Source organism: Enhydra lutris, unplaced genomic scaffold, assembly GCF_002288905.1.
Source record: "Enhydra lutris kenyoni isolate GAN:26980312 unplaced genomic scaffold, ASM228890v2 scaffoldscaffold37, whole genome shotgun sequence".
NCBI classification, from domain to species: domain Eukaryota; kingdom Metazoa; phylum Chordata; class Mammalia; order Carnivora; family Mustelidae; genus Enhydra; species Enhydra lutris.
Genome location: NW_019154121.1, coordinates 7,381,902 through 7,453,990, shown reverse-complemented (window position 1 = coordinate 7,453,990; position 72,089 = coordinate 7,381,902). Strand labels below are relative to the sequence as shown.

The window sequence follows — 72,089 nt, the reverse complement described above, 5'->3', positions numbered from 1 at the left end:
TCATTTTTTTTTTTTTTTTTTTTAGATTTTATTCATTTATTTGTCAGAGAGAGAGCGAGCACAAGCAGACAGAATGGCAGGCAGAGGCAGAGGGAGAAGCAGGCTCCCCGCCGAGCAAGGAGCCCGATGTGGGACTCAATCCCAGGACGCTGGGATCATGACCTGAGCCGAAGGCAGCCGCTCAACCAACTGAGCCACGCAGGCGTCCCGGCTCTTCATTTTTAATCTATAAAAGAATAGGGATTAAAATATTGACATTTAAGATTCTTTCCAGTTCAAAGATTCAGTTCCAAGTTGTCTTAAACAGGAAGCATTTGTTTTTCCTTTTGATTAGAAAGCTTACTGTGGGGACACCTGGGTGGCTCAGATGGTTAAGCGTCTGCCTTCGGCTCAGGTCATGATCCCAAGGTCCTGGGATAGAGTCCTGCATCAGGCTTCCTGCTCAGCGGAAGCCTGCTTCTCCCTCTGCCTGTTGTTCCTCCAGCTTGTGTGCTCTCTCCCTCTCTCTCTCTCTCTCACAAATAAATAAATAAAATCTTTTTTTTTTTTTTTTTAAAGATGATCTCTCTGAGAGAAGGAGAGAGCTCACAAGCAGGTAGAGAGGCAGGCAGAGAGAGAGGGGGAAGCAGGCTCCCCGCCGAGCAGAGAGCCTGATGCGGGCTTGATCCCAGGACCTTGGGATCATGACCTGAGCTGAAGGCAGAGGCTTAACCCACTGGGCCACCTCCCAGGTGCCCCAATAAATAAAATCTTAAAAAAAAATTTACTATGGGAGTCTTTTCCTGCTCTGGGGACTGAGAAGGTGAATTTATTAGGGGCCCACTGGCCCACTCTTTCCTTTTCCCCTCCTGATATTCTACCTCATTTTCTTTCCCCCCAACAAGGATAGAAATCAGGTTGCATAGTTGTATTCTTAACCCTCAGAGGAGAGGACTATTTGAAGATCAGAACTGCTGCTTCTTCCTGCAGACCTCATGCAAATTATTGAATGACTGTGTGCCCTGAACTGTTTTATGGCATGAATAAAGCATATTAAAAATTTCAGGAAAATCTTGATGGGTAAAATGAGCGTGTGTGCTTCTCAGTTATTCAATGAACATATTTCTTTAAATGACGTATATTCACAAAAACCTCAGATTTTCAAGGTCAACTCTAGGTAACTCAGTGTTGGGATAGAGAGCTGATGAGAACCTTCCAGGTAGGAAAAGCTAGGCCAGGACCCCAGGCTGTCCTGGTGGCAGGGGGTAGGGGGAACTGTGGATAGCTTTGGGCCTCAGGTCCCTGTGCACTTGTATCCTGGAAGGTAGTCCAACACTCTCCCTTTTGTGAGCTCCTTGTCCTAGTTCTCATGACCCTTCTGCCATCAGGAATTACTTCTGTTCTTATGTTGGGCCTTTGGGGGAACCCAAAGTTCCCCTGAGTCAAATGGGAGGACCAGCAGGAGACTGTGTGGTGAGGGTACACGTTTGGGGCCAACACATAGGAACTGTGGGAATCGTCTTGGAAGATGTGTGTGCTGAGTCTCTCCGAGCACCTTCTGTGGAGCACAGCCTGGTACTTAGAGCAAGCCAGGCTCCAAGGTAGGGGTCAGAACACAGGGATGGCTTCAGGCTAGATGGTCATAGCTGGGTGGACCTGGTCATGCTTCTCTCCTGCTTTCAACTTCCAGTGGCTAATTTTGCCTCTCTCTGAGCTCATTTCCCTTCCTCTCTCCTAAACCTTTTTGACCTGGCTCTAGCTACCCTGGTTTTCTTAATGATTCTGGAAATCTCTAGCACATTCCCAGTTCAGAGCCATAGAACATGCTATTCCCTCTGCTTGGAATGCTCCCCCCCAGATATCACATGGCTTATTCTTCTCTTCCTCCAAGAGGCTGCTCAAATGCCACCTCCTCACATAGCATTGTGCCTTCTTTTCTTCCCTCTATTTCCGTCTGAGCCCTCTCCACCTGACATTATGTTACAGTGGGTCATTTGTAGTTTCTCTCTTCCCCACTAAGCGCTAGGAAAGCAGGAATTTTGTTGACTTTTCCCCCCACTACTGTGTCCCTCACATCTAGAACAGTGCTAGCACATAGTAGGTGCTCAAGAAACGCTTGTGGGCGAAGGTTTCAAGGGAGAGAAGCGACTCGTCAGCCTGGTGTACAAGTCATGCGGGGTTTTGCCTTTGTCTGCATTATGGCACCATGGCCTTTGCATCGTCACAAACACCTGCTCATTCTGCACAACATAGCACAGACACCTTCTTCTCTGGGATGCCTCTTTAAGTTCCCAAAGGTAAACTATTCCCTCTTCTGCAAACCCTGGGCTCCGTTGCAGCAGGGACTCACACCGTGGGGTGAGTTTGTCCATTATTTGTGTGTTTGTCCATCTCCCTTGGCCTGAAGGAGCATAAGAACCCTATCTCCGTGGGGTCGGGCAGACCCCCACGCATAGCAGACCCTCTCCTCCCAGTCAGGCCCCTGGGTGATCCCAAACCACACCACGGACTGGTCTGAAGCTGTCCCTCCTAAAGGTCTTGCTACATCTGCAGATGATATTGTTGGAAAACAACCCCTGGTCACAAGAAATATAAATAAATTTTTAAAAATGGGGGCTCGCCAGAGTACCCAAGTCAGGGTCTGCTCGTCGCAGATGCCCAGTTCTGGGTTAGTCCGAGGCACCATGCAAATAGAGAGTTTTTATTCTTGGCATTGGCTTTCTGAGATGACAGTCTTGCTGATGTCGTGAGGCTGCCTTCCAGCGACAATAGGGGGAGGCTGCGGGAGACTTCCCTACCAAGGAGATGACATGTCGCTGGACAAGTACTTGTCCAGTACAGTACAGTATGGCTGTGACTGACTGCAGGAGGAGGGCAGCCCCCAGAAAGGCTGTCTACCTGGTGCGGAGGGTAGAACGGTGGGGTGGGGGTGGGGTGCGGCTCTGACTCACATGGCCCCGTTTCTGTGTCTCATCTGAAAAGCAGCAGTGTCTGGAGCAGCCCTCCAGCTGCCTCCATGTCCTGTTCACCTGGGACGTGACATGGAGCACGGCCTCTGCTGCCATAGCCCTATGCATGCCATCCTTCTCTGTGTCCTGTGTTGCAGGTGCGCGGACGCAGTGGGTGGTGAGAAATCGAGAGATGACAGGTTCTGGACTCAGACGGGCGTTTGAGGCCCATTTCTGCCCCATGTTGGCTGTGTGGCTGGGGTCACATGGCTTAATCAGCCTAGGCCTCATTTCTTCGCCCAGAAGGAAGGGAGAGTGATTCCCACTTTCCAAAGTTCTGCAGGAAGGGAATGAAGTCGTATGCTTGAAGCTTTGTGCAAATGCCTGTTACGGTCACTGCTCAAGGGCAGAAACCATGCATCTTGGTCGATCACCTACAGATCCTTCAATCATGGTCCGCTTGGAGCTGATGCTAAGTAAGGGGGTGTGTTTCTTACTGTCCGCAGAGTGTCCCCTGTGGCTTTTGAGAGCTTATTCCTCCAAGCAGGACGGCAGCTCGGCCTCCTGCCCTCTCTTCCCCCCGTTTGGAGCCCAGCTCTTCACCAGCACTCATTCTTGAGCCCTCTGCCGTCTGGAGCCCTCCCAGGACCGCTCCAGCCAAGAACAGGATGCTTTCCCAGAGGCTTGGCCGGGCCCAGCCCCTGTCCCTTCTGCAGCAGTGAGCACTGTGACCCCTCACTCATTGAAACGTTCTCTGCTTTTCTCACTTACCTCTTTTCACCTTCGCCCGAACTTTCCAGGTGTTCATTCACAGTCTCCTTCCCATGCTTTCCTCCTTCTTCATGCCTTTTAATTTGCAGCGCAGACTGGGATTTTGACCTGGCCTCCTTTCTCCTCTTATTCTGTTCATGACCCTGGGTGACCCTCTGCCCCTGGGGTTCCCCGTCACCTCTCTGCCATGGTTCTCCATCTTGCTTCTCTCTTGGGCTTCCTCTGATCCCTCAGGGGATGGGGAATCTCTGTCTCCCTCCAGGCTGCATCCCTGAGATCCCTGCCTCGGCATCTCCGCAGGTTCCCCGGGCCAGAATGCTGGCGCCGACTGGGACTGCTCCCTCCCCTCACCACCATCAGTCTTCAGACCCTGCCTGCTCCACCTTTCAATATGGTGCCAACGCACCCTCCTCTCTCCAACCAGGGCCGCTGCCTTCGCTGCCTTAGAGCCGGCCAAGAATGGACCCTGAAGACTGACTGAATACCAAAAGAAGGGAGGGAAGGGGGAAAGAGAAAGAAAGAAAGAGGAGGAAGAGGGACTGAGTCAGGCTCCACTCTGCTTTCATGAGGACTGGGCAATGTTTTCCCTCTGGGCCACCCTCTCCCAATCAAGTTCTGAGATCCTGCTATTCCGGAACCTAAATTCCCTCCAGCTGCTTGACTCCACTCCCTTCAACAATTTCAGCATTTTCTCTTTTCAATCTTGAGAGAAGGTGGGTGCTGATGTTTCTAGATAGCCCGCAGGGGAGGAGAGCGAGGCCAAGGGGAGTTCTGCATTTGCTTGATGGTGGAGCGGACGGGTGTCCTGTGGGAGTAAGCAAGGTGGGCCAGGCAGGAGAAGGTGCTGGGCTGGTCCTGGTCGGTGGAGGAGCTGGTAACCTGCGCCAGGAAAGAGGACACGTAACTGGCTGCCTGGTATGTGCGGGGCGCCCTGAGCGTGTTCTCATTTCACGTTCTTGCACTTTTACCGAGACTCAGGGAGATCTGGGTTGACTCTCAGAAAGGGCTCTGAGCTGAGACAGAAACAAACTTTGCCCAGGTATTGCTGATTTAAATGCGCTTCTGGCAAGATGGCCCAGCCTCTGCCAGCATGGGGTGGAGAGGGGCGGGGGGACAGATGGTCACTGCGTATACTATTGTATGGGGACAAGAAATAGGAAGGGAGATGATCACCCTTTCCTGTGGGTTCTTCCTGCCCTGTGTATGCCTGTGTGCCTACTCCGCACCTGAAGGTGGTGGGCTAAATTTAGCAGGTTACCTGTCTTTATGAATAAAGTTTTATTGGAACAATGGCCACACCCACCTGTTTATGTACTGTTTGTGGCTGCTTTTGCCCTTTGGTGGCAGAGGTGAATAGTTGAAACAAGGGACCACACAGCCTGCAAAGCTGGAGATATTTACTATCGTCCTTTTACAGGAAAAGGTGGCCAACCCCATAATTTTGCCTAGGGAAGCCTCGATGGGAGGTTGAAACCTGATGAACCTGACAAGTAGTCGGTTATTGTGCTTTTTATAGTGTATCGCTCATGCAATTAACAAGCTCATATTAAACTCTAGTCAAAGGCAGCACTTTGCTGGGTAGGGGCTTAGAAGGCAAAGGCGAATGAGACTGGGGCTGCGTCCTTGAGAGGCTCACAGCCCCAAGGGCGAGCACAGAAATACATTCTGGCAGTACTGTGTGCTGAGTGTCTATGTGTCGTGTGTTGCGGGGAACGGAGGGAGAGAGCTAGCCACGTTCTGGGGGCCCAGGAAAAGTGGGCCCAAGATGAGATGATTGTTTGGTGACTCGGAGGAGGCAAGGTAGCTAAGTCTCATTCTTCCCAAGAGTCCAGCTCCAAGGAAGCCGTGGAAAAACCAGACCACGTCTGTGATCTTGGCAGGCTCCAGCACCTGCCCACTGGGAAGGTACGGTAGGACTTTGGTGATGACGGCTGTGATGGCCAAGGCCAAAAACAGCACTCCAGTGCACACAGAGCTCGTTTCAGAACACATGGCGAATCTTCCCTGGAAGGGGGAGAGAAAACAACCAATACCAGAAAGCTGCCTGGGCCAGACACTGCAGGATCAGGAGGGAGTGCAGTGACCTCAGAGCCACAAGAGAGAGATGCCAAGGCCAGCTCCCCTTGCTGACATGGGCTAGGGAACCCTCTCCCCTCTCTGGGCCTCAGGTCCCCCTGTAAATAAAGTATTGACCTCCTGGTTGGTGGTGTGTGGACTAAAGGAAGTACATTCAACGTGAAAGCATGTGGCTCAGAATAGATAGCTCAACCCGCTTTCTTTAAAGGATTGAGGGACAGAAGAAATGTTCAGGAACTCGCTGTTACCCCGTTCTGGTTCTTTCCTCCATTCCCTGGGAGCTCCCCTAATGATTAGGAATTAGGTCCTGGATCCAAACCTTGGCTCCCTTGCTTAGCAGCAGTGTGACCTTGGGCCAGGTCAAGGTCACAGATTTTACATCATTCACCTTAATTTCCTCATCTAGAAAGTGGGACTGACCATAGCTTTTGGCTTGGTACCCTTCTACAGGATGTAAGAAGGCTTAGCCAGGCTCCCAGTGCCTACTCAGCTGCCCTAAGGAGGCATTTTTGGATTGTTGACAGTTGGAGAATCAGACAATATATTCAAAAACATCTTTATACAAAGCTCTCAATGCATGGCAGCCACCGAGTAAAGATCTAAGGGGATCCAAATCCTCTTGGCCTCTCATTTTCTTTATGGGGAAAATTTTCCTTCCTTTCTCTTTTTTGTTAATATCAACCCTGGAGATTTCCGAGAAGCTGGGATGGAGGCACGTGGAAAGAGGGAAAGGTTTTGCATCTTGTTTTTTTCTCTGCTCTCGATGCTCCTGAGCATAAATGGGTTGGAGTAAACTCAGTATCTCTTTGCGGAGTGAAGCTGCTGGAAAAGCTTGTGACACTGGTGCTCGGGGACTCAGGGGCTCTGGAATGAGTCTCTGCGGCCCAGGGAGGGGCTCCTATTTTGCATCATGTGGTGCTCTCTTAACCCTCTTTTGTGCTCATTCTCAACTCAGGTGCATGCCGAGACTGTGAACTGGCTCACGGATGGTGTTTCATTCCCCACCTCGGCCCCCAGACACAGAGGTCTGATGCCACCACTGTCCCTTCCCACGGGGGCAGCCTGGGACAATTTGCAGAGCCAGGTCCCTCTCTTTGGGGACAAAACTGAGCCTAAGCTTTCTACTCCCCCCCCCTCACTTCCTCCACAGAGGAACCCATGATTACTAATGAACAATGAACTTGTTTGTTACTAATGAACCATGGTGGCTTAAGCAGGATGAGAATGCATGGTGGTTTCTTTCTTTTTTCTTTTAAGAATTGATTTATTTGAGAGAGAGGGAGATAGTGAGAAAGAGCATGAGGTGGTGGGAGAGGGAGAAGTGGGAGCTCAATGCAGGGCTTGATCCCAGAACCCCAGGATCATGACCTGAGCTGAAGGTAGATGCTTAACTGACTGAGCCACCCGGGCGCCCCTGGGGGTTTATTTCTATCTGAGATGCAAATTCAGGGCTGCAGAAAGATGCCTGAATGGGGTGCTGCCTCTGGCTCCCCAGGGTGGGTGAAGGTCATCGAGACTGCTGACATCACTCCCCATTGTGATCACTCACAGTAGTTGTAATGAGAACGTAACACTTAGTGGGAAATAAGACGTTACAATAGCCAACAACAACGCATGATTGACAGGATTTCATTCAATCCTCAGAACGTCCCTGTGGGGTAACAGCTCCATAGTTGCAGGAGGAAGCTGGCTCATAACAGTGAGGTAAGATTCCAGAGTCTGGCAGCTGGTGAATAACAGATCTGTTACTCAGCGTAGGTCTGCTCATTTCCACCTGCAGTTTTGCCTACTTAGGGCAGCTGAGTAGGCGCTGGGAGCATGGCTGAGCCTTCTTATGTCCTGTAGAAGGGTTCCAAGCCAAAAGCCCCCCATTTCTCCTCAATGCCTGGAGGTCACAGCTTTTGCTGCATACAGTTGCTGAATACAGTTGTGCTAACTCTCCAGGAAAACTGCAGATTCTTTTTAAGAGGAAAGGGAGGGTGTGGCAGGGGGAGACTGGGGTCATGTTTGGGAAGGGGAACCATGCAGCACCCAAGATGGGTGCTTAATGAAACAGTGAGAAGCTGATACATTCTCTTGGGTCCTGGCAGAGAATGTTAAAGGTGCTAGGGACTCTCAGAAGTCCAGTCCCTTCATTTCCTAGGAAATACAGCCCCAGAGAGCGTAGTAACCACTTGTTCAAGTTTAGATAGCTAGGTAGTTGGAAATCATAGCAAAAATAGTTGCCGTCATGTTCACAGGTGTCGTCTCACTTCGTCCTGCAACAGTCCAGAGATAGACACATCATTATTAGGCTTATTTTACTCATTTGCTGCTGATCATTCTGAGGCTCAGAGAAGCTAAAGAGCTTGTCTGAGGTCACACAGCTTACAATGGGGGAGGGGGGCATTTCTTCTTCTGAGTCGATCCAGTTACCATAGCTTTGGGCCTCAATGTGCTTAGCAGGTGGGAAAATCACAATCCCTCAAAATCCATAATCCTAGACTTCATATCAAGTAATCTTGTCTCGTGCTTGCTATATATTCATATTCATACTTGTCACCCTAAATTGGGCTTGGACAGCATGGTGGCTGCATTGAGGCTTTCTATCCTAATCCTGACCACCCTCAAGCACAGACACCCAGACATACCCAGCCACCTGGTACCTGGTCAGGGATGTGTTTCCAAGGCGGGGGGCACGGTGAGGGGGTTGGGGATGGTCAGAGCCTATCCAAGGGTATATTCTCGAATATCCCCGGGGGAAAGGTCCCAGGGCTGTTGATGGGTCATACTTCACATAGATGCGCAGGGGGGCCTCCTGGCTGGGCCTCAGCTTCCTGGCTGGACTTGGTCTCAGCCAGTTGAGGAAGGAAAATGGCTTGTCAGGGGGTCATGTCTCCATCTCACTTGTTCCTCCTGCCCCTGCAGCTGTGATATTAATGTGGCACAAGATGGTGTGGGGTAAACACTTGGGGCACCGTGCCAGGAGCCTGGTCCCCCAGTCATGTAGTGGGATGAGCTCCACTCCAGTTCTCTGCCGGCTTTCCCACCCAGGCACCCCTGCAGGCTGTAGGAGAATGCCCTCTTTGTCTTTGGCCTTGCTGCTGCCCCTTCCCGCACGTGAGAACACACGTCCCTTTAGCAACCTTCCAATTCTTACATTTGCTACGCAGCCATGACTCACGTGCTGCTAAGTCCCCAAGAAAGTGGATCCAGGGATCCTCTGGTCAGACACCTGGCCCTCAAGGATTAACTATGTCGTAATCTATAACTCCAGTGATTGCCAAGTGCTTTTCTGGGCTGTACCAACCCTCCTTTCTTGGCCAGCCCAAGGGGCTGTCAGTGTGATATTACTTTTTCCTCATTATTCTGATGGGAAACAAGGATCAGTGAAGATCCGTCCTGCCCAACATCAGTGCAACCAGGAGAGCAGTCAAAGTTCTCATTTTTGTGCTCTTCCCCTGACATTGAGATAACCTTCTGATCTGGGGCTTTCCCACGGGGGAAATTCTGGGCCCTCAGGTGTACTCCATGCTGCTTGTCACCTACACAATGTGCCTGGACTGGGTGCCTTCCACGGAAGGTGGCACTCAGTCCGGGGGTAGGGATGGGTGGCAAATTTTAATTAAGATGTGGCTTCATCAGGTCCCCAGGTTGGCCTGGTAGAGGTGGTATTTGGCAGATTTTTCTTGTCAATGCTGCCAAATGTCTATACTATTTATGCCTTTTAACAAGAGTGCACTGTTCTTAAGGATCCAAAATAATGCAACCATCCTCCAAAGGATAGCCTTAGCATCATTCCCTGATGAGCTTCCTAGGAGCAGACGAGTAGAGATGGGGAAATTTCACTTGAGGTTTGTATGGAGATAATAAGGTGAAAATGTCGAGCAGGCCAATAAAGAATCTGTGTTATGCTTAGATACATATACACACAATAACTCCCAGCCTTAAATCAAGTTTTCCGATTTGTAAAGAGGTTTCAGGTACATTTCATACAGCTGCCCTGTGAGAGAGGCGTTCTTCCACAGAGGAGAAACCTGAGCTTCAGAGAGAATTAAAGAATTGCCCCAAGTCTTCCAATTAATAGATGGAAGATATGAAACTTGAACCTGGTATGTGTATATGTTTGCTCACCTACGTGTGAGTATTATACACATGTTTCCTTATATGTTTAAATATGTACTTACATGTACTCATGAGCATATGTCGGCATAAGAAACATGAGGCACACTTGGAGTTGTTTGACTTGTTAAAACCTCTTGGGGTGATGTGTTTATCCAGTCTGTCTCTCTGGTCCCCAGAATCCTGGCTGCAGTGATCTAGTCTGCCCTGTCCAGATATCAATCACACAACTGGAGGGACCTTACAGGGATTGTAGAAAGATCTAGTGGATGTAGGGACGCCTGGTTGGTTCAGTTGGTTAGGCATCTGCCTTTGGCGTGGTTCATGATCTCAGGGTCCTGGGATCAAGCCCCATGCTGGGACTCAGCGGGGAGTCTGCTTCTCCTTCTCACTCTCCCTTTGTGTGCTCTCTCTCTCAAATAAATAAATAAAATCCTTTTTAAAAAAAGACCTGGTGGATGTAATTATTAGTGCAAACACATATAGGCATGACTATAAGGAGAGTTTTCCTGCATCTCCAGTTCCATCCCACCAAAAAGGCAGCATAAATGCATAGCCAAGGAGGTGGTTTCAGTGCGGTCCGGTCTGAGCTTCCTCTCTTCCCAGGCCCTGTTGATCCTCTCCTACATTTGTCATGCTGTTCATGCATCTTGTTGCCCAATAGCATGAAGTCTTTGGACACTAAAAACCTTGCTCTGCTCCTTACTAGTTGTATGCATTTGGGTAAATTACCTAACTTCTCCATATTCCAGTCTCCTTATCTCTAAAATGGGGATCACAATAATAGCAGGGTGGCCTCCTATCTCATAGGGTTACGGTGAGGATTACAGGTTCCTAGTAGATGCAAATCCCATTTGTCGATGGAGAGGTAGTAGTCATGAAACATCATGTGACTGTGATGGAAAGTAAATGCTCAGTAAATACCACCCACTTACATTGTGTAAGGGAATGCTGACTGCCAAGTCCTTAACTGCACTATCTGAGGATGTGATTATGATCACTGCAATCCAGGGCATTGCCAAGGAGGGGGCTTCCTTCCACTGCGTCCTGCATCCTGCACGATGCCGGAGGCTGACCACAGCCCCAGCAACAGCCGCCGGTGCTCATGCTCTCTGAGATCTTTAGTCTGCCTCCTGGCAACTTCATCACCCTCACTGTCATTGTGAGGAGGGCTGGCAAATGCCTCATGGCAGGAGACAGAGCTTCTTGGTTACGATCCAGATTGAAAATGGAGGCTGCACCATGTAGAGCCACAAATACTGGGACAGCTCCTGAGAAACACACGACGTCCCCACTTTCCCCATCTTTGAGACACCCAAAGAATGTTCCTCTTGATGCCATATAGAGTCAATTTTGGGTGGAAGAATTTAAGTTAAGAGCTATATAGACTCTGGAACCATATTGGCTGATTTCTGATCTCAGCTCTGCCATTTAGTTGCTGACTGATCAGGGCCAGTTATAAGCCACTCCATCCCTCACTTTTCATGTCTGTAAAATGGGGATGATGATGATAATATTTATCTTACAGGTTGTTTTGAGAATTAAATGAGTTCGTCTGTGTAAAACTTAAAACCATGCCTGGTGCAGGGTAAACGCTATGCAAACACTGTGGGATTTATTATGAAACTTACAGCGTTAGCCCCCAGGAGAGTTATGGTTTATGACCATAAAGGATCTAGTGTTCGGTGAGCGCCGTATAACCGAGCATTGAGAACTTTATAACTTGCTTTATCGATAAGAAGAATTTCAACCTGTGGCAGAAAGTGCTATGTAATCACCAAATCCTGTTCTCCTTTTCTCTGGGACAAAAAGGCTACTTTTCAGACTACTTTCCCAGAATTCCTTGCAGATAGGTATGGCCGTATGACTATATTCTGGCCAGTGGGGTACAGGCTGCTATGATGTGTGCTCCTTCCAGGCTTGGCCCATAATCATCTTTCATGTGTGATTCTCCACCCTCTTTTTCTCTTGTTTGCTGGCTGGATGCAGAGATCCTAAGGAATGCTTGAGCTCACAGACATTCTCATCTCTACCTCGACTTTCCAAACCAGATGACTCTGGTTCCTAAGCTCTTCCGGTCTACACTGCTGGGTCCATGGGATTCACATCAGTGTCCTCTTCCCTCGGCATCTGGAGTCCAGTTTCCTCCCTTCTGATTGTGTTAAGTACCCCGCTTGTGTTTGCTTTCCATCATCCCAATACATTCTCATTTCCTGCTCTGTGATCTCTCTCATTCTTTCACCTTTTTCGATTCTTGTGCTGTGTTTTTGGAGGGAGTGTTTTAAAAAACTCAATTACTAGTGTGTTTGGAGGCAGACACAAACACAGGTACTATCCTTCATGGTTAAACAACAATCCTGTTTGGTCATCTGTAGAATCGACCCTGGATATACAAGGCCTAAAGTAACTTCAAAAAAGAGTGACTTTGCTTTGTTTAGTTATGGTCTGGGATTTTAAATCATGAAACTACACATGTATAATTCATCTGCATTTAATGAACTGGATAATTAATTTTAAATGGGAAATTAAGAATATATATCTTGTCTTTTCTTTTTTCAAAAGTTGATGGGACTTTCTGGATTTGCCCCATGAACAGACAGCTTTTTCATTTTCATCAGTGACTTGGACTCACGCCTAAGTCGGGCTTTGGGAGGCTGGCTGGCTCCTTTGGTAGGGTATGAGCAAGGGAATAAAAGATCAGGTGGGCAGTTGAAATACTCGAGTGTCACATTCTCTCACACCTGTGGGGTCACACCTTTCGTGGCTCTTGGGATTCAAGCATGAAAATTTCATGACCTCAGCCTCTCTACTGAAGTTACTAAATAGCTTTCATGTATGTTTCAAAACTTTTTGGCTCCTTTTGTAACGATCATTTGAGAGGAATTTGGATTGATCTTTACCTTTTTGGGCTTTAGTACTTGTGACTATCAGAAGGTACCAGAGGGTCTGAGAGGCCACGCCTGATTCAGGGCTCCTGTCTGTCCCTCAAGGGGACTGAGCCAGGCAGGTTTCTGGGTGAATTTGAGGGACTCCTTTTAACCACTATGACCATTAGAGGGCGCCTGGACCTTGTGAGAGCACAAAGCCCTGTGGGAGAAGGAGGGCTGTGGGAAAGAGCGGCAATGATTCTCTTACGCAGTTTTTCACTTTGCTAATTAAGAAAATATTATGCCTGGGAAGCCGCATGTCTATTTCCTGAGGGCTCATGGACAAGTCCATTTAACCCTTACAGGGGTTTCTGTAAATCAAATAGTTAAACTTTCTACTAGTAGTAATAATTATACGTATTTATGCTGATTTTGATAACATGAGTTACAACTAATAGAATATTTGCTAATAATAATTTAATTATTGGGGCACCTGGGTGGCTCAGTTGGCTGAGCATCTGCCTTTGGCTTGGGTCCTGATCCCAGGGTCCTGGAATGGAGCCCCAGGGCTGGCTCCCTGTTTGTGGGTGGGCGGGGGGATTATGCATGTGCACTTTCTCTCTCAAATTAATAAATGAAATCTTTTTTAAAATAAAGATTTTATTTATTTATTTGACATAAATAGAGCGAGCACAAACAGGCAAAGAGGCAGGCAGAGAGAGAAGCAGGCTTCCGGCTGAGCAGGGAGCCTGATGTGGGGCTCTATCCCAGGACCCAGGGATCACGACCTGAGCCGAAGGCAGATGCTTAACTGACTGAGCCCCCCGGGTACCCTAATAAATAAAATCTTTTAAAAAACTCAATTACTAGTGGTATCAAGACCAATCATCTGTTTCTAGGGGACTTGGAAGTGCCTTGCAGTGTCCCGCCTGAGGAGCTGAGCCTACCCAGGATCATTGGGTGTGAGAGCAGATGGTGGCTGCACTCGACAAAGAATCAGCATAGACTGCACGTCTACTTGTTTCTACTTAGTCTCTACTGAGACTTGCTCTGTACACTTAAAGGAACAGGCCAGGAAGGAGCAGCATAGGGCAGCAAAGGGAGGGCACCAAAGAGCTGGGGAAGTCAGCAGCCCTGAGGACTCCCCCCACCCACCCCAACCACCAAGTCATATTCTGTCACCTGCCACCTAGCGTTCCTGTTCCAGAAAAAAAGAGACACCAGGGACCCATCCCCTTGAATAAAAACAAACAAACCAACAAAAGAAAGCCTGTAGGTTTAAAAAAAATAATAACTGTTCATGCTCTTGCTCTCCTTACTCTCTCCTAAAATCTGATTTCACATCCTTTCCCACTTCTACCTGACAATGCAACATTGTTTGTATGTTTTCTGATGCACCTATTTCTTACGACTCTGGGTAAATGATGAACTACTGATCAATGAGTGCTGATTCTGTTCTTTCTGGAATTCTCCCTGGCCTCAAGCTTACAGGTGAAAACCTAATGGGGGCATTAGAGATACTTGCTGGTCTGTTTCATGAATGACAAAACTCTGGCTGTAATTAACTAGGGCTTTCTTTCTCCTTTCTGCCTCTCTTTGTCTAATCTCTGTGACTTACCCCCCTTTCTTCATGGCTCCACTCCAGAAAAGGGAACAGCTAAAGCCCATAATGAACCCCACTCACAAGTGTCTTCAGAAAGAATCCTCTTCAGGACTTTAAAAAAACAGGTTAAATCTCCCAGAATCCCTTAGAAGGGTCCTGAGGTTCAGCGGTTATCCCCTTAATCCTGAGTGACAGATCCAACCAGCAGGTTGGTCATGAGAGCCCTTTGCCTCAGTTTTCCCATATGTATAATGGGGTTAATAGCACCTGCCTCCTACCTTCTCCACAGGAACATGGTGAGATAATGTTGTAACATGCGCTGTGGCCCTTAGATGAAAGGTACCATATAAATATCAGATGCTATTAAAAACCCTTGATTTATGGAAGATCATGGAAGCTTCACTGCTTATGGGGTTCATGGAAGGATGGATGAAAAGACAGGGGGTTGCACCCCAGGACTTGTTGGCGCTGGGACCTGGCAGCTGCCCATGAGAATTCGAATCTGTATGTGAAACAGGTGCCAAAAATGTAATTTGGCAGTGATCCCAAAGGAAATGTTAAAATGCCTTAAATTTTTAAAAATAAATTTATAAAATAACTGACCTTCATTAATACATCAAATAGTTTAGAACTCTGGCTGTAAAAGCCACAGTTCCTTGCCTCTTCCTTTCCTAACTCCTGTCCTTTTCCCTAGGGCAGCCACTTGTCATCTTTTTACTGGTTTTGGAATTACTCCTCATATCTCTAAATGAAAATGTTTAAAGTCCTGGGTTTTGATTGTTTCACATTCAGAAATCAGTTACTGAATTTCTGCCATTGGCCTATTGTGATTTTACCATCATCCATCCCCCTCCTTGCAACCTTTGAATTTGGCTATATCACTATTCCACTTATTTTATCCGTTTCCTTGGAAACTTTGTCACAAATTTACCATTCTATATCTTTTTTTAAAAATTTAAATTCAATTAACCAATACATAGTACATCATTAGTTTCAGATGTAGTAGTGGTCAACAATTCGTCAGTTGCATAAAACACCCAGTACTCAGACAAACCATAAGTGACTCTTAATCTCACAAAACAAACTGAGGGTTGCTGGGGGGAGGGGGGTTAGGAGAGGGGGGTGGGGTTATGGACATTGGGGAGGGTATGTGCTATGGTGAGTGCTGTGAAGTGTGTAAACCTGGCGATTCACAGACCTGTACCCCTGGGGATAAAAATATATTATATGTTTATAAAAAATAAAATTAAAAAAAAAACACCCAGTACTCATCACAACATGTGATGTGCCCATGCCCCAGTAACCCGATCCCCCCACCCATCTCCCCTCCAGTAAACCTCGGTTTGTTTCCCAGAGTCCAGAGTCTCTCATGGTTTGTCTCCCTCTCTGATTTCTTCCCATTCAGTTTTCCCTTCCTCCCCCTATGGTCCTCCATGCTATTTCTTATGTTCCATATATGAGTGAAACCATATGATAATTGTCTTTCTCTGTTTGACTTATTTCATTTAGCATAATAAACCTCCAGTTCCCACCATGTTGATGTAAATGTTAAGTATTCATCTTTTCTGATGGCTGAGTCATATTCCATTGCATATATGAACCACTCTATTCATCTGTGGAAGGACAGCTCAGCTCCTTCTACAGTTTGACTATTGTGGACATTGTCATTAAGAGCATTGGGGTGAAGGTGCCCCTTCTTTTCACTACCTCTGTATCTTTGGGGTAAATACCTAGTAGTGCAATTGCTATGTCTTAAAGTAGCTCTGTTTTTTGTTTGTTTGTTTTTACTTTCAGAATTCCTTTATTGTTAGGTGTGTTCCCTCTTACTTTGTTATTCTTTTTTTTTTAATTTTAAAAATCTTTTTATAAACATATACTGTATTTTTATCCCCAGGGGTACAGGTCTGTGAATTGCCAGGTTTACACACTTTACAGAACTCACCATAGCACATACCCTCCCAAATGTCTATAACCCCATTACTTTGTTATTCTTTATAATTTTGTCTTCAGTACAAGCTGTTGGAGCTTTTCCTTTTACAAAAATAATTTTTTGAACATTTTTTAAACATAATGTATTATTAGCCCCAGGGGTACAGGTCTGTGAATCGCCAGGTTTACACACTTCACAGCACTCACCATAGCACATACCATCCCCAATGTCCATAACCCCACCACCTTCTCCCTACTCCTCTCCACCCAGCAACCCTCAGTTTGTTTTTTGAGATTAATAGTCTTTTATGGTTTGTCTCCCTCCCGATCCCATCTTGTTTTTTTTTTTTAAAGATTTTATTTATTTATTTGACAGACAGACATCACAAGTAGGCAGAGAGGCAGGCAGAGAGAGAGGAGGAAGCAGGCTCCCCGCTGAGCGAAGACCCCGATATGGGGCTCCATCCCAGGACCCTGGGATCATGACCCGAGCCGAAGGCAGAGGCTTTAACCCACTGAGCCACCCAGGCACCCCCCCATCTTGTTTCATTTATTCTTTTCCTACCCCCCAAACCCCCCACATTGCATCTCCACTTCCTCATATTAGGGAGATCATATGATAGTTGTCTTTCTCTGATTGACTTATTTCCCTAAGCATAATACCCTCTAGTTCCATCCATGTCATCGCAAATGGCAAGATTTCATTTCTTTTGATGGCTGCATAGTATTCCATAGTATACATATACACACACCACATCTTCTTTATGCATTCATCTGTTGATGGACTTCTAGGTTCTTTCCATAGTTTTGCTATTGTGGACATTGCTGCTATAAACATTCGGGTGCACGTGCCCCTTCGGATCACTACGTTTGTATCTTTAGGGTAAATACCCAGCAGTGCAATTGCTGGGTCATAGGGTAGTTCTATTTTCAACTTTCTGAGGAACCTCCATGCTGTTTTCCAGAGTGGTTGCACCAGCTTGCATTCCTACCAACGGTGTAGGACGGTTCCCCTTTCTTCGCATCCTCGCCAGCATCTGTCATTCCCTGACTTGTTAATTTTAGTTATTCTGACTGGTGTGAGGTGGTATCTCATTGTGGTTTTGATTTGTATTTCCCTGTGTGATGTGTGCCGAGTGATGTGGAGCACTTTTTCATGTGTCTGTTGGCCATCTGGATGTCTTCTTTGCAGAAATGTCTGTTCATGTCCTCTGCCCATTTCTTGATTGGATTATTTGTTCTTTGGGTGTTGAGTTAGTAGCTCTGTTTTTAACTTTTTTTTTTCCTATCTATTTTTAACTTCTTGAGGAACCTCCATACTGTTTTCCAGAGTGGCTGCACCAACTTGCCTTCCCACCAAGACTGTGAGAGGTTTCCCCTTTCTCCACATCCTCGTCAACATTTGTTGTTTCCTGTCTTATGAATTTTAGCCATTCTGACTGGAGTTATACCCTTAATTTATTTTTGAATACTTGATCCAAATAGGCATTCTGTTAAATACCCTGAGTGTGATTCCCCCCAATGCCCTCTCATGGGACTCTATCATCAGACGGCCTGCCCTCTGCGTGCTACAGCTGTAGCTACCCTGGGATTTCCTCACTGCCTCCATGTCTTGGAGCACATATCTTCCCTGTTCTTGGCCTCCTCTTTTGCTTTGCTAGGGAATATCCTCAATAGCTTCCCTTCAAAGTTCTATTAAAAATAATTTCTGAGGTTTGAAAGCCTAGACATGTTTTTATTCTGCTCTCAACATAATCGATAGATGATTCAGGTAGAACATTCAAGGTTGAAATTATCTTTTTCCTAAACCTTTGCAATATAACTGGCATCCTTATAAGAAGAGGAAATTTTGTGGCGCCTGGGTGACTCAGTGGGCTAAGCCTCTGCCTTCGGTTCAGGTCATGATCTCAGGGTCCTGGATAGAGCCCCACATCAGGCTCCCTGCTCAGCGGGGAATTTGCTTCTCCCTCTGCCTGCCACTCTCCCTGCTTGTGCTCGCTCTCTCTCTTTTTCTTTCAAATAAATAAATAAAATCTTAAAAAAAAAAGGGGGATATTTGGACCCACAAGAGAGACACCAGGGATGTGCCCACAGAGGATGTACCCGGTGAAGCACAGCCGGAAGGTGGCCAACCGCAAGCCAAGGAGAGAGGCCTCTGAAAAAACCAAACCTGCTGACACCATGATCTTGGCCTTCTGGCTGTGAGAAGATGCGTTTCGGTTGTTGAAGCCACCAGTCTGTGCTGCGTTGCTGTGAAGCCCCAGCCAACTAACACACTGGTCAAGTTCAAGCAACAAGTACAGATATAAACAAACTTCAATTGGCTCCTTTTAATAAGGGGAATTTATTAGCCACATAACTAATAGGTAGTAGACTGGCTTTGACCACTGCCGAATTTGGGGAGCCCCACGACATCACCAGATGTGGCTTCTTTCATCTCTCAGCTCTATGTCCTACCTTTCTGCCTTTATTCCCTGGATCTGGGTGGGGTTGGGTCATACACTTTAAGGTTCAATCCCATGGAAAAGAATCTCCACCTCCTTTTCTGTAGTTTCAGAAAAAGTCTCCTTGTTCTTTGCTGGCCCTTTGGAGTTATGTCTTCTGACCCAGTTGCTGAGACCAGTGTCACATATGCCCCTTTGGAGCTAGGAGTGTATGTGGGGGGTCATTCATCTCTGTCCAAACTGCATGAGTGAGAATGGGAAAGTGGTGGTTATCTCAGTAGAGGGAGTGAATGTGGGGGAGATAAACAACAGCAAAAGCTTATATATGCTAGTTTCAGTTTTGATTTCTGACTTTAAATGCATTTGCATGATATAAATCTAGGGATTTAAATAGTAGAATAATGGCGAGAAACTGGCAGGATTTGATTGAAGTAGTATTTAGTGAGCATTGACTGTGTCTCCGGAAGGTGAATGAGGATGAGGACAAAGCACATTTCTTAGCTTCAGTGACCGTGTGTGTGGTCAGTGATTGTTACAGAGTTTCCATTTGTGGCTGGGCGGGTCATCCTAGAGCACTTGTCCGTGACCTCTGTCTTTGTAGTGGGATGGAGAGTTATGGTTCCTCTTATTGGTCAGTACTCTGAGGCACCACGAGTACATTTCTCTGCAAAGAGAAATTTATTTCAGATGGTACCACATCTTCTTGATCCATTCATCTGTTGAAGGACATCTCAGCTCCTTCCACGTTTGGCTATTGTGGACATTGCTGTTATGAACATTGGGGGCAGGTGCCCTTTCACTACATCTGTATCTTTGGGTTAAATACCTAGTAGTGCAATTGCTGGGCTGTAGGGTAGCTCTATTTTTAATGTTTTGAGGAACCGCTATATTGTTTTCCAGAATGGCTGCACCGGAAAGGATGAACACCTACCATTTGCGTAGACATGGATGGAACTGGAGGGGATCATGCTAAGTGAAATAAGTCAAGCAGAGAAAGACAATTATCATATGGCTTCACTCATATGTGGAATGTAAGAAATAGTGCAGAGGACCATAAGGGAAGTGAGGGAAAACTGAATGGGAGGCAATCAGAGAGGGAGACAAACTCTGAGAGACTCTGGACTCCGGGAAACAAACTGAGTATTACAGAAGGTAGGGCGGTGGGGGGATGGGGTAACAGGGTGATGGGTATTGATGAGGGCATGTGTGGTGATGAGTGCTGGATGTTATACACAATTAATGAATCATTGAACAGTACATCAAACACTAATGATGTACTATGTGTTGGCTAACTGAACATAATAAAAAAATAAAAAAAATTGAAAATAAAAAAAATGTATTTCATAGAGCGTATCGTCACAAGTCCTCCTATCCTTAAAATTTTGCTCCACTCCAATACCCTCTATACCTCAGTGCAGGTACTCATGTGCCTTTCGTTGACTGATGGCCTTCAGGCTGATGTTAGGGTAGAGAAAGTGGAATGGTTTCTTTTTGGGAAATCTCTTAAGACTTGAGAACTGAAAAGCCTTTACCACTCTCCTCAGAAAACTGATTTCTGGGCTTCGTTCCATGTTCTATTACTGACTCATTGGATAGCCTTTGATCAGCAATTCCAGAGCTCACTGCCTCAGTTCCCCATTTAAGAACAGGTCTGACCAGACCTGTTTCATTCTCTGATAGGTGAAGATATATAACTGGAATTTTGCTTTTTTCCTTTCCTAAATTTATGTCTTCCCATAAGCTGTCCTCATTGCCAACTGATGTCAGTTAAAAGGAAAGTGGTAATAATAATAAATAATAATGATAAACAACTAACAACACCAGCAATAATAGCTTAGCTTGATGGAGTGCTTTTTACATGTGAAGTCTCTGCTAAGTGATTATTTTTAGTACTCACAAAACTTTGTGGTGAGTGGTCTCACCACATCATCTCCATTTAACACAGAAGGAAACTGAGGTACAGAGAGGCTTCTCTGGAGCTATTGTTCTGAACATTATACCACTAGCTTCCTGAACAGCATGAAGGGAAAGGCTTAGGGACCAACACCCAGCTTCTGTCCTAGGGTTGCCCAAGTTCAGTGGCCGCCTGGGGAACTGAGAAAGAACCATGGCACTCACAGATACTGACACTCCGTCCACAGGGGAGGGAATTGAGGTGAAGAGATGGAGTGAGTAACTTGCTCAAGTCACCTAACATTACCTTTTTGCCAACACTGATTTCCAAATACCTTTTGAGCCCTATCAGAACTAACATATTGATTGTGAATTAACAAAATGTTTTGCTCCAGTAACACTGGTTTCCAGTGATAAAAAGAAAAGTTGCAAGCCACCTGCATGGCTCAGCTGGTTGAGCATCTGACTCTTGATTTCGGCTCAGGTCATGATCTTAGGGTGGTGAGATCCAACCCCACATGGGGCTCCACACTCAGCACGGAATCTGCTTCTTCCTCTCCCACCAGTTGTGTGTCCGTGCTCTCTCCCTCTCTCTAAAATAAATAAATAAATAAATAAATAAATAAATACAATCTAAAAAGGAAAGAAAGTCTGTAAGCACTTCCTTCCAGTATGGGTACTTTCCATTTCCAGGAATGAATCATACTCTTCACATCCGTATACTCCATTCAACTCAAGCAAACTTCTGGTAAGCCTGCGGGCTTGTCATTACCATCCCAGTGTTTGCCGTTGATCTTATTTGACGCAGGAAATTTATCATTAACTCCTGTTTTCTCTGTAAGTCTCATATTGTTTTTCTGAACTTTGGGCATGACTTTCGAAGCTTTGGAAATATATGATTTACTTATTTTTGTCATGAGGAACACAATTTGAGCCTTGCCTCTGTAGGTTTTTTCTCTTCTCCAATGACTAGATTTACCTCTTTCTTTCTTTCTTTCTTTCTTTCTTTCTTTCTTTCCTTCTTTCTTTCTTTCTTCTGATTAACCTATTTCTTGGAAAACAAGCCCACTGGTCTTTGTTTTAACATGAAATAAGAGCATGTAATGGCTTTATGCTTGATACGTTTCCTAACAGACAGGGCACTGGGCATGGGAGATGAGTGGATTGCCCCACCAGATCAACTTTCCAGATCGAAATAGTATTTCACATGGGTAACTTCCGTTTTTAGCTACTGTGGAAAATCATCACTTTTAGTGATTCACTTTTCCTAGTAGAGACTCACAGTCTCTATGTAGATTCACTTCCTTTTTGCTCTTTTAAAAAATATATTATTCTTTTTTTAAAAAAAGATTTTATTTATTTATTTGACACCCAGAAAGTGAGAGAAAGAGTATGAGCAGTGGGAGCAGCAAGCAGAGAGAGAAGCAGACTCCCCTCTGAGCGGCAAACCCTAGCCCAGACTCAATCCTGCAACTCTAGGAACAATCGCCTAACCAGCTGAGCCACCCAGGCATCCTGCTCTTTATATTTATGATTTTATTCTGCAATGTGATGTTGTTGTCATTATTTTAATCATGACTTTTATACTTCAGTGAATCATATTTGAGGGCTCGATCCAATTTTCAAATTGGTAACAGAACATAATGCCATAGTTAATGTAAATGTGCTAATTTAGCAAACACGAACAATAACATGCAGATGGTGTAAAATACTTCAGCTGAGACAAAATACTTCTTGTGGCTGCGTTCGTCATAGCAATATGTGTCCTCAACTTATCGAAGCTGTTCAAGTCAACATCACACCACTTTACACTTTTTTTTTTTTAAAGATTTTATTTATTTATTTGTCAGAGAGAGAGAGCGCGAGAGTGAGCACAAGCAGATACAGTGGCAGGCAGAGGCAGAGGGAGAAGCAGGCTCCCTGCTGAGCAAGGAGCCCGATGTGGGACTCGATCCCAGGATGCTGGGATCATGACCTGAGCCGAAGGCAGCGGCTTAACCCACTGAGCCACCCAGGCGTCCCACTTTACACTTTTTTTAAAGAAAGATTTTATTTATTTACTTAAGAGAGAGGAGAGAAAGAGAGAGCATAAGCAGGGAGCAGCAGACAGAGGCAGAGGGAGAAGCAGAGCCCAATGCAGGACTTGATTTCAGGACCCTGGGATCATGACCTGAGCCGAAGGCAGACGCTTAATGACTGAGCCACCCAGGCGCCCCCACTTCATACTTTCTACTTCTCTCTTTATTTCTTACCCTTCACATTTCTAGTTTTCCGCTTCATGCTTAACACTTTCTGCCTCAAGAATATGATAAGTTTTCCATCTTTATTACTCCATTCACCTACTGTCCCTACCCTCCTTTGTTATTGTTGTCATGACTTTCAGTTGTACATATATTATAAACCTGTACAATATGATTACTGTCATTTCAAATTATCAGTTGTCTTTCTGAGGAAATTTCAAGACAAGCCACGGTATTTGATATTTACCCGTGGTTTCTGATGTTCTTCTTTTTTTTTTTCCCGTAGAATCAAGTTTCTATCTGGTAGTATTTCCCCCAACCTGAGGAGTAACCTGTAGCATTCTTTATAGTGTGCGTCAACTGGAACATGGGAAATTCTCTCAGCTACCCTTTATCTAAAATGTCTTTGTTTTATCCTCATTTTTAAAAAAGATTTATTTATTTGAGAGAGAGAGAGTGTACATGAGCAGGGGGAGGGACAGAGGGAGAAACAGACTCCCCACTGAGCAGGGAGCCCAAAGTGGGGCTCCATCCCAGGACCCTGGGATCATGACCTGAGCCAGAGGCAGACACTTAACCAACGGAGCCACCCAGGTGGCCCTTATCCTCAGTTTTGAAGGCGATTTTCACTGAGAGTATATCAGAAGTTGGGAAGGTTTTTGCACTGAAGTTTACACAGAACTTTTCTTCTAAGGCTATATTAGCTCAGTAATACTATCCTGCCATTAAAAATGACCAAAAGTCCCAACAGCAAGAACCCATAAGTTGGAGAGAGCACTAAGGCCCTCTAGTCAAGATGGCTTTGACCTAGGGAAAGGCTAAGTAATCTTTCAGATAGAATGCTCACAGCTCTGCCTGTACAAATGTCTGCTTTAAAGCCAAGGGGACTTTATTGTAATATGCTTTGGGGAAAGGAAGGCTTTGATGAAGGTGTGTCCCTTCTACACATGACATGAAAGGTGACATGCCAGATGTGGTCTCACACCACATAAAACAAGTCTGTAGGAAGAAGGATCAATACATGAAAACCCTGTTCTCTTGTCTCTGTGCCTCTTTCCTGAGGGCTGAGAGCCCTGGTGGCAGGTGTTGCTGGGGAACAGGGGAGAGCAGGCGTGCGTCTGCTCCGTCTGTTCCACGGAGCTGGCGGTCTGGCCCGGGGCGCAAGGCATGGGCACCCTAGTCAGGCTTTGGAAGAGCGGCAGCTACAACAGGACTTAAAGGCCCAAGGAATAGAGGAAGGGAGGAGAAATGGGCAGGGCTGATGTTGCTGTGGGAAATATTTCTGGAAGAGCTGGATTTTTGAGACTCACCTTGAAGGGTGGATGGAAGCCGTAGGTGGGAGAAGCGGCGAGATTTGAGGGGAGGAGTGCTGGGAGAGGAACAAAAGCACGACAACATGAAAATGGGCTTGGCACAACATGTGTCTGGCCAGAGCAGAGGCGGCACGGCAGGGAGTCGATAAGAGACTGCAGTCCTACAGGCTGTGGGGCAGCGTGGGATGGGTGGGGCCAGGATGTGGCTGGAGAGTTGGGACGATGAACTAGAGGTTATAATCTGATCTGATCCCGGAGGTACTCTGTGACAGAGTTTGAGAAGGGGCTTTCCTGGCACAGACAGACGATAGAGCAGAACTCAGAGCCACTGCGGGCAGGGGTGGGAGTCGGAGCCCAAGGAGGAAACTGGAATCCTTTCAGAACAGTGCTGTCCAGTAGAAAAAGAAGGCAGGCCACGTGCAGAATTGTGAATTTCCTATTGTTGCATTGAAAGGGTAGAAAAGAAAAGGTGAAGTTAATACAAATAATAAGCTTATGCTGAGATACTGAAAATAGGACATTTCAACATATAAACAACATACAAATTATCAATAAACCACGTAACAGCTTTCTCCTCCTGAGTTTTTGCACTTCAGTGTGCATTTACACTTAGAGCACATCTCAATTTAGCTGGTAAATTTTCATGGGAAATTGTTGATCTGTACTTAGATGTTTTTAAAAGTTCCAGCTGAAAAGTTGATTTGCATACTCAAATATTCCAAACATACTTAAATGCTTCCCAATGACTGAATTGATTATCATTTATTAAATTAAAAGTTGAAAGGAGGAGTGCCTGGGTGGCTCAGTAGGTTAAGCGTTGGCCTCTGACTCAGGTCATGATCTCAAGGTCCTGGGATCGAGCCCTGCTTCAGGCTCCTTGCTTAGCGGGGAGTCTGCTTCTCCCTTCCTTCCCTGTCCTCATGCTATCTCTGTCTGTCTGTCTCTCTCTCTCAAATAATAGAAAAATAAAATCTTAAACAAACAGGAGCTTGAGTGAGAGTTCCCTTGGAATTGTGTTTACCTTGTTGCACTAAAGAGCAGAGGGGGTAAGTCAATTTATTTGTTCCAGGTGAGGATAAAGATGATTGTCGTTTGTCTGCAAATGTTCCATCATCAGTTCCCTGAAGAGAGGGACACAAAATTCTGCTCGCTTTTCTTTTTTATCCTCCCCCAGCTCAGGGCCTGATGAATGGTAAGCGCCTGTTAAATACTGACTGACTTAAGGGAAACCACCCGACTTAATTCTTGAATTCTTTTCATCCTTCTCAGGATACAAGCTTTGTTCATATTCGTCTGAATTTATAGTTCCCTGGGCACCTTCTGGTCATTATCAGCCTCGCAGAGAAGGGACAGAGAAGCAGGTTCCTGCCTGCCTCTCAGGGGCTCAGAGTTAGAGAACATTGAGCAGAGATGCAGAGAAGCGGGCTTGGCAGAACTTGATCTGAGAATTCTCTCCTTTTTTTCTTCGTTTCTAATCCTTCCTTCCTTCCTATGCCCGCTTTTTTTTTTTCTTCCTTTCTATAAGGATTAATTTCTGAAGTGAAAGCAAAAAGTGGGTCCACAGTATTAGAAAAGTCTGGAGACGTCTGATGTCACGCTAGAATTTCTGCAGAGGGCCTGGGTCACTGTTCTGTGAGAGGGCGGCTCTCAGGGGAGACAAGAGTGAGTGCTGGCCTGGATGCCACCTGCAAGGCCATTCCCATCACTCTTGGGCCCAAGTCAATCACTGGGCTCCCTGGAGCCTCACTAATCGGTTTCTGCACAACCTTCATGTGGGAGAGCCATTTTTTTTTTTTTTACAACTTTTAAAAAGATTTATTTATTTATTTATTTATCTATTTATTTATGTTCAATTAGCCAACATATAGTAAGTACATCATTAGTTTTTGATGTAGTGTTCAATGATTCATCAGTTGTGTATAACACCCAGCACTCATCACAACACATGCCCTCCTTAATACCCATCACCTGGTTACCCCATCCCCCCAACCCCCTCCCCTCTGAAACCCTCAGTTTGTTTGCCACAATTAAGAGTGTCTCATGGTTTGTCTCCCTCTGATTTCTTCCCATTCAGTTTTCCCTCCCTTCCCCTCTGGTCCTCCATGCTGTCCTTTATGTTCCACATATGAATGAAACCACATGATAATTGTCTTTCTCTGCTTGACTTATTTCACTTAGCACAATCCCCTCCAGTTCCATCCATGTTGGTGTGAATGGTAGGTATTCATTCTTTCTGATGGCTGGGTACTATTCCATTGTGTATATGGACCACATCTTCTTTATCCATTTGTCTGTTGAAGGACATCTTGGCTCCTTACAGAGTTTGGCTGTTGTGCACATTGTTGCTGTGAACACTGGCGTGCAGGTGCCCCTTCTTTTCACTACATCTGTATCTTTGGGTAATACCCAGTAGTGCAATTGCTAGGTCATAGGGTAGCTCTATTTTTAACTCTTGAGGAACCTCCATGCTGTTTTCCAAAGTGGCTGTACCAGCTTGCATTCCCACCAACAGTGTAAGAGCGTTCCCCTCTCTCTGCATCCTTGCCAACATTTGTTGTTTCCTGTCTTGTTAATTTTGCCATTCCGGCTTGTGTAAGGTCTTTTTAATTTTTAAAAAATATTTTATTTATTTGAGGGGCACACAAGCAGGGGAAGGGGCAGAGGGAGAGGGAGTTTGGGACTCAGTCCTAGGACCCTGAGATCATGACCTGAGCAGAAGACAAATGCTTAACCAACTGAGCCACCCCGGCATCCCCCCTAAAAATCTTTTTTAAAGTACAGTTTTGGATTTACGAAATAATTGAACAGATAGTACCTAGAGTTCCATATATCCACCTCCCCCGCCACCATAACCCCCACCCAACACATAGTTTCCCCTATTTACACCTTGCATTAGTATGGCAAATTTGTTAAAATGCATAAACCAATATTAAGACATTATTATTCACTAAAGTCCATAGTTCATAGACCCCATAGGGTTCTATTGCTCTTGGACATACTGCAGGCCTTGACAAATACATAATGACACATAGCCACCATCATAGTATCATATAGAATTGTTTCACTGCCCTCAACATTCCCTGTGTTTCACTTATTTAAGAAATCAAAAAGACAATAATGTTTCATGACATATGAAAATTATGTGAAACTCAGATGGCAAGGTTTGTAAATTAAGTTTTTTTTACAAACTTTACATTTGCTTACATGTTATCTGGGGCTGCTTTTGCTTGATAGCAGAGTTGAATAGTTGCCTTGGGAACACCCGGCCTGAGAAGCTGAAAATATTTACTTTCTGGCTCTTTACAAGAAAAGCTGACCACTAATCTAGATGATAGTTCTGGAAAGTTTGAATCATCACCTCTCAGCACATCAGGAGGGGACGTGAACCTAGGAGGTTTCTTCTCTACCCTGACTGATTTCATATACAAAATGTCCCCTCTGGAATGTTAGCAATTATTTCCATAGTCAACTTCCTCCCTGGAATCCCTTCGGCCATTTTGTTATGGGTCTTTATCACTTACGTCTTGATTTTTCTTTTTTCTTTAGATTTTATTATTTATCTGAGCGAGAGAGGAAGAGTATGAGAGGGGAGAGGGTCAGAGGGAGAAGCAGACTCCCCACTGAGCAGGGAGCCCGATGTGGGACTCGATCCTGGGACTCCAGGATCATGACCTGAGCTGAAGGCAATTGCTTAATCAACTGAGCCACCCAGGCATCCTTGTTTTTTCTTTTTTAACGTGAATCTCTGACAAGAAGTGTGCAGCTGATATGTTCATAAGGCATAAAATTGTGGATCAAAGAACTTAGTCATTTGTTCATATACTGTTCTCTTTGTCTCCAACAAGCATTCACTTAGTATTTGCTTTCTGTTGTGTGCAGTCCTGGTTAGCAAAGATTAAAAAAAGCAGTCCCAGTCCTTGGGAAGGTCAGAAAGAAGTGCAGATAACAGATAAAATGCCAACTACAACACAGTGTGGTAAGTACTATAAAATAGGCTTCAGACACCAATAATAGAATCACAGGCCCAAGAATCCAAGAACCGTCAATTATTTATTTAACAAATGTTTACTTGGTGCCTATTAAATACTACATACTGTGCTAAGTGTTGAGACTACTACGGTGGGCAAGACAGATCTTTAAGAGCTCTTAGTCTACCTTATATTTATCATAAATATAGGAGAGATTTTTGAGGCCATATGATGTAATCCTCTTATCTGATGAAAGAATCCTTGCTCCAGCTGTCTTGGCAACTGTCACTGACATTGATGTGGTCTACTCCAGTGAGAGGAAACTCATGGATTAATTTGTCTGAGGTTGGACAATGATACCTCTTGGTTACTATGTTTTATTTAATTGAAACTGGGCCTCTCAGTAGAAATTATACATTTCAGAGCTGAAAAGTGCTTGCAGAGAAAATCTATTCTTTTATATATTATTTTATTTTATTTTTTCATCATGATAACTGTACTCTTCAATCCCCATGACCTATTTCACCCATCCCTCATCCACCTTCCCTCTGGTAGCTGTCAGTTCTCTATAGTTAAGAGTCTGTTTCTTGGTTTGTCTCTCTCTCTCTCTTTCATTTTTGCCCCTTTGTTCACTCGTTTTGTTTCTTCAATTCCAGATATGAGTGAAATCATATGGTATTTGTCTTATTTTGCTTAGCATTACACTCTCTAGTTCCATCTATGTGGTTACAAATGGAAAGATTTCATTCTTTTTATGCCTGAATATTTCATTGAATGATATTCATTCAATATACTTCACATATATAAAATATGTGTGTGTGTGTGGTGTGTGTGTGTATGCACTCCATCTTTACCCACTCATCTATCAATGGACACTTGCTTTGTTTCCATATCTTGGCTATTGTAAATAATACTTCTATAAACATTGGGGTGCATGTATTCCTTTGAATTACTGTTTTTTGTATTCCTTGGGTAAATATCTAGTAGTGTGATTGCTAGATCATAGAGTAGTTCCATTTTTAACTTTTTGAGGAACCTCCATACTGCTTTCCACACCGGCTACAAGTTTGCATTACCACCAACACTGCAGGAGGGTTCCCTTTTCTCTGCATCCTTGCCAACACTTGTTCTTCCTCGTGTTTTTTATTTTAACGATTTTGACAGATGTGGGATGACACCTCACTGTAGTTTTGACTTGCAGTTCCCAATGCTGAGTGATGTTGAGCATCTTTCCATGTGTCTGTTGGCCATCGGGTTGTCTTATTTGGAGAAATTTCTATTCGTGTCTTCTGCCCATTTTTAATTGGATTATTTGGGTACAACTCTAAGTCTTTCAATAGAGGGAATTTAATATAAGGAATTGGTTATAGAAAAGATGAAAGAGCTTAGAAGCCAAGCATGAGAAGGTGAGACAATCCTATGATTAGCAACAGCTGAATGCTGCTCCATCCCTAGGTCTGGCTAGACAACAGAGCAAGGAAGCCTTGTCAAAGTGCGATGCTGAAACTGTGGTTGGAGTTAGAAATGTGGTGGGAACAGCCAGTTAGAGGTGGAACCACAAGGTGAGAGGTCACAGAAGCTGGGGCTCAGAGGTGATGGCCACTGCTAGAAGTGCCACCCAAGGCAGATTGGGAAGGACAGAATTGTCTTGGTTTCTGCTCTCCTCTGCCAAAGCATTTCTCTGGCCTCACCTCCCAGAAGCCAGTAGCCAAGAGTGTTTGTGAAATGCAGAAAATGGGTCCAAGAGTGAACAATGGCTTTGTTACCATTCTTAATACATGTGGCTGCTTCCAAATGGTCCCTGTGGAGTTACCCGGCCTCAGTGCTGCCACAAAGATAGTTCAGCCTTTGCTGGACTCTTTGCTTAATGTACCTTCCCTGCCCTTGTCCAGTTACCCTCCTGAGCCAAGAAAGACAAGGCTGGGGAATGCCCTCACAATGGAAAGTCTCCAGAGTACCAGCTAGAATCACGAGTGGCCACAGAAGATATAAAGAAAGCTTTAGCCAGACCTTTACCACTAAGTCCATTAGCTCAACAAGCTATTCAAGCATTGGTTAACCTACCAGTAGGGTTGGAATGAATAAAGACACCTGTCTGTTTGTAGGAAAGCAATGAGATAATTTGTGTAGAGTCGGACACTCAGTACACGATAACTATTATTATTTGCTCATTTACACACACTTAGTGCCTCTTGTGTGCCAACGTCTCTTCTAGGGTAGATGCCATGAATAGAGAGATGACCAAAAGACATTTTAGTGAAGTTTAATACTTTTTTTTTTTCACTTAAAAAGGATTTAGATTGACTCTTCTCATCTTGCCTTGTTCACACAGTTTAGTTGACAGAACCTTCTCGACACAGAACCTACTCCCTGGAGGGTAGGGATGCATGTATATGGGTGTGTTCTGAACCGACCAGTCCAACCATAGCATGCCCCTTCAGGTCCCAGAAATTGGTACCTGGAAGTAGCCATGGGCAGACAGGTGATAGCTGAACATTCCTTCGTATACTCGACAAATGAGGCTGAGAGCTTGCTCCCTTCCACACTGGTGTGGCTCAAAGAGTGGGTCCCACCAATCAGAATCAACAGCAACCTCTGGCAGTTGGTTAAAAATGCAGAATTTCAGGCTCCAGCTTAGCTTTAGTGAATCAGAACCTACAATTTAACAAGATTCCCCAGGTGATCGGAATGCACATTAAAGTTTGGGAGGCACGAGTGTAATTCATAAAGTTAATACTTTGCTCAAGCTGGTATCCCAGGCTTCTCTGTGGGACTTCTGAATGTGAGACATGCTATGCTGTTTCTGGGCTTGGGGGAATCTTTCCAAGTTCCCATAGAGTGAGCTCATCCTGTTTTACCTCTTAGACAAGCTAAGAAATTGGATAGCTGCTACATGTTCCTGGTATTTCTCACAACACAAAGAGAAAGAAGGAAAAGAAAAAAAAAAGAAAAGAAAGAGAAGGAAGGAATAAGAGAGAGAAGGGGGGGTAAGAAAGAAAGAAGTAGAAAAAAAGCAGGGCAAGGAGGAAGAGGAGGAGGAGGAAGAAAAGGAGGAGGAGGAAGAGGAGGAGGAGAAGGGAAGGAGGGAGGGAGGGAGACAGGAAGGGAGAAGGGCCAAGTTTACTTAGGTACAGTAGGCTCTAAGCCAGAAATGCCTAGGCTGTCCAGGGCTGGAACTCACTGCTCAGCTCTGAGACCAATCCTTTCTCTAAAGCTAATGTGGGCCCAGGACCCTATGCATAAGCAACTTAAAACGACCTCTCTCTTGCCATGAGATTTGGGCAGTGGGCAATGGGCCAACTTTTAACAATCTCTGAAACAGTCAAACTCTGATTTTAATCCCTGGTCGCCTTCCCTGCCTGCATGGAAATTACTATTTATTCCTAAACCTGAGATTAAATGCCAACTCTTCCATGATTCCCTGAATCTGAAACTTATGCCAGGCCTTCAATACCCTTTTAGAAGTGACCTTCCAGGGCATGAAGCAACGATAACTCTTCCACTACCAGCCTCCTCTGTGCTCTCTTATAATCCAGGCAGGCCTCACACCCTGCCCCTCTTCCCAAGGAGTAAGGCGCCATGCTTTGGTGCTGTGGGCAGAGGATAGAATGGTTCAGGTGTTTTAACAGAGGCCTTCTGGAGTCCTTAATGAAGTCCATCCAGTGAGCACTTGGGGGAAGGCTTCTCTCCATATAGGGAAAAGCAGTAAGAAGAGAAGCAGAGAACTTCTTGTGTATGCTCCTGGGAAGCCACATTCTCTGCCTGCATGTCAGGCTTTGTTAACATGCAAAATGAATTTGGCAAAGATGGGTTCTTTCTTAGGCTGGGTCTTCCCCAGCAGCACAGGGCAACAATATATGTATCCTACAGCTATGTGCACAAAGGGTGAGGAGATCCCGAAAAACTGTAGCTCTCAACCTAGAGATTGGCTGGGGTTGAGGCAGCTCTCTCTCTGTGTGTGTGTGTGTGTGTGTGTGTTGGGGGTTTCTTGTGCACACAGGTGGGTGTGTATTGCAAATCTTATAGGCTAGATGGATAGGCAAATGGGCTATATCTCTTGAAAGAGATTCCCCGGTGTTTCTAAATCATTTACCCATTGATAACCACCTTAAATGAGTTTCATTCATTCATTGATTTGTTCACTCATATAGCAAACATATTATGATGTACACATACAGAGGTTAGTAAGATAGCCCCCGCCTTCTAAGTGGTTCCAGCCCTGCTTGCTTGGACCTCACCGTTTATGAATGAATCCATTCCTTGCCTGTCCTGCCTCCATCCCAGTTCTACCCTGGGAAGACTCCGCAGCTCCTCTCTCTCTCTCTCTTTTAAATTAGGAGACTTTATTTTATTTTTGGCAGTTTCAGGTTTACAGAAAATTGGGTACAAAGTATAGAGAGTTTGCCTCACTCCCCCCCTCATTTCTCTTATTAGTAACACTTCAAATTAATGGGGTACATTTGTTACAGGGATGAGCCAATATGGATACATTGTTTCCTAAGACCCAGTTTGCATTAGGGTTCTTGGTGTACATTCTATGGGTTTGGACAAGTGTATAATGGCACATATGCTGATTATACTATCATACAGAATAGTTGCACTGCCCTAAAAATGCCATCTGCAGCCCCTTTTGTTCTTTCCTATTCTCAGGGTCTGCCCCACGCCTCCCAAGAAAAAGGTAAGATTACACTCACTTGGACTGATATCAAGGTGCAGCATATCTTCAAGTTGCCTTGCCCCACCCACCCACCGGGATTTCAGCTGATTGACCAACCAGACACCTCTGATTCTTCACCAATCTTGACAGGAAATTCACCCTGCCTACCAAGTAGAAAGATCCAAAAGGAGATGAGAGGAGGCTGGGTCTCTAGGCACAGAAAGTTACAGAGAATCCAGTAGGCTAACTAGGCAATTTAATACCAACCCACCGCCCCACCCCACTGAGCAGCCTCGGGATATTTCCCAGAAATGCCAGGATTTTAGAAATGGCTTTTCTTTAATCTTGATGACTCACTCCTCCTGAGCCAGCCCCAGTCCTTTAATGGTGCATTTTGCAGATGTAATTTTAGTGGTGCTGCAACGTGTCTAATGAAGTGATAATTTATGGATGCACCTGTATACGAGGCAGCAGAGGGGGCCAGTTTAAGCCAGTGCAGAAGGGAAGCCAAGGAATCAACCCAGCTGAGAAGTTGCACATTTCCCAGGTCCTACTGGTGGCTCCACGTTGGCTGCTGGGAAACCTGTGGTTGGGAAGGACCCCAAAAATCTATTTTATATTTTATCTTTAAAATCATTATTCCAGGAAGGCTGCAGGGCAGACGGTAGTCATTCCAGTTTGCCAGATAATATCTGAATCTGCTGACAACAGGTTTGGCTGGGTTGGGAGCTGTGAAGTTCCTCCTTAGGACATTGATCTGTGGAAGACAATAAGAAAGTGAGATTCCTCGTGGTCTGTAGGGCCACCCCAGGTGACAGCCCAGGAAGCCAGGTCTGTCCCCAGTAGTCCTTCAAGGGCTCCTGATGCTGCTTCTCCCCTATCCCAGGATCCTGTCTGGGGACACCTGCCACCTGCTGTCCAGCATCTACTCCCTCCGTCATGGAACTCTCCATAACCCACTGTCACTTTCTCCTTACTTGTCCTTGACCCCACTGAACCCTACACTCCTTATTTCCTCACTGAGGTGTGGATAGACCATAGAACAATGTCAGCGAAGTATACGGGTTAAGTGGTAGAAATGAATGAACTGATTGGTCGTGGTGGCTCTTTTATCTCCACGAAAGCCTTCTCTGTGCTATAAAACAAAAACCTCAGTGCTATTTGAAATTCTGTCTGCTTAGCATGTGCTCATTCCATTTGGTCACCAAGTCCTATCAGTGTTACTCCCTAAAACATCTCTGGAATCTTCTTGGTTTCTACCTAAGTTAAGACTCTGAGTGTCTCCTGGCAGGGTTGGCAGAGAAAACACAGAATGCCTAGCTGCATTCAAATGTTAGAAAAACAGTACAATTTTATGTTATTAAATATAAATATGTCCTAAAAATTGCATGTGACATTCTCATGCTAAAAAATTCATTGTTCACATCAAATTCAAATGTAATTTGGTGGTCCTGTACTAAACATTTTTTTCTGTTGAGATGAAATATACATTAAATTTACCCTTTTAGCAATGTCAAGTATACAGTTCAATGACATGAAGCACATCGCAATATTGTGCAACCAACACAACTGTGTTTCCAGAACTTTTTCATCATCCCAAATAGAAACAGTACCCATTGTAGAAGAACTCCCCACTCCCTCCCACATGCACCTGGAACATCTACAATATTTTCTGTTTCTATGAATCTGTCTATTCTTTTTTTTTTAATATTTTATTTATTTGACAGACAGAGATCACAAGTAGGCAGAGAGGCAGGCAGAGAAAGAGGAAAGCAGACTCCTTGCTGAGCAGAGAGCCTGATGCCTGGCTCGATCCCAGAACCCTGGGATCATGACCTGAGCTAACAGCAGAGGCTTTAACCCACTGAGCCACCCAGGTGCCCCTGAATCTGTCTATTCTAGGTGCCTTCTATCAGTGGGGTCATATGGTATTTCTCCTTTTGGGTGTGTCTTTCTTCACTTAGCATCATGCTTTCAAGGTTCACCCATGTTGTAACATGTATCAAAACTCCATTCGACATTGATATACCACATTTTGTTTATCCATTCATCTGTTGATGGACATTTGGGATGTTTTACCTTTTGTCCACTGCTATGGACATTGGGGTATAACTCTCTGTTGAAGTCCCCACTTTTATTTTTGTTGGAATTCACTAGAAGTGGAATTGGCAGATCATAGGGTAATTCTATGTTTAACCTTTAGGTGGACCATTAAACTCTTTCCACAACAGCCATCTCATTTTGTCTTCCCACCAGCAGTACACAAGGATTTCAATTTCTCCTCATCTTTGCCAACACGTCTTATTTTCCCTGCTTAAAACGATTATGTTTAAAATAGCCATGAGTGTGAAGAAGTATTTCATTGTGTTTTTCCCATTTCATTTTATTATTATTGTTTGAGATCTACTCTTTTAACATCTGGCAAGTGCAAAAGACAGTATTGTTAGCAACGGGGGACATGTGGTACAGGGGACCTCTAGAGTATTCATCTTGCATAACTGAAACTTGCTAGCCATTAAAGAACATCTCCCCATTTCCCCTTCCCAGCCCCTGTCAACCACCATTCTACTAGGGCAAATATTTTCTTCCATTCCACCATTTCCCTCCATACTTCATTGTCATTTTGATTTGCATTTCCCAAATAGCTAGAGATGATGGAGCAGTTTTTTACGTGCTTATTGGCCATTTATATGTCTTGTGGAAAACTATCTACATAAGTCCTTTGTCCATTTTTGAATTGGTTTTTTTTTGGTTATTGTTGTTGAGTTGTAGGAGTTCTTTGTATAATCTGGAAATTCATCCCTGGTACAGTATATCATATATATGATGGGTCAATATCTTCTCCCACATTATGAATTGTCTTTTCAAGCATCCTGTATTCTTATTTGCTAAATCTGGCAAATCTATGTGTGCAAGAGTCCATCTGCACTGGTGTTTTTCAACTGGGGGAGTTTGCCCCATGGGGATATTTGGAAGTGTCTGGAGACATTTTTGGAAGTGATGACCGGGGAAGAGTGCTGCTAGCATCTAGGGATAGGGGCCAGGGATGCTGCTAAATGTTTTATGAAGCACAAACAGTCCCAGTAACAAAACACTATCCAATCCAAGAAGTCATGGTGCCAAGTTGAGAAACTCCATATCTTCTGCTTATCAGCTCATCACCATCTGCGATCTTTGGAGCGACAGTGCCCATGATGACACGGCTCTTGCAGTGTTCCTGGGGTCCTCTGAGACTTTGTTCTACTGCTATTGGTAGAGGGGGAGAGACACTGTGACAGTAAGAGGAACCAGATCACAGTGAGGCATGTCTAGAAAAATACCTCGCTCACTTTTTCCATGGAGGTTGATGGCCATGAACTTACTTTGGCAGCTCTCAAGGACCAGAGCAAGTTTTATTTCTGATAAGAAGCATCCCAGACAAAAGAAATACAGTAACCCTCACTTAATACATGGGAAATACATTCTAAGACCCCCAGTGGATGCCTGAAATCACAAATAGTACCTCACCCTACATATACTGTTTTTTTTCATATACGTACATACCTACAATACAGTTTAATTTATAAATTAGGTATAGAAAGATATCAACAACAGCTTATAGTAAAATATAACAATTATAACAATATGCAGTAGTAAAAGTTTTGTGAATGTGGTCTCTCTCTCTCAATATTACACTGTACTCACCTTTCTTCTTGTGATGATGTGAGATGAGAACATGATGATGATGTGAGATGAAGCGAGGTGAATGGCATAGGTACTGTGACCTAGTGTTACATTATTATTGACCTTTGGACTATCTATCATCTGATCATCTGCTTCTGGACCATGAATGACTGTGGGTAACTGTAACCATGTATTAGAGGGGACAGCTGTATTTATTGAGCACCTATTATAGGCACTTTCATAAACAACTATTTAATTTAATTCTCACAATGACCTTGGCAAGTCGGTATCTTTTCCCTTTTACATATGAATAAATTAAGTTTTAGAAAGGTTGTAACTTTATGTACTTCTTAGATTGGGCTGCCTTCCCCCCAGTTTGTACTCCCACGTGTAGCTTATAGATGGAAGAATAGTAGAAACATAATATTTGTTAGGTAGATGAAAGTTACATGGAAGAACTTGGATTTGCCTTTCTAGTCTAAATGTAGGCTTTTTAAGAGACAGGATCATTTGCTGTAATTTTTAAATAGTACCTTGAGTACTTAGTAGTTTATTGCTAAGGACATAATGAAGGTTCTCTAAGTACTCAGTTCTTTGAACTAAAGTGAACTGAGTTCTGTTTTTTTGGAGCAAATTCATGTCTCTGGAACCCGATTGTTTGCCTTGTATGGGCCTTCCATAGATTCCCAGAGTCTCAGAGCTGACAGATAACTTGGAAGTTATCTACTACAACATCCCACCCGGTGTCAGGAGATCCTCTTTAGCAGTGGTTCTCAAAGTGTGGCTCCCAGATTAGCAACACAGCAGCCCCTGGGAATTAATTAGAAAAGCAAATTGTCTGGCTCTCACCTAGACCTAATGATTCAGGAGCTCTGGGAGAGAGCTGAGCGATCTGTGGCTTAACAAGCTTCCCAGGTTTCTGATGCAGAGAAAGTTTGAGAACTTCTCTATTGCAATCTTGGCGGTATGATCTCTTTCTTAGACCTGCCCACTAATGAGTTTCACTGTATTATCAGATTGTCACTCGATTTTCATATCATTTTAATTGTTAGAAAGTTTCTTCTTATTTTGAGCCAAAATCTGCAGTGATTCCTACACCTTCCCTTCTTCTGCCTTCTGGAGCTAAACAGAATGAAGTTTAAGAGATTAAATGTTTCTCTATACAGATAAAGATAGGCATTATTTATGAAATACAAATCCAGTATTAGGGCAATGGGGGTAGGGTGGACAGGAACAGCCTGGGTTGCAAGGGTGATTTGGAATGTGGCCCAATCCCCTAAGGACTGCCTAGGACCAGATCAAGGCTCCAACCTCACAGCAGGCATTAAATTACTGGCTTCACAGGCTTTTATATCTTCTCTTCCACTTGATTTCTGTGTCTCTAACAAAGCAGTACAGGGGGAATTCTCAGGGGGATTTCCCCATCACCTGCCACAGACACGAAGCAACCAACACTTGTCTTCTAGCAGAGAAACTTGTCTTAACACTCTTCGCCTGTCTTTTGCAGACTCTTGTATTCTAAATGGTGCAAAGAACTTTAAGGATCATCTAGTACATCTCATACATATGAAAACAGAGGCCTGGATTACCAAACTGACCCTTGATCCTGGGATATCTGGTTCTGATCAGTTTTATTTTCATGCTATCACCTACTATCAAGACTTTCAAGACATATCTCTAAAGGCAAGGGAAACAAAAGCAAAAATGAACTTTTGGGACTTCATCACGATAAAAAGCTCCTGCACGGGAAAGGAAATAGTCAACAAAACTAAGAGGCAACCCATGGAAAGGGAGAAGATATTTGCAAATAACATAACAGATAAAGGGCTGGTATCCAAGATCTATAAAGAAGTTCTTAAACTCAACACCTAAAAAACAAATAATCCAGTCAAAAAATGGGCAGAAGACACGAACAGACACTTCTCCAAAGAACATACAAATGGCTAAGAAACACATGAAAAAATGTTCAACATCACTAGCCATCAGGGAAATTCAAATCAAAACCACAGTGAGATACCACCTCACACCAGTTAGAATTGCAAAAATTAACAAGACAGGAAACAACAGTTGTTGGCAAGGATTTGGAGAAAGGGGAGCCCTCTTATACTGTTGGTAGGAATACAAGATGGTACAGCCACTTTGGAAAACAGTATGGAGGTTCCTCAAAAAGTTAAAAATAGAGCTACCCTATGACCCTTCAATTGCATTACTAGGTATTTACCCCAAAGATACAGATGTAGTGAAAAGAAGGGGCACATGCACCCCAATGTTCATAGCACCAATGTCCACAATAGCCAAACTGTGGAAGGAGCTAAGATGCCCTTCAACAGAAGAATGGATAAAGAAGATGTGATCCATATATACAATGGAATACTACTCAGTCACTAAAAAAGATGAATACCCACCATTTGCATCAACATGGATGGAACTGGAGGGGATTATGATAAGTGAAGTAAGTCAAACAGAGAAAGACAATTATATGGTTTCACTCAGAAGTGGGACATAAGGAATAGCATGGAAGACCATAGGGGAAAACTGAAGGGGGGAATAAAAGACCATGAGAGACTCTCTTTTTTTTTTTTTTTTTGTTCACCTAAATTTCTTTTTTTTTAAATTAAAAAAAATTTTTTTATTGTTATGTTAGTCACCATACAGTACGTCATTAGTTTTTGATAACTGTGGGATACAAACTGAGGGTTTCACAGGGGAGGGGGTGGGGGATGGGGTAGCCAGGTGATGGGTATTAAGGAGGCCACCTGTTGTGATGAGCTCTGGGCATTATATGCAACTAATGAATCACTGAATGCTATATCAAAAACTAATGATGTACTACAGGTTGACTAACTGAATATAATAAAAAAACATTTTCTAAAACAGTTTTCTCGAGATATTAATTCACATGCCATAGGATTCACTCATTTAAAGTGTACTGTTAGAGCTAGATCCACAGTGTGAACAGAGAGCAGGCCCCAGGGAGCCCTGAGCAGCCCCACTGCCACCAAAGGGTTAGGTACCCACACCCAGGAGGAGCCACAACAGCAGAAGGTGGCCCAGTCTCTGTGACAGCAACGGCTTGCAGTAACGCTGACACCAGGCAGCTCACAGCCACCCACCCTCAGTGCTAACTGCAGACACCAAGCCCGGCACCACCCACAGTAGTGCAGGGAGCAACACCCAGGAGGCTCACACCAAGGCACCTGCCGGCGGGGACAAGAATGTCACCATGAGGAAGATTGTGGAAACAGCAAAATGGTTCCATGCAACAAACAGATACGGTTTCATCAACAGGAATGATACCAAGGAAGATGTCTCTGCATGCCAGACTGCCCTAAAGAAGAAGGACCCCGGAAGTAACTTTGTGGGGGAGCGGTTGCAGGAACTGTGGGTCTTGATGTCCTCAGAGGACCTTGTTGGTTTCCCAGTACAAGGCAGGAATTATGCAGAGGAGCCCATCCTAGCCATAGCGCAGGGGTCCTTCCACAGAAGTACCAGGATGAAGAGAGTGGGGAAAGAATGAGGGGTGGGAGAGTGCTCCCCAAGGCGAGGCCCCACCGCATCCACCCTGCCCAGGCTACCTATCCCACCTGCATCAACCACCGCACTCCACCCCTCCCTTGCTGGGGGAAGGGATGGAGGGTGCTGACAAGCAGGGTGCAGGAGAGCAAGATAAACCAGTGAGACCAAATACTGACGGGGTCACAGACAATGATTCTCAAGGGCCCTCCACGCCAAAAACTGCCCAAAGAGGACAAGCAATGAAAACATGGGGAATCAGAGATGAGACCCAATGTCGACAGTGCTGCACCTGCAAACATGAAGGCAGACGCCCAGAAAACCTGAAACCACAAGATGGCATAGACACCAAAGCAGTCCATCCACCTGCTGAAAATTCGGCCGCTCCAGAGGGCAGGACGGAGTAAATGCCGGCTGGCCTTCTCCACGGGGGTCTTTCGTCCTCCTACCAGAAGAAATGACTAGACATTCCAGCAATAAGAAATGAGTGAAAGGAGCACATGGGTGGCTCAATCCTTAAGTTTCTGCCTTCGGCTCAGGTCGTGATTCTGGGATCCAGCCCCGCATTAGGCTCCCTGCTCCCTAGGAAGCCTGCTTCTCCCTCTCTCACTCCCCCTGCTCGTGTTCCCTCTCTCGCTGTCTCTCTGTCAAATAATAAATAAACAAACAAATAAATAAAATAAAATCTTAAAAGAAAAAAATGGAAGGTTGGAGCCAAGACCTCAAGTGTGTGCCTTTTCTGTTGACCAGATGACTAGAACTACCTGCACTGTCTATGCCCCAGTGCTTTTCCTAGTTTTACCTCAAGACGTCTCTTTTTGGTAATGACCTGTGTGGTTTTTTTTTTTTTAAAGATTTTATTTATTTATTTGACAGAGAGATCACAAGCAGGCAGAGAGGCAGGCAGAGAGAGAGGAGGAAGCAGGCTCCCTGCTGAGCAGAGAGCCTGATGCGGGGCTCGATCCCAGGACTCTGAGATCATGACCTGAGCCGAAGGCAGCGGCTTAACCCACTGAGCCACCCAGGCGCCCCCGACCTGTGTGTTTTAAAGCCTGGTTTTTCTCAATACACCTTTAGAGATTTTTAAATTGTTTCATATTTGGTCAAGTTGAAGTTTTAAGAACCTCATTTTAAAATTTGTAATAAAAGCTTATAGCTTGATTTTTTTTTCAAAAAAGTCAACAAATGGCAAGTACATGTTAATACATGTCTTCAATAACACACAAGGGGCATCCTGGTGGCTCAGTCGGCTAGGCATCTGCCTTCGGCTTAGGTCTTAATCCTAGGGTCCTGGGATCCAGCCCCTTGTGGGGCTCTGTGCTCAGCGGGGAGTCTGCTACCCCCCCCCTTCTCCACCCTGCTCATGCTTTCTCTTGCTATCTCTCTCTCTCAAATAAATAAAATCTTTAAATATATATATATATATATAAACAAATAAAACTGTTCAATGGTTTTTGACATATTACATTATTTTCTAAAATTTATGGTAATTAGATATAACAAAATTTGCCACTTTAACCATTTTTAAGTGTACAATTCAGTGGCATTAATTATATTTACAATGTATGCAACCATAACCATTATTTCCCAAAGATTTTCATTACCCCAAATACAAACTTAAATCTATTAAACAGTAACTTCCCATTCCCCCTCCTTCAAGCTTTGGTAACCTTTAATCTAATTTTTGCTTCTATGAATTTGCCTATTCTAGGTATTTCATATAAATGAATTATACAGTATTTGTCCTTTTGCATCTGACTTATTTCACTTAGCATAATAGTTTCAAGTTTTACCCACATTGCAGTAAGTATCAGAACTTCATTTTTAAAAATAGTCTGTTGTACTCATACACTACATTTTGTTCATTCATTTGTCTGTTGGTGGACACGTGGGTTGTTTACACCTCTTAGCTATTCTGCAAGTTCATTGCAGAACATTGATGTACAAGTATCTGTTTGAGTCTCTGCTTTCTATTCCTTTGGATATAGACCCAGGAGTGGAAACTAACAAGATTTTATTGAAACACTTTTATTTTAAATTGGGAAATATTTCAAACATTGAGAAAAGTAGAGAAATGATAGACATTACCAACCTCCTATGAAAATAAAATAGATATTAATGGTCTGCCATGTTTAGTTTAATTTTTTTTTTTTTAATTTGAATGAGAGAGAGCACCATGAGCAGGGAGAGGGAGAGAGAGAATCTCAAGCAGTTTCCCTTCTGAATGCAGAGACCAACATGGGGCTTGATCCCATGACCCTGAGATCATGACCTGAGCTAAAATTAAGAGTTGGACACTTAACTGACTGAGCCACCCAGGTGCCCTGGTTTAAATTTTTTTTAAAGAATCAAAACATTAAAAAAATGGTGAAAGCTCATTCATTCCTTTTCCCTAACTTTACTGCTTCCCAAGCCACTACCTCAAAGTTTCTGCATATTTTTCCCATGCTTATTTTTATAATTTTACTATATAAATCCCCATGGGTGCTTTACATATATAAATGGAAAAAGCAATCTACATTATAATTTGAGGTATTTAAAATTATGCATAAATTTTACAATATTGCAATATTCTTTTAGCTCTTTTTTACCACTCAACATTATGTTTGGGACTTTATCCTTGTTGACATATTTGGTTTGTTAATTTTAATTGTCATATAATATTTAACAATATTTAATTAAGTTTTAAAGTATTCTGGGATTCCCTTATAACTGTTAAGTTTAACCTTCTTGTGTTTATTTTTGTTATTGATATATGTAGATTTCTACTATCTTGTTTTATTCTTTTTCATATCTATGTTTAGTTTCAATTTATTTTCTGCTCTTTTTTTGCCTCCCATTAGATAAATCAAGCTTTCTTTATTTCCTTCCCCTCCTCTATTGCTCCTGCTCTATTTCTATTCTTTCAGCAGCCACCCTTAAAATTTTAATGTGCATACTAAACGAATTCTACAGTACCTCTTCTTTTGTCTTGAATAATACAGGGATACTAAGTGGCTTTAACTGATTCCTTCCTCCCATTTTGTGTTATTGTTTATTAGTATTTTAGTGCCATATTTTAAAAAAATACCACCAAATTAATTATTATTATTGTTGATATCGTTTCATTCAAAATTGCCTGTTCCAATTTCCCTTTTTTTTCCTTTTATTTTGCTTCTTACATCTCATTCCTTCCATCTGGATTCAATTTCTTTATTGGTGAAGTACATACGTTAATAGTTCTTATTTGTCTGAAAATGTCTTTATCCTTATGTGATAGTTTAGCTGGGGCTAGTATGCTAAGTTAATAGGTATTTTCTCTCAATATTTTTTTTTTTTTTTTAAGATTTTATTTATTTATTTGACAGACAGAGATCACAAGTAGGCAGAGAGGCAGGCAGAGAGAGAGGGAGGGGGAAACAGGCTCCCCACCGAGCAGAGAGCCCGACGTGGGGCTCGATCCCAGGACCCCGGGACCATGACCTGAGCCGAAGGCAGAGGCCTTAACCCACTGAGCCACCCAGGCGCCCCTTCTCTCAATATTTTGGAGACATTTTTCTAGAGTCTATTGATGCTACTGGGAAGAATGCTGTTAGTCTAATTACCATTTGTGGTGATCTGTCTGTTCTTCCTGGCTACTTTTGGAATCTTCTTTATATCTTTGATGTTCTATGATTTCTGTTACTAGTTGGAGATTCTGTGTTGTGTGAATGGAGGTCTCAATTCTTCAATTTCCCATGAAAGATTTACATGAAGATCCATGCTAGAAGAAAGACAACCAGCAGGAAAGCAGCAAGCACAAAGCAATTTCTTTAGGACAGATGGGAGAATGCGCAGGCCCAGAGGTGGTAATTGCACTAAAGCTACAGGGTTTTTTTCTTTGTATGTAAGTGGGGTCTTGGATCATGGACAGGCTGATCTCTAATGGAGGCTCTTTCAATCATTCGGGGGGGGGGGTGCTCCTCTCACTGGTCAGGAGGGGGAGTTTTTGACTGCTCAAGGTTTGTACCAGAACCATTATGGCAGCATTTTTCCATGGAGAAGGGGAATGGCAATGCAAATGAATTGTAATGAGCCTAGAGGTTACCCTGGGGCAGAGGTGTGAGAGGAGAGCCCACGTTCTGTACCTGTTGCTCTTGATCTGTCAGCCTGGGGATGCTGGAAGCCACAAGGTCAGGATCTTGTGAGCCACAGAGTCAGGATGCCATGCCCCCAGGCTTCCAATGTATAACCTATTTATCACCACCCTTGCCTCCAGTTCGTGTCTAACTGCCTACTCTCAGTTTCAATACAGTATGCCAAGATATGGATTTCTAAAATTCTGTTTGGATATGTCATGCTCTTTTCTGTGGATTTATGTCTTTCATTAATTCTGGAAAACTTCAACTATTATAATTCAAATATCTTTATTTCTTTCCTTCCAGAACATTTACTAGATATATATTAGACCTTATCTCTCTATCCCAAACACATTCTTTCATATCATTCATTTTATTATTTCTTTGCATTGCGTCTTGTTAATTTTTATTTCCAGTTTTCTTTTTCCTTTAACCTACTGGCAAAAAAAAAAAGACTCTTCAGACCCTTTTAAAATAGAGGGTCATAGGGAAAGGGAAGGAAAAATAAGACAAAATCAAAGAGGGAGGCAAACCATAAGATACTCTTAACTATAGGAAACAAACTGAGGGTTGCTGGAAGGGAGGGTTGTTGTAGGGATGGGCATTAAGGAAGGCACATAATGTGATAAGAACTGGGTGTTATATACATCTGATGAATCACTGAACTCTACCTCTGAAACTAATTATATACTATATGTTAATTAAATGAATTTAAATAAAATAACATTTTAAAACTTTAAAAAACTTTTAAAAATATATAATTTCATATTATTTTGATATCACATGAGTACAAATTTCAATGTAAAACAAACAGCACTATGTAAGAGACACAACATTAAGGCATGATGTAAATCACCACCTCCTAAACAACAAAGGATAATGGACATGTTGTCATATTCCTACTACCTGTGTTACTTCTTATCCCAATACATAAACCATTAGGCACCCGAGAGTTGGAAGATTTTCTTGAATGTAAACTTCAACAGCTTATATTTTGTGTTTGATCTTATTTATTATTTTCAAAATTTTCTGCATTTTAAATCTCTTTATAACTTTTCTTTATCCATAGCTAAACTTCCTTTATTCTGTCATTATCCTAAGCAATTAGATATTAATCACATGAACTACTAATGTCCACAAATCTAAAAATCAAATGCAAAACTCTTCAGCCAGGTTGCATAAGATATGTATTTAAACACACAAAATTCCTAGTGCTGGGGCACCTGGGTGGCTCAGTCGTTAGGTGTCTGCCTTCAGCTCGGGTCATGATCCCAGGGTCCTTGGACTGAGCCACGCATTGGGCTCCCTGCACGGTGGGAAGCCTGCTTCTCCCTCTCCCACTCCCCCTGCTTGTGTTCCCTCTCGCTGTCTCTCTCACTATCAAATAAATAAAATCTTTAAAAAAAAATTCCCTAATGCTTTGTGACTCATCTAAATTCTATTTTAGAAGAAGTGATGATTTCAGCTTCCATATTCTGGACTATTTTTTTAAATGTATTTAAAAATGATTGATAGTAACTGGAATAATTGTTATTTTGTAAATTAATCAAGATTCCCAAAATAAAATGCTATGCTCAGTTCTATTTGCATTTAAAGACCCATCACATGTGCCTGGGTGGCTCAGTTGGTCAAGCTTCTGTCTTTGGCTCAGGTCATGATCCCAGGGTCCTGGGATCAAGTTCCTCATCCGGCTCCCTGATCAGCAGGGAGTCTGCTTCTCTCTCTATACCTCCCAGATGCTTGTGATACCTGTCTTTCTACCCCCACCCTCAAATAAATGAATAAAATCTTTAAAAAAAAATACATGAAGGGTGCCTGGGTGACTTAGTCGTTAAGCATCTGCCTTTGGCTCAGTTCATGATCCCAGCGTCCTGGGATTGAGCCCCACATTGAGCTCCCTGTTCATCAGGAAGACTGCTTCTCCTCTCCTGCTCCCCCTGCTTGTGTTCCCTCTCTCTGTCAAATAAATAAATGAAATCTTTAAAAAAATACATGAAAATTCTGCACATCATCATGATGAAGCTTATTTTCAATATGCAGTACTTCAATTTTGATGACATGGTTTGTTCCGACAGGTCCTTTTTCAGGCTGAACACTAAAATGGCAAATTCCTGTAGATTTCCAAGTGGGCCTGGGGCCAGGGGTGCATACCACTTCCTTCCTAATGATGATGGATGACTTTGATCTACATTTTTCCCCTGACCAGCATTCTGAGCATGATGGTAACTATAAGCTGAGGCAGCTGTGTTGCAAAATATGAAACACCACAGTATCTGAAGATAAATACTGTCAGCATAATTGAAAACCAGAGCTGCCAAAGAAACCACCAAGATTAACTGGACTGCTGTGTTTACTTTGCCAATGCATGTTGGTTTTCATTTAGCAGTGACACAGCAAGGATTGAAATACTTAGAAAGTGTTCTCAGAGTTGGAAGAATGCAATATCTGACATAAAAATGGTAGCAACCAATATTACATCTTTGAAATTATCATATAACTAAGTGAAACTGGAGTAAGATATGCAGAGGTCAAACTAATATATAGGATGTTGATAGGGATTTCACCAGCAAGGGGACCAAGAACATTTTCCCAAGGTGATTAATAATTGTCCCAATTTCAAGCAATAAATCCACCCGGCAAATCAGGGAACCCAATAGAATGAAAACTCTTAGTGCAATATCCAAAACTTCTCTAGTAACCAAATGGCCCCAAATTAGAGCCAAGTTGATGTTCTTCATTAACAACACATATGGACATGTCCATGGGTTTTCATTCAGGCTTGGTGGTGCTAGTCAGGCCCCATGGTCTGCTGGGTCTGCAGAATGAGGATCACCTTCCCTGTGCACAAGCAATGGCACCTCCCAGGGGATGGATCATATCTATCGTCCAGCTGACTTGTTCTCTTTTCAGGTGTCTAATAAGCTATTTGGCCCATCCATGATTCATAATTCTTTTTCTTTTAAAAAAATAAAATTTTATTTTATTTTTTTTATTTTTATATTTTTCATTTTTTTATTTCTAGAAATTCTACTTTAAGGTATCTACCCATTGTTTTTCATAGTGATACCATTTTCTTTGGGTTTATTTCTTCATTTATCAATTTAAATATACTATGTCATATCTCTTAGGTTTCAATTCCATTGTCTCAAGTTTTTAGGGCTCAAATCCTGATATTTACTGTGTCTGCTGACTTGTGCACATGGTGATTTTTTTTCCTTACATGTTTTTATATTTTATTACTTTTTGTTACAAGTTTTTTAAAAGATTTATTCATTTCTCTTAGAGAGATAAGAGAGCAGGGGAGGGGCAGAGAGAGAGAATCTTCAAGCGGACTCCACGTAGAGCCTGACCTGACATGGAGCTCGATCTTAAGACCATGAGATCATGACCTGAGCTGAAACCAAGAGTCAGATGCTCACCCTACTGTGCCACCCAGGTGTCTCTATTATTTTATATTTTTTGAGAGAGGGAGAGTGTGGGAGTGCATGCAAGAGTTGGGGGGGAGGGGCAAGGGAAGAGGAAGAGAGAATCTTAAGGAGGCTCTAGGCCAGCGCAGAGCCTGATGAGAGGCTCCATCTCATGACCCTGAGATCATTGGCAGAGTCAAAATCAAGAGTCAAATGCTTAACTGATGGAACCACCCAGGCATCCCTACAAATATGTTTTTATTGGAATTTTATTGGAATTATTGGCATACTAAAAATTATTTTTTTCTTCCAATTTTTAATTTAAATACTAGTTAGCTAACATACGGTGTAATGTTGGTTTCAGGAATAGAATTTCATGATTCATCACTTGCATATCACACACAGTGTTCATCACAAGTGTCCTCCTTAATCCCCATCACCCATTTAGCCTAACTCCACCCACCTTCTTCCAGCAAACCTCAGTTTGTTCTCTGTAGTTAAAAGTCCCTTAAGGTTTGTTTCCTTCTCTCCTTTTTCCCCCCTTCCCAATATCTTTTTTGTTTCTTAAATTCCACATCTGAGTGAAATCATATATTTGTCTTTCTCTGACTGACTTATTTCACTTAGCATGATATACTTTAGTTCCATCCACCTTATGTACTTTTAAAATTGTGATTCTGAACTCATCACTGATGAGACTTGCTTGTTTTTCCTGAGAGAAATCTTTGTGGCCTGGATTGGCCTCCTGCCAGAGAAGTTTTCCATTTAATTCTCTCAGAATTAAGTGAGGTATCACTGGCTTGGGATCAATTATTAGAAGAGTTCCTTGGCCTGGAGGTTCTGAGACCATGAGAGTAACCAAAAAGGAGTAACCAAGAGAAAATGAAAGGCATGTCCTCATGAAATAAAGCTCCAGGTTTTCATATTCTCAACTGAAACTATTTTCTTTTTTTCCCCCCCTTACTTAGATTCCAAGCAAAAACAGGGACATTCTTTGTTGTCATTTGGTGCTGGTGGGCGGATTATTATTATTTTTTCCTAGTTTACCCTTTTATTGAGCTTCTGCTTGTAGATGACCCTGGCTGTGTGTATGGGCCTTAGTTCTAACTTCTATTCTTTGCAGGACCAAGAACTCATCTTCATTTCTCACAAGGTGGTAAAATCCCAATGCCTAAGTTACTGGGTTCTAGCATTTTCCTCAGGAAGCCACAGACTCTGTTCTCACTACTTATTCTTCTCACTACTCTCCTTCATAACTTTCTCTTGTTGCTGATGTTTGTATATTTCTTCCCTTTTCTTGTGAATTCATCTATGCTTTTCAAATGTTATCTTTTTGGTCATAAATATATATAACATTTCCGGGTGTGAGAGTGGAGGACTTTCAGGTAGTTTACCTCTTTCTTCATATTGCCAGAATTGTAAGCCACTTAATCCTTAATCCTTTAAACCTCAAGTTTCTCACCTTTGAAATAGAAATAAAGATACCTATCTTTGCTCTGAGAGTAGGCTAAAATACGCACCTAAATGCCTGGTCCAGAATCTGGCATGTGGTCAGTACTAAGTAGTCATATAAGGTTCATTTCTTTCCTTGAACTATATATAATGTGCTATAGCTACTTCCCACCCTACTTTGCACAAGGAACCCAAGGAAAGATCTAGGGTCATAAATACCAGGACCCCTGGAGGCATTCATCCTGATTGATTCTGCTCCTGATAGAGGAAGTAATTTGCCAAGGTGATTTTTAGTACACTCTGGCAAATACCAAGTAAAAAAGAGTTATAGAAAGCCATTCTATTAGGCAGAACTCAACAGTGAGAATAGACCAGGGACTTGCCCAAGTGAGAATTTTTTTCTGTTCCTCTTCAAGCATTTCCAAACTTGTTCCAGATTGACTTGAGCCCTCATGGCAGAAGGAGGTGTTTCTGAGTACTTTTAAGCTTATTTATATACATTCCTTTATTCAAATTCAGCATTTGGGAGAGAGGAGTGAGAGAATAGTCACTTTTATGTTAAATAAAATAAAAAACATTGTGCCAACATTATTAAAATTTTAAATTAAAGAAAGAAGATATTCATACATAATCCCATGTTCCTAAAATATTGTACCTTTAATTATCCATGATCTTTTCTAATCCTTTTTCATTTGCCTAAATTTTACATTCTTTCAATGATAGTATAGAAATAATTTTACATTATGCTTTTTTATATAAGAAATATTTTTCATGTTGGGGCACCTGGGAGGCTCAGTGGGTAAAGCCTCTGCCTTTGGCTCGGGTCATGATCCCCGGGTCCGGGGATTAGGCCCCGCATCAGGCTCTCTGCTCGGCAGGGAGCCTGCCTCCCCCTCTCTCTGTGCCTGCCTCTCTGCCTACTTGTGATTTCTGTCTGTCAAATAAATAAATAAAATCTTAAAAAAAAAAAAAGAAATATTTTTCATGTCATCCCTTACTCCTTATGTTTATAATCCCTTTAAAAAGTTTTTGTTTTGGTAGAATATACATAACATACTTACCATTTTAGTGTTTTTTTTTTTTAAATTTCTTAAAAAACATATAATGTGTTTTTATCCCCAGGGGTACAGGTCTGTGACTTGCCAGATTTACACATTTCACAGCACCATTTTAGTGTTTTTTAAAAGATGTTATTTATTTTTTAATAGATTTATTTTGAGAGAGAGTGTGTGTGTGTGTGTATGTGTGCCTGTGCACTTGAATGAGGAGGGGAGGGAGGGGCAGAGGAAGAGGGAGAGAAGCAGGCTCCCCATTGAGTTCCCCTGAGATCATGACCTGAGTTGAAATCAAGAGTCAGATGCTTAACTGACTGAGCCACCCAGGCACCCCATCATTTTAACTGTACAACTAGGTAGTATTAACTATACTCACATTGTTGTACAACCCTCACCATTGTCCATTTCCAGAATGTTTTCATCTTCCCAAGCTGAAACTCTGTGATACACTGACACATTAGCTCCATCCTCTTAGCAAAACAAGACTGTAGGTCAGGTAGGGCAGTCAATTGCTGAGGTCTGCCGTACACCATCACAGGCATCCAAATTCTGCAGATGGGAAAGAAAGGTAAGGTTCCCTGACCATTTTGGCTCTCCTTGCCCTCACTTCTCCACTCATGAAGAAGAAGTGAGGGCAAAAACATCAAAACTATTTTAGATAGGTAATAACATTCCTCTTATCCTGATGCATGTTACAAAGTAACAGTGATTGGAAAGAAACAAAATAGAAACCAAAACAACAATAGAACAGATCAATGAAACCAACATCTGGTTCTTTGAAAGGATCAATAAAATCAATAAACCTTTAGCCTGACTCATTAAAAAAAAAAAACAAAAATCAAAATAAAAATGAGAGAAAGAGAACTCAAATAAAATCAGAAATGAAAGAGGAGAAATGACAACCAACACTACAGAAATACAAAGGATTATAAAAGAATATTATGAAAAATTATATGCCAATAAATTGGGCAATCTAGAAGAGATAGGTAATTTCCTAGAATCATCTAACCTCACAAAACTGAAGCAGGAAGAAATAGAAAACTTGAACAGATCAATTACCAGCAGTGATATCAAATCAGAAATCAAAAAATCCCAGAAAATAAGTCCATGTCCATGGCTAGGTGGCTTCACAGGTGAATTCTACCAAACGTTCAAAGAAGAGTTAATATCTATTCTTCTCAATATATTCCACAAAATAGAAAAGGAAGGAAAACTTCCTAATTCATTCTATGAAGCCAGTATTAGCCTGACATTAAAACCAGATAAAGGCACTACAAAAAAGGGAACTATAGGCCAATATCTCTGATGAACATAGATTCAGAAATCCTCAACAAAATATTAGCTAACTGAATCCAACAATACATTAAAAAAATCACTCATCACAATCAACTGGGATTTATCCCTCGGATGCAAGGGTGGTTCAATATTTGCAAGTTAATCAATATGCTCCATCACATCAATAAAAGAAGGGATAAAAACCATATGATTGTTTCATAGATGCAGAAAAAAACATTTGACAAAGTATAACATCCATTCCTTATAAGAACTCTCACCAAGGTAGGATTAGAGGGAACATACCTCAACATAATAAAGGCCTTATATAAAAAACCCCACAGATAACATCATACTCAATGGGGAAAAAATGAGAGCATTTCTCCAACATCAGAAACAAGACAGGGATGTCCACTCTCACTACTATTACTTAACAATGTACTGGAAGTCTAAGCCATAGCAATCAGACAAGTGGAAGGAATAAAAGGGATCCATATTGGTAAGGAAGAAATAAAACTTTCACCATTTGTGGTTAACAGATACTATACATAGAAAATTCTAAAGTCTCCACCAAAAAACTGCTAGAACCAATAAATGAATTCAGTAAGTTGCAGGACACAAAAATCTGTGGTATTTTTATATACTAAAATGAAACAACAGAAAGAGAATTAAGAAAGCAATCCCATTTACAATTGCGCCAAAGATAATAAACTACTTAGGGATAAACATAATCCAAGAGGTGAAAGACCTGTACTCTGAAAATTATTAAACACTGATGAAAGATATTGACGATGACACAAACAAGTGGAAAGATAGTCCCTGTTCATGGATTGGAAGAACAAATATTGTTAAAATGTCCATACTATCCAAAGCAATCTACAGATGTAATATAATCCCTATCAAAATTCCAACATTTTTCAAATAACTACAACAAACAATCTTAAAATTTGTAGGGAACCACAGAAGACTCCAAATATCCAAAACAATCTTGAGAAAGGAAAGCAAAGCTGGAGGCATCACAATTCCAGATTTCAAGTTGAATGACAAAGCTGTAGTTATCAAAATGTTATGTTACTGGCACAAAAATTGGCACATAGATCAATGGAAGAGAATAGAAAACCCAGAAATGAACCCATAACTATATGGTCAATTGATCATCAATAAAGAAGGAGAGAATGAATCTGCAATGGTAAAAAGACAGTTTCTTTAACAAATGGTTTTGGGAAAACTGGACAGCTACATGCAAAAGAATGAAACTGGGCCACTTTCTTTCACCATGCACAAAAATAAACTCAAAATGGATGAAAGACCGAAATGTGAAACAGGAAACCATCAAAATGCTAGAAGACAATACAGGCAGTAATTTCTCTGTCATTGCCATGGCAACATTTTTTTCTAGGTATATCTCCTGAGGCAAGGGAAACAAAGGCAAAAGTAAACTATTGGGACTACATCAAAATAAAAATCTTCTGCACAGCAAAGGAAGCAATGAACAAAACTAAAAGACAGCCTACTACTGAATGGGAGAAGATATTTGCAAACTGACATTCTGATAAAGGGTTAGTATTCAAAATATATAAAGAACTGATATAACTTGGCAGCCCAAAACAAAATAATCTAATTTAAAAATGGGCAGTAGACATGAACAGACATTTTCCCAAAGAAGATCTATAGCTGGCCAACAGACACATGAAAAAATGCTCATCACTCGTAATTAGGGGAATGCAAATCAAAACTACAATGAGATATCACTTCATGCCTATCAGAATGGTTAAAATCAACAATAGGTGTTGGAGAGGATGTGGAGAAATAGGAACCCTTGTACACTATTGGTAGGAGTACCAACTGATACAGCCACTGTGGAAAAGAGTATGGAGTTTCCTCAAAAGGTTAATGATAGAACTCCCCAGTGATCTAGTAACCACACTACTGGATATTTACCCAAAGAGTACAAAAACACTAATTTAAAGGAATACATGCACCCCAATGCTTATTGCAGTATTAGTTACAATAGCCAAGATATGGAAGCAGCCCATGGGTCCATCAATTGATGAATGGATGAAGAAGATGTGGTGTGTATATATATAGTGGAATATTACTCGGCCATGAAAAGAATGAAATCTCGCCATTTGCAATGACATAGTTGGAGCTAGAGAGTATAAAGCTAAGCAAAATAAGCCAGTCAGAGAAAGACAAATACCATATAATTTCACTCATATGTATGAAATTTAAGAAACAAAACAAATAAGCAAAGGGGAAAAAAGAAAGAGTCAAACTAAGGAACAGACTCTTAACTATGGAGAATCGATGGTTACCAGAGGGGAGGTGGCTGGGGCATGGGTGAAAGAAGTGAAGGGGATTAAGAATGCACTTATTGTGATGAACACTGAGTAATGTATAGGCCTGTTGAATCACTATATTGTACACCTGAAATTAATGTATCACTGTATGTTAGCTCTACTGGATTTAAAATTAAAACATTAATAAAAACAGTAACTGATTGAAACCATATAATGTGCAATTTAAAAGATTTGTTAGTGCAATAGAAGAGAAATTTCAGGAAATCAAAATTGTATAGAATTTATAACATGCTAGAAACTGTATCACAGCAGGAAAAAGAATTGCTATTTAATCTGCTTTGTAGAAATTGGATCTCAGTAGGGAGAAGAATAAACTTGGAGCTATACCATAGAATGGACCTTCAATAAGCCAAAGAATAAACTATTTAAAGACAACCCGTCAAACAAAGGAGATTGAAGTAAAAAATTAGCATAATTGAATACTACCCAAGACTCTGATGGGGCAGCTCGAATGTCAGTATTGCCTGACTCTGGGGGATTGTTCACGTACAAAAGTCTATGGTAGCAGAAAACGTTGTAAATACATGTTAAAAAGAAAAAAACATAGGTTGGGGAATTTTATTTCTGAAGAAGTATAAAAATTTTATAGACATATATCACTGAGCACCTGGGTGGCTCAGTCAGTTAAGTGTCAGCCTTCGGCTCAGGTCATGATCTCATGGTCCTGGGATGGAGCCCCAGAGCCAGCTCCCTGCTCAGCAAGGAGTGTGCTTCTCCCTCTTCCTCTGTCCCTCCCCCTGCTCGTGCTCTCTCTCTTTCAAATAAATAAATAAAATCTTTAAATATATGTAAAATATGTATATATAAATTTTATATATTTAAATGTAAATATGTATATGTGTATGTGTGTGTGTATATATATATGGTTACAATTTGGATTCCACTTTGAATGTAGTAAAAAATGAATAGATGCTTTGTTGCTGATGGAAAAGATACAGCATCTTATCACGTGCCAAATGTCCATCCTTGTTAGTGATTAAAAACAGACAAATGAAAACAACTCAGAGATACTATTATATCCCCATTAAAGTAAAAAAAAAAAACTAGTGATAAAATCCCATGATGACAAGCCTGGGAAGAAATAGTTTCATGAGAAATTGTGTATTAGCGCGGTCTTTTTAGAGATCAGTGTGGTGATCCCCCTCAAGTATTGTAAAGGTATTTATAAGTTTTGACAAAATAACTGCTTGCTGCCACAGGGAAACACTTATTGTTTAATGCTAAAGATGTTTATAACCAATGAATTATAAAAACATAAAGGGAAATAAATAGACATGTGCCTAGCTGTTAAAAATGGCAAAAACATGGGTGCCTTGGTGGCTCAGTTGGTTAAACATCTTATTCATGATCTCAGCTCAGGTCTTGATCTCAGGGTTGTGAGTTCAAGTCCTGTATTGGGCTCTGTGGGCGGCATGAAGCCTACCTTAAAAAAAAATGGCCAAACTGTTTGATGTAAAGTGAAAGATCAGAATGTGGACTATTGTTCTCTGCTGGCTACCATGGTATAAAGCTTTATATATACATTGATAAATAATAGAACTAGTACTAGTTCAATTTACAGAGCACTTGCTAGGAGGTACGCTAGCTTCTCAGAGACAGAAAAAAAATTCAAAGACACCCAGATAAGTGCAGATATTTTCATTATGGTAAGTGATACCAAAACAAATATAACAGCTAGAACTTAGGGGGTAATTAATATGTCCAAGTACTATTCTAAGCACTTAACATAACTCTTAAATAATTATCCTGAGAACGCTGTGAGGTGGAAACCACTATTACTCTATTTTACAGATGAGGAAGCCGTGATAAGAGAGGTCACGTCCTGTGCCTGAGGTCATGGAGCTCTGAGAGAGGTCAGCTTAAGGTTGGGCTGGAGCTTCAAGATGGAGCAGCTAACCCACACTGGGGAGGACAGGAAGTGTTTTCTCTGAGAGGGTGATAACCTGCTCTGAGTCTGGCAGGACAGGAGGGAGACAGATGGGGGCAAGGTCATTCCTAGCAGAGAAACTGAGTGACTACAGGCAGAGAGGAGAGGCAGTGTGGCATGGTGTATACAGGGACCGGACACAAGGCAGGTTGCTGGAACACGAAGCTGCGTGGGGAGAGTAGCAGATGTGGGAGGAGGTCGAATCAGTAGGGCTTTACAGGCCACGCTGAAAACTTGGACTTGGTTTTGTCAAATTTGACCTTAATGGTGGAAGGGAGAAGAACTAGCACTTATTGTTCACCAACATGTGACAAGAGTTTTATGAGCTTGAAAAGGGTTATTTCAACAGATTATATTCTTTCTATAAAGTTTTCTCTAGTAAAAGGAAATAAAGACCACAGATTATTTTAATCAGGCAAAAGTCTCTGCGACAACTTATCCCATTTCATCATTGTAAGAAAGATGCTGTCTGAATTAATGTTACAAAGTACTGTTTTATTTTTTTTTAAAGATTTTATTTATTTATTTGACAGACAGAGATCACAAGTAGGCAGAGAGGCAGGCAGAGAGAGAGAGAGGTGGAAGCAGGCTCCCCGCAGAGCAGAGAGCCCGATGTGGGACTCGATCCCAGGACACCGGGACCATGACCTGAGCCGAAGGCCGAGGCTTTAACCCACTGAGCCACCCAGGCACCCCCAAAGTACTGTTTTAAATGAGAAAGTGATAAGAATAATATCCACAAATTATTTATCCTAGATAAAAGCCTCATAAGTATTATATCATTAACCTTAAAGTGACAGAATCAATTAACCAGAAACCAATTTGTTAGAACTACAAATCCTCTTTTTTGAAAGGTATTTTTTTCTTTTGATGATTTTATTAAGTTTTCAATTTTAATTCCAGTATAGTTAACCTACCGTGGTATATTAGTTTTAAGTGTATGATACAGTGATTCAACAATTCTCTACATTACTCAGTGCTCATCATCATGGTTAAGTGTACTCTTTAATCCCACCACCTACTTACGAACACAAACCATCTTGATCTCACCCTGTGATTTGATTTTAAGGAGAAATAAGCAGAAGACAAGAAAAGCGTTGATATTAAAATATATAAAGAGAAAGCCAACTTCCGGGTCAAGTCCTAAGGTCGATGAACATTTGTTGCATCTCACTGCCTCTACCCTGTGGCATGTGGAATGAGGTCTGGCATCCAGAGCAATGACCACTGACCATTCAGGATGGCAATTATCAGCTCAGTTTATTATGCTATACTTAATAAGGCCGGAAAATTGAACAGACTGTATAGAATATTTTTTTCAAATGAAGGATTCACTCATTTTAGCAAATGCTTACTGTGTTATTAACTTTGTGTGGGGCCTTTCTAGGAGTTGGGTCCTCGATCTCACAACCCTGAGATCATGATCTGAGCTGAGGCAGACGCTTGATCAACTGAGCCATCCAGGTCTCCCGGAAGGGAGCACTTGAGCTGAGACTTGTGGTGTGGAGTTTGGTCAGGTAGACAAGCGGGAAGGAAGTGTACTTCAGGTTGGGAGAAGTCCCAACCCCAGGTGGAAAGGCTCTGAAGCCCTACTGAGCGTGGTGGGTTCGCAGACATATGAAGAGTTCTCTGTGGTGGAAGATAGAGTTGGCAAGAGGTGTGTGAGACAGTGAGGCTGCTTGGTCCTCAGGGGCCAGATTCCCAAGGGCCTCAAAGAAGGTGGAATTGGATAGATCATGATTAGATTCACGTAATCCAAAGCTTACTCCGGAGGCAGAGCAGAACCACCACGGAGGGGACAAGAAGGGTGGGGATCAGCAAGACAGAAGCCATCTCCGGGCATGACATAGCTGTTTCAACTGGGATGCCTGGCTAGCTCTGCTTGGTGGGAAGCCTGCTTCTCCTTCTCCCACTCCCCCTGCTTGTGTTCCCTCTCTCGTTGTGTCAATTAAATAAATAAAATAAACAAATAAATAAAATTAAATAAATAAAAATCTTAAAAAAAATTAACTGTCTCAACTGCAGCTGATGCGGTGAAGAGAAAATGCACCAGAGCTGTTGAGGGAGACAGCAGTGGTGAATGTGGTGGAAATTGAGAGGAGAATAGAAGAGGAACCCAAGTTTTTGGCCCAGGCCCCTTGTGGTCGTGGTACTCGTAGGTGAGATGAAAGCAGGAGGAGGTTGTGGGGGTTGAGACATAAGTCCTTTCATACTTTAATCACCATAGGACCAAGGTTATTCCATCCAGTTTTGGTGATGGAATAGCTCAAGTCAGACCAATCCTTGAGGTCACTGAGGGAGACGCAGTGTGCCATTTTTCATTTCTAAGAAGCAAAAATAGATCCTGTTCAGTTTTTTTCCCTTTTAAAAAATAATTATACAACTTTCACATGACCCTATGCCTGTTGGAAAAGTTCAAGTGTTGTAGTTTTCCTTTACTAGGTTTAGCAGAATAAATTAGCAGTCCTCAAACTTTCTGAATTCAGGACTTCTTTATAATCTTAAAAATTATTGAAGATCCCCCAAAGCTATAGTGATGTGGATTATGTCTATGGATATGTACCACATTAGAAATTAAAACTGAGCAATTTAAAAACTGTTTATTAATATATTTTAAATGACTCATAACACATGTTAACAAAAAACCCGTTTAATGTCGATATAAATAACATATTCCTAAGTAAAAATATATTTTCCAAAAAATATTTAGTGAGAGTAGTGGCATAGTTATACAGTTAGGGTAACCTGCTCAGTAACAGGTTGATGTTCTCATATATGCTTCTGCCCTCAATGTGTTGCTATATTACACATCACACACCTCTGGAAACTTCCGTACATACGTGAAAGAAAGGGAATAACAAAAGCAAATTATAGTTTTGTTTCATCATGGAAGTAGTTTTAACCTCACAGATGCCCTGAAAGTCTCTTGGGGACCACAGAGGCTCCTCCTGGGCTACACTTTGAGAATCCTTGAGCTAAGTACATTAGGGAATCCTCATAGTTGAAGTATAGTTGGGTTTCACCGAGGTGCTTAACAGTCTCAAGAGAGACAGCAGCCACCCCTGCCCACCCAGTTTCTTCTTCAATTTAGCTCTGCCTCCACACAGCTTTGTGGCATTTCATGAGTCACACAGCTCTCTGGTTGTTGGTTGCACCACCTGTGAAATGAAATGGTAAAACTAGACTATCTTGCAGGATTCTTCATGCTTTAAATTACCATGCATTAGTAGGTGCTCAGTACATATATTTTGAACGAGTGTGTGAAAAAACGAATAAAGACAGACTTCATGGTGTTATTGAAAAGGCTTTGCATTGAGTGGAAACTTGTACCAGAATTCAGGGTCACAGACACACCTATTTTGGGACTAGGTGTCCTCAACAGATGAAGTAAACAGATATAAGACAATGAGGAATGGTGGGATCCATGAGGAAGTGGAGGGCTCATATCCTAATTAAAGGAAAGAAAATTTGAAGTTTGTATTAGGCACTATTCTAGACCAACCTTATAGGCTGGTTTGGCCTGTGGGCTTTGAGCTGGAACTTTTGAACCAGATGGTCACTTGGGTTCCTTATGATTTACTGGACCTCCTCCTGGAAGACCAGGTGCCTCATGCCCCTTCTCTTCTTCCCCCCAACCTAAACCTATTCATGGGAAGGGATCTAATAAACTCATTCATTGAAGCCAACTTCAACCAATGAGACCAATACCATGTGACATTTGCACTTTTACGGTGTTAGTCTTAAGCCAATATCGAGAAACTCTGATGCTGGAGGTTGAGAATCAGTGATGAGACCAGAGCAGAGAGCCTTGGCTGTGCCCCAGAATCCACGCTACATGTGCCTACATGCCCAAACCTGGGAGTTGAAGCTCTGCCTATAAAGATCTTCTCCAGGGAATCACTAGGTGCTTTGATCATCAGAGGCATTTCTCCTGGGAATCTATGTCCTGAGGAGGTCTCAGGTATTGTAGGCCCCCACCTGGAGCCAGGGCCCTCCTTTCTAATAGAATTCGCTTCCTACAGCCACCCACAGGAGTTTGCTACAGTTAACCAGCATCTTTGATGCCATATATCAGGGCTTCCTGAAGAGCTCTGCTCCTCAGGTGGGATATTTCAGAAATGTTGAGATGGACAGCCTGCTATCTTCCCAGAAAACATGTTGGAAAGCCGATAAATCCTTTTCTGAGTGCCTTGCCCTCCTCCTCCACACTCCCTAGTGCCAGGGCACTAGGGATGTACTAAGGAGAGCCCTAACTGAGCCATTACTAGAAGAACCATAGAAGGGTAGGTGAAGGTAGAGGGGCTTTTTGGTCTCCTAAAAATGACGGATCTAGAGTCTGGATTGACCTTCAACTAACCAATCCTATATACCATCTTGATTTGCCAAATGCCTTCAGGCAGATATTACTCTCAAATCCTGGGGTCTCAGATAAGAGAGTTCTAGGCCTCTAAGACTTCTTCTTTGGTCACTAATATTAAGGGAAATGCAGCTTTCTCTACTGGTATAAATCAAGGCTATTACAATCAAGATTATTACAAAACAAGCTTCAAGGATCAGGGAGGACCCACCTATTTTTTTATTTTTATTTTTATTTTATTTTTATTTTTTTAAGATTTTATTTATGTGACAGAGAGAGAGATCACAAGTAGGCGGAGAGGCAGGCAGAGAGAGAGAGAGAGAGGAGGAAGCAGGCTCCCCACTGAGCAGAGAGCCCGATACGGGGCTCGATCCCAGGACCCTGGGATCATGACCTGAGCTGAAGGCAGAGGCTTTAACCCACTGAGCCACCCAGGTGCCCCAGGACCCACCTATTTTAAGTATTGGATACACACAAAAAATTCTAGGTCCCACAAAAGAATCCTTAGAGTTTTGTTCCAATGGAATCTGACTGTTCCTCACCCCTCAAATAATTGTCAGACCATTGCCTCCTTTGTTTATGAATTGTGCACACACAGGGAGTCTCAAGAACATTTGGAGACTGGGTTTAGGAGTTATGATCACATGCCATGTGTCCAAGTTACAACAGAGGTGGCCATGAAATTTGAGCAATGGAGGACAGCAAGGCATAGTGAGAAGGTCACAGAGATGATGCAAAGTAATCCCTGATATGGAAAGAGACAAGGAGTGGGTCTCCTCTAGCTCTTTGCTTTGGTTTTTCCTCTTTGAATGAGTCACCCTAAAGGGCCTAGAAGTATCACTGTAGAGATGCTATGGGAAGACCCTATGTCTAGACCACATTGGCCAGATTGTTCCCCTCTCCTCCAAACACACACACACACACACACACACACACACACACACACAAACACACACTCACACACACACAGAGGAGCTGGGAAGAGAGCTGAACCTACTACTGTCCTTAGACTTAGCAATGGAACCCCCTGCTCTGATCTCTGGCCCTTAGGAGGTTCCTCATTTCCGAGAGACTTCTTCAAAGGTGGTTTTCCTCTGGTGTCTAAGACTGTGCCTAGCAGTGTCATCTGGACAGGGTCTTTTAAGCCCAGATAGGAACCTACATGGGCCTTGGTCTGTTGTCTCATCCCACCTCTTTGGGTATTCTCCACCATCTAGCTTGTGCATGGGGTTGACCAGATGTCTCCACAGGCTCTAGGACTTGTTCTTATATGGGGTTCCCAGGGATGTAGAGTCAATTCCAATTCCTAGAGGGGGGCCTGCAGGGCAAATTGCTTTGGTAGCAGGTGTGACATTTCTTTTGTGGGATTCTTTTTGTGGGATTGTGTAAGATTGGCTGCCAAAAGTGTGCTAATACTCTACCACACACACCCGAGGGGCAGCCCTGCCTGAACCCATCCATACATCAAAGAGGTAATGGGGGATTGAATCACCTTCAGCACTTGTGTTGGTTTGTGTGGGAAAAGAGGAAGACGGAGGAGTCTGGGAGTGAAGGGGAGCCCATTTCCTCTGCTCTTCCTTTTAGTATACCTGTGATAGAAGGCTGCCTGTCTTGACTCTCTGGCACCAGGGTTTGCCTCAGGCCTCTGGAAAGTGAGACATCATCAGGCACTTGCCTAGTGGAGGAAAAAATGAGTGCTTGAAAGTGAAAATTCCCACTGGGCAGGGATGTGGACCATTAACTCTCCTTCTAGAACTCAACCGAAGTCTCTCTTAGATCTGAACTTTGGGGTTTTTTTGTTTTTTTGTTTTTTTTTTTTAATGACAACTTCTAGGGATGGGACCGCAATATGCTCTATTCCACCCTATAAAATAGAAGTGTGCTTCGGAACAAGCTGCTGGGCCGCCTCCCCAGGTACCTCAGACACCTTCTGGGTACAGTCCTGGCATTTTCCCCACACCATCTGTACCAAATTTAACTTGAAATTCATTGAACTCAACACAATACTTTTAATTACTATTTTAATTAATATCTTATTTTTAAAGATTTATTTATTTATTTATTTGAGAGAGAGAGAGAGAGAGAGAGCATGGCAGGGAGAGGCAGAGGGAGAGGGAAAGTGAGAGAATTTCAAGCAGACTTCCCACTGAGCGGGAAGCCCAACAGGGAACTTGATCTCATGACTCTGGAATCATGCCCTGAGTTGAAATCAAGAGTCAGATGCTTAACCAAGTGAGCTACCCAGGCACCCCTTTAATTAATATTTTAAAACTTTTTTTAGGGGCACCTGGGTGGCTCAGTGGGTTAAAACCTCTGCCTTCGGCTCAGGTCATGATCTCAGAGTCCTGGGATTGAGCCCCACATCGGGCTCTCTGCTCAGCAGGGAGCCTGCTTCCTCCTCTCTGCCTGCCTCTCTGCCTACTTGTAATCTCTGTCTGTCAAATAAATAAATAAAAAATCTTTAAAAAAAATTAAAAACAAACAAACAAACAAAAAAAAACACCTTTTTTTATAATCTGTCTTCCTCACTAGAATATAAACTTGTTGAAGCCAGGGATGATGCATGTCTCATTCCCAGTTGACAAGATCAGTTAACAGGGTAGAAGCCCAGCACATATTTTCCAATGGTTAAGTGAATGATTTTATCACTGGGCTTTGGTTTGGTGGACTAATTGCCCATGTGCATTCTACATTCTGTTCCTTTTAAATTCTTAGGTCCTGTTTATGTTTGATGGAACTTCTTGTGTATTGCTAATGGTTCTTTCCTTGAAATGGTCTTCTGCCATTGCCTTGCCTTTCAGTTTAGTCCAGTCCCACTAACATCTCTCAAGTTTGGTGGTCTGGGGTGCAGGTCTATGAGACGTGCAACTGGGGAGGGTCTGCTATTTTCTATTTATGGGACCTTGGGCAAGTTATCCACCTTACCAAATGTTAGTTTCTCCATCTGAAGTAACAAGGACAAAAATATCTACTTCATAGAGTATTATGCTGCGATACGTCTTACTGCTCAGTACATGGGCACACTGCCTCATGTGCCATAAATTCTAATACTGCTTTTTGCTCAGCGCCTACTGCTAACCACTGGCTTGTGTTAACCACTGGCGGTACAGAGATGAACAAGATGCCTTTTAAATCTCCTAATTGAGACAGAAGTGGCCTGAGCACCAAACCTGGGTATGGGGGTGAGGCAGGACTGGTTCTCAGGTCTCAGAGCTTGGAGCAAAGATGAGAATGAAAGAACTATGGGAAGGGAGAGGTCAAAATGTCTCACCAGGTGAATTAATGGTCTAAAAAGGATGGGCGGGGTGAGACTCTGTAGATGGGGCACCGAGGTGGCTCAGTAGGTTGGGTGACTACCTTTGGGTTGGGTCATGATCCTAGGGTCCTGGGATCGAGCCCCACATCAGGCTCCTTGCTCAGTGGGGAGCCTGCTTCTCCCTCTCCCTCTGCCTGCTACTCTGCATACTTGTGCGCTCTCTCTCTCTTTCTGTCAAACAAGTAAATAAATAATTCTTTAAAAAGAAAAAAAAGAAGAATGTAGAGAGGACAGGCCCAGGGGTGGCAAGTGGAGGCCGAGGCAGTCCCTGAGCTGCAGGTTTTTTAAAAAATAAATCTTTGAGACCTCAGATGTAGTCTCAGGTATAGAGAGAGGAGTTAAGGGCTTGCCAGATGCTGTTGTTAAGGAGTTTAGAGTCTATAAAGAAAACTGATGTGTAAGCAAACAATATTATAAACAGGGGTAAGGGTGCACTCAAAGTCTAGAGGAAGCACACAGGAGGGAGTGATTACAGCCGGGGCATGGGAGGGACTGTGTGGTGGGTGTGGCAGGAGCTGAGGAAGGCTTCAGAGAGGAACAGCCTAGGAGGATTTGGAGGATGAGAAAGAATTTAGTGGGGGTGAGGGTTGGAGTGGGTGGAGGGTTGGGACCTAAAATGGAGGAATGAAGCAGAATGGTATGTTTGGGCATTTTCAAGGTTCTTTCATGATTAGGGCTTTATCTGGACTCTCAGGGGTGCATGGCCTAGGCTGGTGGGGCGTTTTGGGATTCTTTTTCCAATAGACAGGTTAGATTCAATTTTCTTTACAGAGAGTGGGTCCCACTTGGGTTAAAGAAGGCCACCATGATCCCTGAGGCAACTCCTCTCCTGTTCTCAGTCTTCGGGGGGGCTGGGTAGGAATACTGGCTTTGGAGTCTCATGGAACCATGCCATTTATCAGTTGTGGGGCACTGAGAAAACTGCCTCACCTTTCTAAACTTAGAGTTTCTTCATCTGTAAAACAGGGATAGAAAATGTTGCACACTCGACAGGGTTGTTGTAATAATCAAATGAGATAATGTGTGTAAAGGGCTTAGTATTAAAACCAATACATATGCTTGGTACAGAAAGGTAAACGTCATTCATTCACACATGCATTGGAGTTCACCATTTAACATCAGACATGGGGAACACAGGTATGGACAAGGCCCAGTCCCTGCCCATAAGAAGCCTGTGCTGAGTATTTGTGTGGGAGTACAGGCAAGTAAACAGGTGATTACTGCGAGTATGATGGTTGCTGTGGCGAAGGCACACGCAGAGTGTTGACGGGAGCACCAATGAAGGGCACTCTGGTTGCCATGATGATGACAATCGTCATCAGAGCGTGGGTGAAAAGTTGAGGAGACGGCCCAGTGCCCAGGAGTCAGATCAAGACCAGCCTTGAAACTCAAGTAAAAGATGTCAGCCTTATCCTGAAGGTCACGGGAGCAACTGAAAATCAGAAGCAGTGGAGGGACCTCTGCATTTGGGAAGGTCACTCTGGCCCCAGGTAGACTAGTTAGGAAGCTGTAGAATTCTAAGTGAGAAAGAATGAGCTACAATCAAGGAACTGAGGGTCCTAATGAGGCCCAAGAGCCACGACCTACTGTAGCAGTAAGAGGACCAAACTGATGGGAATTTTCAGTCAGAGTCTAGGATATGAAGAATCACTTAAGGAATATTTACTGTATCTCTAAACACATGCAAAAGTCTGCAGAATGGGATAGCCAACTTCGTCATTCACACTGTATTATTGAAAATGACACCTCAGCTAATGCTAGCTAGAATACTCTTTCTCTATACTGGTGTCTCCCACAAAAAGTTTTGTTGTTTGATTACCCTGTGTTACGTTTCAGTGAAATATGGTTTGATCCAACGTTATCTTTCTCTTCTATCAATGCATGGCCTCAAAGTTACCATATCTCCAACCTGAGGAGTGTATTGAGGAAATAATGGACTGGGGATCTCACACAGTAGGTGCTCTAGAAATGCTGGGTTCCTCTGCTTTATTTATGTCTGAATTGCATCCAAAGGAGCTAAACATATTCGTTAACATTATCACTCGCGGGTTTCCGAGTTGAATGGTAGGCATTGTCGATCACATCTTGTATTTTACTGTGGGCTCTCAAAAATGGGTGTTACAGGAACACTGCAATCATTTACACCAGTTTTGTTTCTTTTCTTTTCTATTCTTTCTTTTCTCTTGTCTTCTCTTCTCCTTTCCTTTTCCCTTTCTTTCCCTTTCCCTCCCTGCCCTTTCCCTCTCCTTCCCTTTCCTTTTGTTTAGCTCTCATGTAATTTGGATGTTTTCTGACCATCTGTATTGTCCGAGGGTAAGGAAGAATTTCAGAGCGTTTTCCAGACACTATTTCATGGCTTCCAATAAACTCTTTCCTTGACTCTTTTGCCCCTCAGTAACTACACTCTTGGCTTGAGACAGGTTGAATGCACTGATCTCTTCTAGCAACTCTGGCTATCCATGCCTCTTCCATCCTTTCGTAAACCTTGGTTTGAATCAGAAGTTAGGGGATGCCTTCCTCAGGGACTCAATCACATGCATTCAGTATCCCAGGTAGGAAAGTTAACTCTTCTGCGTTTTTGATCTGTACTGTTTTTACATCCCTTTCTTTTGTCTAAAAAAATTGGGGTGGAATATATCCTAATGAAGTTTTTCGTACTACACTGAGCCTGTTTGACTTAAAATAATCTGCTTCTCCAGGGTACAGACACAAAGCCATTTGGCCCGAGACATCCAGATTCTAAGAACTCCTGAAGCCCGGCTTCTTTTGAGGCCAAGTTCAGGTTCACCTTGTGAGTCCTTCCTCTGTAGTAGCTGTTCAAGTGACAAGCTCACACAAAGCACTTTCAAACTAATACTGAAGAGTAGATCTTAGGTAAAGGGAAATGTGCTATGGTAATTACTTATAAGTGTCTTGACATAAAGACAAATCAATAAATCAAAGATGTGAAGAGCCTGGTTGTGAAATGGAATACTCAGCATGTATTTTATTAGCTAAGATGGATGATAATTCAAAACGCATGCTATAGCACATCTATAAAGTGTAATGTAAAGGAAAAGAACTCTTTTACTTGAAGCTGGTGAGAATCTGGTTGGGACTTTGGGAAAGAGAGCAGAAGGTTGGAAATGCCGGTGTCCATCACAGAGACTGTGGGAGTCTCTCTTAGAGGGTGTGAGTGGGGAAGAACAAATTTTTTTTTAAAGATTTTATTTATTTGACACACATACACACAGAGAAACAGTGAGAGAGAGACAACACAAGCAAGGGGAGTGGAAGAGGAAGAAGCAGGCTTCCTGCTGAGCTGGGAGCCCGATGCGGGGCTCCATCCCAGGAACCTGGGATCATGACCCAAGCCAAAGGCAACCGCTTAACAAGTGAGCCATGCAGGTGTCCTGGGAAGAACAAATTTAACATTTATTGCTCACCTATGCTGTGCTGGGGGCCATGGTAGGCACTTTGCAGACATCTTTTTAAATCTTTTTTTAACATAGACTTCATCGTTTAGAATGGTTGTAGGCAATATTGAGCAGGAGGTATGGAATTTTCCTACATGTCTCCCACCCCACACATGCTTAGCCTTCCCTATCAACAACACCCCCCACTATTGTGGTATAGTTGTTACAACTGATGAGCCTACACTGATCTATCATCACCCAAAGACCATAGTTTGCATTAGGGTTCACTGTCAGTGTTGTACCTTCTATAGCTTTGAACAAATGAAATGATGCGTATTTACTATTACAGGATATATATTACATATATATATGTATGTGTATATATATATATCATAGACTATGATATATATACTATGATATATGATATATCTGATATATCATATATGTACTGTATACATACTATACATATACTATAATAGTAGATACGCATCATTTCATTTGTTCTTTCTGTATGATGTATATGTATATATCATACAGAGTAGTCTCACTGCCCTAAAAATCCTCTGTGCTCTGCCTATTCACCCCTGCCTCCTCACTAACCCCTCATAACCCCTGATCTTTTTTTTTTTTAAATCCCCACAGCTTTGTCTTTTCCAGCAATTCATCTTGCTGGAATCATAGAACATTTTCAGATTGGCTTCTTTCATTAAGTGCTATGCATTTAAATTTCCTCCATATCTTTTCATTGATTGCTAGTTCATTTCCTTTTAATGCTAAACAATATTCCATTGTTTCATTGTACCATACTTTATTTACTCACCGAACTACTATTCACTCACTGAACATAGTTTATTTACTCACTGAACTGTTGAAGGACATTTTGGTTGCTTCAAAGTTTAACATTCACATGCAGGTTTTTGTCTGTATGTAAGTTTTCAAGTCCTTTAGGTAAATACCTTAGAGCATAATTGCTGTATCATATGGTAAGAGTATTCTTTTTTTTTAGTTTTGTTGAGGTATAATTGACAAATAAAATTGCAATATATGTAATGTGTGCCATATGTTTAGGTTTAAAAAAATCTTTGAATTTATTGAGATTTGTTTTGCAGCCTAACCTGTAATCAGTTCTGGAGAATGTTCCATTTGCACTGCCAAACTATCTTTTTGGAATGGCTATGTCGTTTTGCATCCCCACCAGCAATGAATGAGAGTTCCTGTTGCTTCACAGTCAGCATTTGGTGTAGTCAGCGTTCCAGACTTTGGCCATTGTGTAGTGGTATCTCATTATTTTAATTTACATTTCCCTGATGACGTATGATGTGGAGCATCTTTTCATGTGCTTATTTTCCACCTGTATATCTTCTTGAAGAGATGTCTATTGAGATCTTTTGCCCATTTTTTAATCAGGATGCTTGTTTTCTTATTGTTGAGTTTTAAAATTTCTTTGTATGTTTTGGATAACATATGTTTTAGGTCCTTCATCAGATATGTCTTTTGCAAAAATATTTCCCAGGCTGTAGTTTCTGTTCTCATTCAGTTGACAGCATCTTTCATAGAGCAGGAATTCTTAATTTTTTGAATTCAGTTTTGCAGCTATTTCTTTCATGGATTGTGTCTTTGGTGTTGTATTGAAAAAGTCATCGTCAAACCCAAGGTCACCTGTATTTGTTCCTGTGTGATTCTTTAAATCTTAAAATCCCTCCAACCCTGTTTTATAGATGTGGGCTTAGAGAGGGTGAGTGGTTCTTCAATGCCACTAAAATAGCAAGTGGTGGGACTGGATTCAAACACAGGCCTGTCCAACCTCAAAACCAAGCCAGGAGGCTCTCTCCTTACTCTGTGGCTGCTGCCTCAAGAGCAACTCTCAATGGCTATCAGATTGGCTCTTGTCCACGGTTGGACAAGGTCTCTGTCAACACTGAGATTCTAGGTCACAGATTAGAGCACAGAGAAGAACAGGCACTTCTTTTGCCTTTTTGACTCAAAGACCTACTAAATTTTATCTTCATGTGCCTGAAGGGTACTCCTCCCATGTCATTGTCGTTCTTTCTTACAAAGGTAACTCACTGAGGGTGATGACCTCTAAAATTTTGGCTGAACTGGGTGACCGAGCTCCTCATTTTTGCTGGTAGGATTTGAGAGACTTTGGGGGAGATGGTACATGAGCAAATGGAGAATTAGCGAGGTTTTACAATGTTGTTACAAACCTTATGATGTGAGTTGATTGTTTCATGTAGCCTCATAAAACAAGTCAGAGATGGTGGAGGGTGATTACCTCACTCCCCTGCCTTCCCAGCAGAGATGAAGCCTTCCTTAGCATGCAAGAGCTTTCCTGATGCCCCACTCCAGCCAGCCCGGTTTTCAGATTTTAATATGTTCCTGTAGTAGGTGTGGAGGAGAAAATGAGGAAGAAGGGAGGAAACCCATTGGCCCAACTTGTGGCACTGCCATTCTTGGCAAAGATGAATGATTAATGTCACAGCAGAGCACCAAAACTTACAGAAACAGGCCTGCTTGGCTTGGATAGTAAATGAATAAGCCAGTTACACCTTCTCTTGGATGGCTGGCAAAAGTTTCGTCGTCATAGCAACTGCCCCCATCGTTTGCTCTGCTTACACAAGTTATCAGCCTCTGTCCCAACCCCAAGCTACCTAAGAAGGAGGAGCCGGGTCTTGTTCATTCCTTATTTATAATTAGCTTCCAGTGAGGGGGAGGGACAGGCAGGGTTGCCTCCTGCTCAGGCTGCTTGCCTGAATTACATCCACAAATGCCTCGGAAGCAGCAGGCTGACTGCATCGTTCTCTTCACATTCCTGGGTCTGTCTGGGCTGGTTGGTGCAGTTACCAGAACATACCACATTGGGATTGTGGAAGAATACTGGAACTATGTACCCCAAGGGAAGAACGTTGTTACTGGAGGAAGTTTTTCAGAAGACAAGTGAGTAAAGTTGGGGTTCTCACAGACTCCGGGGTTCGCTTTTTTTTTTTACTCTGAGTGGAGAAGGTTATAGTCCTTGGGTTGTGAGGGTGAGTGGGGGTGAGCTGATGTAAGCCCAGTGGAGGGGTTTTGTGCTTGTTTGCAGAGCCCTCACAAGGGTGGGCATGGAATGTGGAAGAGATATTCTTGGCCCTATTTGTTGAGCCTTGTCCATGAAGTGCTACACACAAAACCATGTGTTTTGAACAATGGCTTACTTTATAGAAGGACAATTTTCACTGAGCACTATTAGGGATTTCCAGTGGGTTCTGGACTCAGTTTGTTAAAAAAAAAATAATGGAAACCCTTTGGATAAACATTTGAGAATTTTCAAGAATTCTTCATTGTTAAAACACACACTGTTTTCTGAGTTTTTATTTTTGGAATGAAACATCATAATTGGAGATACATATGCTATAAGTAGTTAAGTTTTGTTTTGTTTTGTTTCGTTTGCAATGTTTAAAAGAGGGGCAATTATAATGGATTTGGCTGGTATTTTAAGAGTTTCCCCAAGTCTTCTTAGAAATAACTTCTTCACTGGTGAGAGGTTTGTTTTAGCTCCGACTCATTCAATCTGAGGGCAATATTCTAGTTCCCGGGCCCATGGCATAGCTGGGTGAGATGGTGTCGGAGTGTTGTATGTACCTGATTTTTTTATTTTTTGCAGAAAATAGCCCTTTCTCTTTCTTTCCCTCTCAGGGTCCAGTGTCTTAAATCTCTTATTTGTTCCCTGGAGCTCCCTCTTAAGTCATCTTCCACCCCCAGGAGCTATAACATATACTTTCAATATTGTGGTTTTTAGAACATCTTTTGAGATGTTCTGGCAACTTCTGTTGGATATCCAGGTATTCTGGCTTCTTTCTGATAGGAAGAACCCAATTCATTCAACATCCAAGTTCCAATTTCTAAAAATGAAGTTAGTTGCTAAGTTTCAGGAATACCATGGAGTCTTCCAACAAGTCTTTAAAAGCCAGGCCCCCCTACCCCAGGAGAAGACCAAATATCCAGGTGCTTAGACACATTGCTTCTGGGTTTTCTGACAATACAAAGGTGGCATAGTCATGTTTGGTTAAAGAAGGATGAAACTCATGCCAACCAGGCTGCTAAGAAAGACTCTTCCTTAAGCTTTGTTCCAGGAAACTTAATGTCCAGAGGCCTGTTTCCAAAGAAATCTCTTGACTTCTTTCAGTCTCATATGTGCTGACCATTGGTTGTGGTAATCTTTATTGTGACAAATGGATGTGGGATGGAGAGGCTATCCTAACTGCCATTGATTGACCTTCCCTAGAAGAGAGCTCTGATGTCCTTATAAAGGGCTCCATGGAAAACAGTCATTGTGGGCAGCCATTGGACATGAATGAGGCTGTTCAAGATTTGTGTGCTGAGCACAGCGATTACAGTCTTTAAGCACAATGAGACATTGGATTGCCTTTTCCTGTGGTTGAGTAAAGAGGTTAGAAGTCTATCTTTCTCCTAAAGTGTCAGTGTGGCTATTTGTGAGCATTTGTTATGACCCAGGAGTTCCACCAGAGACTTTCAATTCATTATTGTTTGCAGTAGGTATTATTTCCACTTTTCAAACCAGGAACTGAGACCCTGAGATTAAGTATTTGTTGGAGTTTACAGAGTAAAGGCGGAACCAAAGTAATTTTTCCGCCATGCAACCCATTTCTTGGTAGAGGTGATCCTTTCCCACTTAATTAAACTCAGCTGTGACGGCAGCCAGGGATTCCAGCAAAAAGAACTTTCTAGAAATTCCCAATTCTTACCAAAGGGAGATGTAGTCTCACAGGTCACTCTTCCCAGAGAGACGTTGAAAATGATCACTGGTGTCAATGGTCAAACTGGTTACCTATTTGGGTTCATTCAAAAACCCAACGTACTTTAAATACTCAAATGCTACAATGCTCTTTTCACAAAGCTGAGTGCAGGAAGACATTAGGGGCTCCCTATTAATTATTTCAGCCAGAAGATGGTGCTTTGAAGAACATACAATAAAGTGTTTGAAAATAGTTATGGTGAAAAATTAAAAAAAAGAATAGGCATGACTAAGACAGTTCGGTGTTAGCTTAGGGTGGGGTATTTTAACAAATGGTGTGGTCCCAGTTGAGAGGACTCTTGCCCTTGGAGCACAGCTGGCATTCTAGATGTCATGCCCACAATGCCCAAGTCCCCAAGTGTGTGAAGGACTGGTGTCTACACAGGGCTGCCTCCTGCCTCTGAAAGGGGGAGCCTGGGTTACATGGCACATAGTGTCTTTTATTAGCCGTGATACTCGTGTGGCAAGCGGCTCAGGGCAAGTCCCTAAGAAGGCACTGCTGACTCAGGCTTGAAGCATACGGGACACATGTCATGATTTCCAGGTGTCACAGCTACAAGAGGTGTCACAGGGGAAGATGTCACAATTGTGGGACATATGGAGCTCAGTGTGCGTACTCTAGTTCGTGCCATTTCCCCAGAAGCAAAGAGTCATCTTGGATAACGTGACCATGCCTCTCACTCGGCCTCCG

The 72,089-nt window shown here is 42.6% G+C and overlaps 1 protein-coding gene and 1 pseudogene across 1 annotated transcript in view; one reads left to right on the top strand and one right to left on the bottom strand.

Moving 5' to 3' along the window:
- Nucleotides 1–43,628: 43,628 nt before the first annotated feature.
- On the bottom strand, nucleotides 43,629–64,527 carry LOC111154367 (annotated as a pseudogene).
- A 4,843-nt stretch (nucleotides 64,528–69,370) lies between these two features.
- LOC111154503 (hephaestin like 1) overlaps nucleotides 69,371–72,089 on the top strand; it is an 88,757-nt gene continuing 86,038 nt past the window's right edge. Inside the window, exon 1 of the mRNA XM_022514128.1 lies at nucleotides 69,371–69,540. Coding sequence (XP_022369836.1) covers nucleotides 69,371–69,540 — 170 coding nt within the window. The remainder of the gene's footprint in view (nucleotides 69,541–72,089) is intronic.